At 43.0% G+C, this 72,089-nt stretch overlaps 1 protein-coding gene across 1 annotated transcript; it reads right to left on the bottom strand.

The window, feature by feature from the left end:
• Positions 1–32,620: 32,620 nt before the first annotated feature.
• LOC124718877 (LDLR chaperone boca) lies at positions 32,621–71,844 on the bottom strand. The gene is made up of 5 exons (XM_047244515.1): positions 71,622–71,844; positions 71,440–71,514; positions 56,213–56,373; positions 42,611–42,755; positions 32,621–33,565 (listed from the first exon to the last, which is right to left on the bottom strand). Exons 1-5 carry the CDS (start codon positions 71,775–71,777, stop codon positions 33,515–33,517), a joined length of 588 nt encoding a protein of 195 aa, XP_047100471.1. The 5' UTR covers positions 71,778–71,844; the 3' UTR covers positions 32,621–33,514.
• Positions 71,845–72,089: the final 245 nt, after the last annotated feature.

Genomic DNA, 72,089 nt, shown 5'->3' with positions numbered 1-72,089 from the left:
GTCTTGGTGTTAGTTGTCTGTGTACATGCTTTGAAACTGTTTTTACAGTAATGTTTTAAGTTTCTGTGCTGTACTTCGGCTTGTTATTTATTCTATCAACTTCTTGCTACATTAAGAAGACATTATGTAGCTTGTCAACTTGCATGTTTTTAGATATAGGAATAAATCGTGGAGTTTCCAAAGAAAGTGAGGTTATGGTGAAGACAAAACATGTTTCACATTGGAAAGTTTCAACTGTGGTAGCACTTCTTGCTGAAAATCGTTATACAGAGTAAAAAATTGCTGACAGAATGAGAATATTGCAGAGAACTCTGCAGGCTCTCCAGCATCCTGCCCGAGAGGCTCCCTCTTGGCAGACCTTTTCAGCCACCTCAATCTAGTCTGCATAAATACCGGTGCACCTACCTTCCTTTCGGACAACGCATACCTATTCCGACTTGTACCTCTCAATATCCACTATCCAACTTGCACGTCGGATCGAGTGGTATGCTCTGTCTGACACATACTCGAGCGACCATTTCCTCTTCGTAATCCATCTCCTGCGTCACACCCCTTCTCCACGTTCCACTAGCTGGAACATCTCCAAAGCCGACTGGGGCTTTTCACCTCCCTGGCGACCTTACACGATCAAAACTTCTCCAGTTGCGATAGTCAGGTCGCATACCTCCCGGACGTTATTCTCACTGCTGCTGAATATTCCATCCCTCGTACTTCCTCTTCTCCGCGTCTAGTCCCAGTCCCCTGGTGGACTACAGCATGCAGCGACGCTATTCGTGCTCGGCGACCTGCTTTACGCACCTTCCAACGCCAACCTACGATGGTGAACTGTGTCAGTTACAAACGACTCCGTGCACAATGTCGTCGTGTCATCAAAGAAAGCAAAAAGGCTTGCTGGGTGGCTTTCAACAGCTCATTCAACAGTTTTACTCCTCCTTCGGTTGTCTGGGGTGGCCTGCGTCGGCTATCTGGCACCGAGGTCCACTCCCCGATTTCTGGCCTGACTGTAGCGAATGAAGTCCTTGTGGATCCTGTGGATGTCCCAAATGCCTTCGGCCACTTTTTCGGGGAGGTTTCGGGCTCTGCCCATTACCACTCTGCCTTCCTCCCCCGAAAACAAGCAGAGGAGGCACGGCCACATTCCTTCCAGTCTTTGAATCGTGAAAGTTAGAATGCCACCTTCACCGTGCGGGAGCTCGACAGTGCACTCGCCCGGCCCCGATCCTCTGCTTTGGGGCCCGATGGTATCCATATTCAGATGCTGAAGAACCTTTCTCCTGCAGGTAAAGACTTTCTTCTTTGCGCCTATGATCGCATCTGGACTGAGGGTCATGTTCCCATACCCAAACCAGGAAAGGACAAACACCTTCCTTCGAGTTATCGCCCCATCTCCGTTACCAGCTGCGTCTGCAAGGTGATGGAACGCTTGGTAAATTCTCAATTGGTTTGGCTCTTTGAATCTCGACGTCTCCTTACCGATGTCCAATGTGGGTTTCGTAGGCGCCGCTCTGCTGTTGACCACCTAGTTACCTTGTCGACCTTCATTATGAACAGTTTTTTGCGTAAGCACTAGACGGTGGCTGTGTTCTCCGATCTGGAGAAGGCTTACGACACCTGTTGGAGGGCGGGCATTCTCCGCACCATGCACACTTGGGGCCTTCGCGGTTGCCTCACTTTTTATTAATGCATTTTTAATGGATCGAATGTTCAGGGTACGTGTGGGTTCTGTTTTGTCAGATGCCTCTCGCCAGGAGAATGGGGGCTCCAGGGCTCCGTTTTGTTCGTGGCCCTTTTTGTCACAGCTATCAATCCAATAATGGATTGCCTTCCAGCTGACGTTTCAGGCTCCCTTTTTGGTGGACGTCTTTACGATCTACTGCAGCTCTCAGAGAACGTGTCTGCTGGAGCGCTGTCTTCAGCATTGTCTAGACCGTCTATATTCCTGGAGTGTCGCTAACGGTTTCCGTTTTTCTGGTGAGAAAACGGTCTGTATGCACTTCTGGCGTTACAAACTGTTTCTTCCACCATCCTTACATCTCGGTTCCGTTGCTCTCCCGTTCGTGGAGACAACAAAATTTTCAGGTCTTACATTTGACAGGAAACTTTGCTAGTCTCCACATATGTCTTACTTGGCTGCTCGTTGTACCCATTCCCTAAATGTCCTCCGTGTTCTCAGCGATACGTCATGGGAAGCAGATCGAATCGTGCTGCTTCTCTTATATCGGTCCATTGTCCGATAAAAGATGGACTATGGAAGCTTTGTCTACTCTTCTGCCTGGCCGTCCATCTTCCGCCGTCTAAACTCTATCCACCACCGGGGGTTACGTCTGGCGACTGGAGCATTCTACACCAGCCCTGTTGAGAGTCTGTATGCCGAAGCTGCAGAATTACCGCTAAACTACCGGCGCGATATGTTCCTTTGTCGGTACGCCTGGCGACTTATGTCAATGCCCGGCCACCCGTCATATTTCTCCTTCTTTGATGACTCTCTCGACCGCAAATACGGGCTGTATGTCTCTGCCCTGTTACCTCCTGGAGTTCGCTTTCGTCAGCTGCTTCAGCAACTTGATTTTACCCTCCCCGTGACTTTTCGAGTGGGTGAGAGCCCGACACCACCTTGGCTCCAGGCTCGGGTTCGCGTTCACCTTGAACTCAGCTCGCTCCCAAAGGAGAGGACTGCGGATTCGATATACCGCTCGAGTTTCGTCGAACTTCGTTCGAGGCTCGCTAATAACGTCTTTATTTACTCATATGGCTCCAAGACTACTGCTGGCGTCGGATGTGCCTTTGTCGTTGGGGATGACACCTTTCAATACCGGCTCCTTGACCAGTGTTCAAGCTTTACAGCTGAGCTTTTTGCTCTCCATCAGGCTGTTCAGTATATCCGCCGCCATCGTCATTCTCCCTCTGCCATCTGCTCTGATCCTTTGAGCGCCATTCAGAGTCTCCGTGACCCATATTCGGACCACCCTCTCGTGCAACGAATTCACCAGTCCCTTCAGTCCTCACGCACCGACAGAGGTACGTTACACACCGCCACGCTAAACGCTACAATTCTGAGCCCTCTAGCGGCAAAGGGCTGCAAATGTGTAGAGATGAGGAATAGAGACGTAGAATATTAATAACCTTGTCCTTTTTTTGTGGATTCCTGGCCACGCTGGTGTGCCTGGGAACGAAGCTGCAGATGCTGCGGCCAAGGCTGCTGTCCTCCTGCCTCGCACAGCTTCTTTTTGTGTCCCATCAACTGATGTTAGTGGGTTTCTTTGTCGGCGCATTTCCTCATTGTGGCATGGGGCTTGGTCCTCTCTCCATGACAATAAGCTTAGGGCCATCAAACCGATCCCGACGGCTCGGACGACCTCCTCACGCCCTTCCCGGCGAGAGGAGGTCATTTTGGCCAGGTTGCAGATTGAGCAGTGCCGATTTAGACACCGCTACCTGTTGTCCGGTGACCCTGTCCCGCAGTGCCCCTGTGGTCATCCACTGACGGTGCGCCATGCTTTATTGTCCTGTCCCCGTTTTCTTCACTCTCGTGTTGTCCTGTGTCTGCCGTCTACCTTACAGGAACTTTTAGCTGATGACGCTCGAGCAGCTGCTCGTGTCCTTAGTTTTATTACATTGACGGACTTGTCCAAAAACATCTCCTTTATTTTGTTTCTCTGCATCTTTGTAAGTACTTTCTGGTGTTATCCCCCTTGTGTTTTTTTCTACGCACTTAGTGCACTAACGTTTGTGACGGGGCGCTAATGACCTTAGTAGTTGAGCGCCCGAAACAAAAGCAAAAAGAAAGCTATGTGTGAAGCATTCAACTTCCTTTATGGTCTGGAGTGTGATGTCCGTGAATGGTCCTGACGGATTACACATTGCTGAAGGGAGAATGAAGCAAGAACAATATAAAGAAATCCTTGAAAAGGAACTCCTCCCCCCCCCCCCCCCTTCCAAATAAATGAATGGTTTTCTAGACGCGCTGGATTAGCCGAGTGGTCTAGGGCGCTGCAGTCACGGACTGTACGGCTGGTCCCGGCGGAGGTTCGAGTCCTCCCTCGGGCATGGGTGTGTGTGTTTGTCCTTAGGATAATTTAGGTTAAGTAGTGTGTAAGCTTAGGGACTGATGACCTTAGTAGTTAAGTCCCATAAGATTTCACACACATTTGAACATTTTTTGTTTTCTAATAAAGATGCTATTTTTATGCATGATGGGACACCTTGCCACAAAGACAAAAGTGTTTGCAAGTTCTTAGAAGAAAAGCAACTGAAAGTGTTGCTGTGATATGAACCCAATTGAAAATTTATGGGCTATTGTGAAGCAGAGGTTAAGAAAATTTACACTAACCACCAAACAAGATCTCATGAAGAAACTAGAGGAAATCTGGTACCATGACAATGATATTAGAATGCCATGTGAAAAGTTAATAAAAACAATGCCCAACAGGATAAAAATATTAAGAACAAAGGCATGCGTACAAAGTATTCAATGTACAAATATAATCTGTATGTGGATGTCAATATGTAATAAATGTAACGTTTTGGAAAAAATGTCTTTAATAATTTGAACACGTGCGTAGAGTGAGAAAACCGTTAGATTTCACTTGTGTTTCGAATTGGGTAAATACGGGTCCTGTGTGGTTTTTCAAGGGAACATTATACCATTGTTCCGGCAAAATAGTGGCAAGTTGAGATTACGTTGATGGATAGTGGTCAGACACCCTCCCCTCCACAACAGACCACAAAGACTCAGTAATGTGGAGATCTGGTGACTGAGCTGCCCATGGGAGATGCAACAATTCGTACCCGTGCTGACAAGACTAGTCCTGGAAGATGCTAGCTGTGTGAACAGGGGCCGTGATATCTTTGAGTGCAGCATCGCCATGAGGGAGCAAACTCTGTGCTACGGTACTGATCTGATCAGCAAAATGGCCACATAATCCTTGGAAGTAATGCAGTCTACCAAAGTAAGTATGGAACCCGTGCAATACCGCGATGTGATTCCCCAAATCGTCATCACCCAATCCCTGCCATATTTCACTTTTGGCACGTAAATTGGGCCAGAAGTTGGAAACGGTGTGAAACGAGGCTCGACCGACCAAACGACATTCTCCTAGTGCTCCCTAGCCCAGGTGATATGGCTTAGGCACCACAGTTTCCTCTTACGGGCGTTTGTATCACTGCTGAGTGGGTTTGTAATTCCATCTCTCTGCAGTTCGCTGCTTATGGAACTCCCTTACTGTTGTTTTGGTGTTGACACGTTGTGTCAGTGTGACGAAGTTCTGCACTGATGTTCGCAGCTGTCGTCATATTATTTTTCATCACAATTATCCTCAGTGACCTCTGTCAAGATCACTCAACATACATTTTCGCACCCGTGTTCCCACTTTTCTCATATGCGGTATAAACCTTCAATGCGGTGCCCCTTAAAACATCAAACACTTTGGCTCGTTTGGTTACGGAAGCACCCACAATACGAGAATCAACAATTTTCCCATGTCCGAACTCACTCAGCTGCAACACAATGCATTCACAACTGCACAGAACACTATCCTGGTCACAACTCGCTCTTGCAACGCTCCGAGGCCACTGCGCAGCTGCCGTTCGTGGTAAAATATCACAACGCAATTTGTAGGCTTGGCTAACATCTGCATTTATGATGAAGCATCCGTTTCTCGCAGTGATTCCGAATGTTTGTGCAACGTCTGTATGTGTTACGTTTTCGACTTTCGTCAAACTATATCTAATTAAAAAAGCAATCGGTCGGAAAACGGAAATCTTCCTCCTCCGCTTTCTCTTCTACGTCTCTAGCCAGTCCGGCTGAGCTCCACTAACTTGTTCCCTGTTTCTGAACTTTTGCTAAACTGGCGGAACGCAATTACAGCAGCAACTGATTTCAACGACCTTTCTTTATCGGAACTAATTTCTACGAATTTTTCGTCGCTATTCTTTGGACTGAAGGAGGGAAAGAAATACCTGGTCTCCATCAGAGTATTTACAAGATAGCGCCTAGTAGTCTAAATACATTCAGGAATGCGATTAAACTTCCTTGTGAAAAAGTACCAGTTAAGATTAACTAGTGACATTGGTTACCTCAGGGAAACTGAAGATGATTTACAGAAACAGTCGCATGTTATGAACAGTACAATGAGTACAGAATATGGATCGACAGTAAAAGACGAAAGTAATGAACAGCAAAAATGAAATTAGTGAGGAACTTAAAACAGAAATTGCCGGTACGAAACAGGCGATTGTGAGGAAATTTCTTCCTTAGAAGTAATATAACACAACCGTTCAAATGCCTGTGAAGTTCTAAGGGACCAAATTGCTGAGGTCATCGGTCCCTAGACTTACACAGTACTTAAACTAACTTATGCTAAGAATAACACTTACACCCATGCCCGAGGGAGGACTCGAAAATCTGGCGGAGCGGCCTAATATAACACATGTCGTACGGAGCGATGAGGTCGTAAATAGCACAGGCAAAGAGGCCATCACTGGCAAAGAGAAGTCTGCTAGTATCAAATATCGGCCTTAATTTTATGAAGGAAAAAATGGTTCAAATGGCTCTGAGCGCTATGGGACTTAGCATCTGAGGTCATCAGTCCCCTAGAACTTAGAACTACTTAAACCTAACTAACCTAAGGACATCACACACATCCTTGCCCGAGGCAGGATTCGAACCTGCGACCGTAGCAGCCACGCAGTTCCGGACTGAAGCGCTTAGAACCGCTTGGCCACCGCGGCCGGCTTAGATGAAGGAATTTCTGAGAATGTACGTCTGGAGCAGAGCGTTGTGTGGTACTGCAACATGAACTGTGGGAAAACCGAAAATGAGATAACCGAAGCTTTTGAGATGTGCAGAACGATGTTAAAAATTGGGTGAACTTACGTGACGAACAATTTTTTCGGCTCTGCTGCAAGTCTGTTGAAAATGAAACCAGCTGAATATTGCAAAGAATTCTTTACAATGCTTAGCGGCGTGTTATTCGAGTATATATGGCTTTCCCGTCTAATTTTCGCCAAATGAATGTTGTTGTTCCTTCCGAATGAGTCAATAATGTCAACAGTTAATTCCCTCGTGGAATATACATAGCTAGGGACGTTGCAATACCATCAGAGTATGGGTACCTAATCAGATGAGTACTACTCCCGAGATACTAATCATATGACGACTCCAAAGTTATCAGTATCTAGTCATATCGAAACTTTTTAAATTTTTGTGTGGAAATGAAGTAATGCAGAGAATACATTGTTTACTTGATTGTTTATTTTATGTACCTAATGAAGCACATTAAATACTTTTATTTTTTTATTAAAGGTTATCCTTAAACAAAATGCCGCCTTTTGTAAAGTTTCCCAACAAGAGCAACTGTTGAAAACATTTAGGAGGCAACTCATTTCTATTCTAGATCAACATTTACATTAATACTCTGCGGACCACTGCGAGGTGCATGGCAGAGGCAACGTCCCACTATACCGGTTATTTTTCCCGTTCCATTCACGTATGGAGCGAGGGAAAAATGATTGTTTGAATGCCTCTGTTCGTGCAGTATTTAATCTCGTAGTCTTATCCTCACGATCATGATACATTTTCTTTCTTTGGTAAGCACTTTATTTTGTTTTATACTTTGGGATTCTTGGTTTATCATGATGATTTCAAAATGACCTTTTTCATGTTTGAAATGAAATGTACTAACTCGTTTTTTCCTCACAGCAGGTCAACTTGTGTGTGGTTGCAACATTACGATCCCATTGAGTACATTTTTGGAGAAAGGGACATCTGTTGCACCACAGGGCAGGGAGGAGGTTGTGGAGCACGATACATTTTCTTTCTTTGGTAAGCATTTTTTTCTGTTTTATACTTTTGGAATTTTGGTTTTTCATGTTGATTTTAAAATGACCTTTTTCATGTTTGAAATGTACTAACTCGTTTTTTCCTCACAGCAGGTCAGCTTGTGTGTGGTAGCAACATTACGCTCCCATTGAATACATTTTTGGAGAAAGGGACATCTGTTGCACCACAGGGCAGGGAGGAGGTTGTGGAGCACGATACATTTTCTTTCTTTGGTAAGCACTTTATTTTGTTTTATACTTTTGGAATCTTGGTTTATCATGTTGATTTCAAAATGACCTTTTTCATGTTTGAAATGAAATGTACTAACTCGTTTTTTCCTCATAGCAGGTCAACTTGTGTGTTGTTGCAACATTACGCTTCCATTGAGTACATTTTTGGAGAAAGGGACATATGTTGCACCGCAGGGCAGGGAGGAGGGTGCGGTGCACGATACATTTTCTTTCTTTGGTAAGCATTTTTTACTGTTTTATACTTTTGGAATTTTGGTTTATCATGTTGATTTTAAAATGACCTTTTTCATGTTTGAAATGTACTAACTCGTTTTTTCCTCACAGCAGGTCAACTTGTGTGTAGTTGCAACATTACGATCCTGTTGAATACATTTTTGGAGAAAGGGACATCTGTTGCACCACAGGGCAGGGAAGAGGGTGCGGAGCTCGATACATTTTCTTTCTTTGGTAAGCATTTTTTTGTGTTTTATACTTTTGGGATTTTGGTTTTTCATGTTGATTTTAAAATGACCTTTTTCATGTTTGAAATGTACTTACTCGTTTTTTCCTCACAGCAGGTCAACTTGTGTGTTGTTGCAACATTACGCTCCCATTGAGTACGTTTTTGGAGAAAGGGACATCTGTTGGACCGCAGGGCAGGGAGGAGGGTGCGGTGCACGATACATTTTCTTTCTTTGGTAAACATTTTTTTCTGTTTTATACTTTTGGAATTTTGGTTTTTCATGTTGATTTTAAAATGACCTTTTTCATGTTTGAAACGTACTAACTCGTTTTTTCCTCACAGCAGGTCAACTTGTGTGCGGTTGCAACATTACGCTCCCATTGAGTACATTTTTGGAGAAAGGGACATCTGTTGCACCACAGGGCAGGGAGGAGGTTGTGGAGCACGATACATTTTCTTTCTTTGGAAAGCACTTTATTTTGTTTTATATTTTTGGAATCTTGGTTTATCATGTTGATTTCAAAATGACCTTTTTCATGTTTGAAATGAAATGTACTAACTCGTTTTTTCTTCACAGCAGGTCAACTTGTGTGTGGTTGCAACATTACGATCCCATTGAGTGCATTTTTGGAGAAACGGACATCTGTTGCACCGCAGGGCAGGGAGGAGGGTGCGGTGCACGATACATTTTCTTTCTTTGGTAACCATTTTTTTCTGTTTTATACTTTTGAAATTTTGGTTTTTCTTGTTGATTTTAAAATGACCTTTTTCATGTTTGAAATGTACTAACTCGTTTTTTCCTCACAGCAGGTCAACTTGTGTGTGGTTGCAACATTACGCTCCCATTGAGTACATTTTTGGAGAAAGGGACATCTGTTGCACCACAGGGCAGGGAAGAGGGTGCGGAGCTCGATACATTTTCTTTCTTTGGTAAGCATTTTTTTGTGTTTTATACTTTTGGGATTTTGGTTTTTCATGTTGATTTTAAAATGACCTTTTTCATGTTTGAAATGAAATGTACTAACTCGTTTTTTCCTCACAGCAGGTCAACTTGTGTGTGGTTGCAACATTACGATCCCATTGAGTACAAGACCTTCTTCTTCTTGATAATGAAACATAAGAGTGTCGTAACTGTATTTTGTTTTATCAGCAGAATAGCAAATGTGCCTTTATAAGCTCTACAAATCATAAGCAATGCTCCACGATACACACAGATCGCGGACGTTCACCGGGAATACCGACTTGAGACTCTCACGTAGGTAATCCAGAAACTCACCACAAGACTATACAGAAACTCCAGACATTCGCAGAACCCGTTTATTCTGAATCTGGGGAACTACGACCACAACCATAGATGGAAACATAAAAGACCAAAAGACATATTTGTAAGGACGTAACATCTATGGCCAATCACACGCAAACACAACGGTACTAGTGAGCCCCTGTTAATCAGACGCCATTACTGGATATCCAGCTGGAATACGCTGCCGAATAACTGGCACCACGCAGGGAAGCCGTACCGTACACTGCATGCAGACGAGCTCCACACATCCCCCACACAGTGAGATGATCTATGGCCGATCTCCCACTACTGTATAACGATCTCGATTGTTCCAGGAATGTAGCGGCTGCAGCAACCGGGATACATCGCCATTGCTTGCCGCGGCAATGATGCATGATACCCATACTAACAAATCCAACCTTGCACGAACTATCGCAGCTAGTAAGACACTACTGCTCTTACTACCTATCCCACTGTCACAGAGGTTTTTTTCCCACGGCACGAGCCTTGGCACTTTTTTCCCTCTGCTCTTCAAATCGCTACCCTCACTCGCGTTTCGTCCACTATCTATCACCTGACGGACCGTGTTAATGCGTAGCCTTACCCAGACGCACGGACAACATCACAGCCCAGCATCCTGTGATCCACTTACTAGACAACTAACATGTTTACGGAGGTGACAGTAGAACTTTTGGTTTGGCCACCACGTTGGTGCGGGCATGGAGGGGCCTCATCTTTTACTCTTACTTCGGAAGACTTCTCTCCACTGAGAATGACACGCTGCGTTCTGTTATCTAGGAGCTCTTCAATTGAATCACACAATTGGTCTAATAGTCCATATGCTCTTACTTTGTTCATGAAACGACTGTGGGGTACCGTATCAAATGCCTTGCGGAAGTCAAGAATCATGGCATCTACCTGGAAACCCGTGTCTATGGCCCTCTTGAGTCTCGTGGATGAATAGTGGGAGGTGGGTGTCACACGATCGTCCTTTTCGAAACGCGAGCTGATTCCTACAGAGTAGATTTCTAGTCTCCAGAAAAGTCATTATACTCGAACATAATACATGTTCCAAAATTCTACAACTGATCGACGTTAGAGATATAGGTCTATAGTTCTGCTCATCTGTTCGACGTCCCTTCTTGAAAACAGAGATGACCTGTGCCGTTTTCCAATCTTTTGGAACGCTACGCTCTTTTAGAGACGTACGGTACACTGCTGCAAGAAGGGGGGGGGGGGGGGGGGGGGGGGGTAGCAAGTTCCTTCGTGTACTCTTTGTAAAATCGAACTGGGTCAGGTCCAGCGGCCTTTCCTATTTTCAGCGATTTTAACTGTTTTTCTATCCCTCTGTCATCTATCTCGATATCTACCATTCTGTCATCTGTGCGACACTCTAGAGAAGGAGCTACAGTGCAGTCTTCCTCTGTGAAACAGCTTTGGAAAAAGACATTTACTATTTCAGCCTTTAGTCTGTCATCCTCTGTTTCAGAACCATTTTGGTCACAGAGTGTCTGGACATTTTGTTTTGACCCACGTACCGCTTTGACATAGGACCAAAATTTCTTAGGATTTTCTGCCAAGTCAGTACACAGAACTTTACTTTCGAATTCGTTGAACGCCTCTCGCATAGCTCTCCTCACACTACTTTTCGCTTCGTGTAATATTTGTGTTCGCTGTGAAGTTCCCTTTGCTTCCGTAGCAGTTTTCTAGCTTGGTTGTTGTACCACAGTGGCTCTTTTCCATCTCTTACGATCTTGCTTGGCACATACCTAATGCATATTGTACAATGGTTTTGAACTTTGTCCACTGATCCTCAAGACTACCTATACTTGAGATAAAACTTTTGTGTTGAGCCATCAAGTACTCTGAAATCTGCTTTTTGTCACTTTTGCTAAACAGAAAAAAAAACAACACGAGCAACAATTTGCAGTCGGGTGCACCCATCACTCTCTATCGCCACCAGCAGGGCCTCATCCACGTCTTGGATGAGACCCCCTGGCAAGCAGACAGAGTGAACACTGGCCTTCTTCCCCGACCTTTCTGCTATTTCCCTTAGGGGCTCCATCACCCGCCTAACGTTGGAGCTCCCAATAACTAATAAACCCCTCCCCCCGTGTGGCTGCTCAGACCTTGCTGAAGGAGTGGCCACACGGCCAGCCTCCACATTGACCCTCGGCCTTGTGTGACGCGAATGCCGCTGAACCCGCCACTGCCCTTGGGGAGAGGGTGGCCCAACCGCACCTGGTACCTGCGAAGATGTCTCGACAGCAGGGACTGTGGGTGAAGCGTGTAACACCTGGGGTGTACCATGCGACGCACCAGACTCCCCACTGCTGCTACACCGAGGCAGCGGCCTGAAGACAGCTGACAGTGGCCATCAGCATGTTCAGCTGTTCGCGAACAGTGGCCAGCTCCTCCTGTGTCCGTACACAGCAGTCACACATCCTATCCATCCTAAATCCCGTACCAAGTCATTTAACTGATGCTGATAAAATCCCTTACGGACAGAATCATCACCTTTAAAATCTTTGTCGCTGCAGTCACTTCGATCTTCGCCCGATGCATCCTCTTGTATTTCCAAAGAGGGTCAAAGACGGTAATTCTCGAAACACTGGCGCTGGAATTTCAGCTGAATGCGACACAGGGCATATAGCTGACTTTATAGTAGATTGATCTTTTTTTTTTTTTTTGTTATATCCTGACGTTTTTACTATACAAAAGTAACAATCACTGGACTGGTCTTTGGGTTCTCGGAAAATCATTGGTATACCAAACGGAAGTTTATCGCGTGATCCTTTTGTCCACATTCTCAAACCCTCCACACACTGCTTGCAGACATTGTGAGGGGCCCATGATTTATCTTTGTCACCAATTTTTACTTCAAAATAAGCAAAATAGGGTTCCCTGACAAAATTACTGCTGCTCGTCCGTTGACTGGGAATGGTAAAACTGCCACATATATAACAAAACGAATCGGGACTGTTTAAGCACTTATGACGCGAACTACCAGCGGCAGACATAAAGAAACTTTTTCGTTTTTATATAAATAAGAAGTAAATACTGCTAATCTTGTGTAAATATAAATTCTTGCACTATGCGTCGGAAACTGGCTTCACTATATCAGAGCAACAAGTACACCTGTTTACTACAGCTTCTCATGCGTAACTGACCACATTAGTCTAGACAAAATGAATCTAAACCTGTCGCGCGGCGTCACTATCCTCTCCAGTCGTCACTGGTTTTAGGTTCGCCGACAGAGTGCAGCACTGCTTTCTGTAACAAACAAGTTACCTGTCAGAAGCATAATCGCATGCGCAACAACTGTAGAAACAAAACTTGACGTGATAGGAAAAAACTAATTACAGTTTTGGAATCAGTATGTCCATTTACCTCTAAAACAGCCTAAGAATAGAAGTCAACAGAAATTAAGTTACAAATTGTTCCCAAGTGTTATAGTACCGTAATTTTTCACAAATGAACAGGGAAACACAATAACTGTTAATGACCCCCCATCTCCGGACAATCCAAGCCAAGGCACGCTCCCGACTCCGTCTCCTCAAGCTCCTTCCTGGCCGTACGTGGGGTCTGAACCACTCCACCATCCTCCACACCTATAAATCCCTCATCTGCCCTATCCTTTGTTACGCCCATCCGGCTGGATCTCCGCCCCCCCCCCCCCATCTTTTATAAATCTCCACCTCACCTATCGCATCCATCTCCCCTCCCCCATGCGGATCCTGTACGATCTCATCCCCTTCCCCCACCTCCTCCTTTTCCTTGAAAGGATACGGATCCTGTACACCTCCCGTAAACTCGATCCTCCTCACCCGCTCGTCTCGCCCATCCTCTCCCACAGCCGCCCGCTGCCGCGCCTGTATTCCCACGTCCCACCCGGTCTCCATCTCTCCACCCTCCTTACACTCTCCCAAGGTGGCTTCCGCCAGCTCCCCCTCCCTGATGATGTCCTCCACCCCTCCATCTACCCCTCCTATCAACTCTGATCCTCCCCCCCACTTCCTGTGTCCTTTCCTTTAGGCACCCTCCCTCCCTTCTCTCTGATTTTCCCCCCATCCCCCTTCCTCCACCCCTCTTCCCCTGGGCTTCCCCTCCCCCTTCCTCCCTCCCCTCTATCTCCCCTGCCCGTGGCATCTCTGCTCTCCCCTCTCCCACTCCCCTTCCTCCTCCTCCTCTCTTGGCAGGTCCCCGGACTCGCACACGCTCAGTGGACTTTCGCGCGCCGGAGATGATCGCCATCAGTATCTCGTGTGTGAGCCTTCGTTTTCTGTTTAGTGTTCTTTCGCCGACACGCCACCACTGTTCACGTCTGCCGTCGCAGTCATCCGTGTTATGTGCGCCGTGTCAACAAGTGTTAGTGTTTTTTCTCGTCCAGCGTGAACGGCTTCATGTTTATTGTTTTTCGTATCTACATTTTTTGCCCGCCGTTTTTATTGTATTATCTGTGCCACCTATATGTCATATTATTGTACCACTCGAGGCTGAAGAGCAGCGTAATATTCTGCTGACAGCCCACCTTGTATGAGGTGATTAAAATTACAATAAAGAAGAAAAAATAACTGTTAATGCCGATCACTGCGTGGAGATGTTATGAACCGTAGTTACGCCTGCATTGAACAGCTTTCCAAACGTTCAAGAAACCTGGTTTCAACAGGACGTAGCGACATCATACACCGCACGCCAAGCAATGGCGAATGGGTCGGGGATGTCAGTAAAAATGCATAAGATTGCATAATATGAACATGTAGGAAAGCAACCTAACGTCAGCCAAGGCGCTGGGAAGCAGGAGAAGTTGCGTTTTTGTGGCAAGGGACGCTGGAGCTACGTGATCAGCTACGACAGAATGTTCTGGAAGGACGATAGGACACGGGAGACACGCGTGATCGCAGGGGATTGCATCAGACGAGCCCATATGAGCAAGGCCGCTGGTGTTGCTGGGAGATTCCTTCGACAGTTGCCTCAGACGCTGGACCTCAGTTACTCTGCCCTCGGGATGGTATTTAGCACTTAGCTACACAGGGTACATGCAGGGTTGCACAACTTACATTCAATGTGTTGGTGCCTCTCAGAGTTCGACAGTGGTCTTATCCTACCTCGTGTTTCGTCTCAGATATTTCATCAGAAGTATATGTCCCTTATCCCACCGAGTTCCCTTATCTGCAAAGAATTTCCAGCTTGTTTTCCAGCACCAGGACTTCGAGTTGGACGAGCCACCTTATTACTGGAATTAGCGTCTAGCTCCCATCCTGATCCGCTCACAGGAAACTACAGACGCGACAATATGTGCGAGAATTGTTTGCCAATCGTGTGATCACATGATTCGTAACATTCCCTGGCCCCCTAGATCGCCAGATTTGTCCATGTGATATATTGTGGGGCTACCTCAAAAACAAAGTCTGCACGACTCTACCAAGAACCCTGGGTGAGTTAAGACACAGAATTCGGATGCGATTCACAGTATCCCTGCTGAGATGTTGCAGCGATCTATGAGGAATCTTAACAGCAGATTACACGAATGTATTCCTACAGGAGGACGCCATCTGAAGAGCATAACCTTCTTTAAAAAAAAAAAAAGGTAAATGCCATCAATGTTTCGTAAATGGCAAAGGTTTCAATTACTATGAATGCAGTTTCTTTCCTTCATCACTTCTAGTTTTACTGGATTGTGGAAATGTTCCCGTTATTCTGTGTCACCCTGTACCTCGAAAAGATTATGATATGATCGCATAGACTGCTTGCAGAGGGTGAATTTAAAAATCGTGTACGCTGGTACGAGCGCGTCACAGCTCACAGCACCATCTGTTAGCAGCTTTTCGAACTACTGTATAAAATTCTTACAGCTTTCACAATAAACATGCCTCCTCTTGCAGAGTGTCTATAGTTCGTAGTTTTCGAGATATTTAGTTTTAAAATCAGCGACCTCTTCGCTGGACACCCTGTAGCCAGGCTGTGAAGAGGTATACTTTTCTTCATTTATACACTAACAGCATCTGGTCGGGAAATATTACAATTTTCCCTCAATCAGTGTTTCAGTTTTTGTAAATTACCCTGAGTACTTTCAAACAATCACTTCTTTTTTACAAAACTAGTACAGTGGTCAGTTTGTCATTCCTTTTGTCCATTTTGGAATCCCATCCGGCTATTAAAATTAGGGCAATTATCCATTTTAACTTGCTAGGGCCTCTTGTAGTCTCTCCGCTCAAACAACTGGGCGCAGAAAAAGACCAAATGCGCGTGAATGCTAGACAACAAATCTAAAGGTCCCGTGTTCTGGCCCCAGACGGATTCTTTCCAGTGACCCGTCACTTATTTCACCTCTTGCAACGATTTATAGGCTACGGGAGAAAAATGCATATTATTTGGAAGTCTCCGTTAAGCTCTGTGTTCCCCTCAGCTGGCTGTGTGAGTAAGGTCAAGGGTCGGATTAAGGCACTGACGGTGTCACGTCCAGTAAACTGCTGTGCCACTATCTCAGCTTGACTTAACAGCACACAAAATGCGTCTTGCTTTACAGCGTACGCATATATCTCTGTTCCAACTATGTTGTTGTTGTTGTTGTTGTTGTTGTCTTCAGTCCTGAGACTGGTTTGATGCAGCTCCCCATGCTACTCTATCCTGTGCAAGCTTCATCATCTCCCAGTACTTAACTGCAACCTACGTCCTTCTCAATCTGCTTAGTGTATTCATCTCTTGGTCTCCCTCTACGATTTTTACCCTCCAGTACTAAATTGGTGATCCTTTGATGCCTCAGAACATGTCCTACCTGTGGTGTCACCGCCAGACACCACACTTGCTAGGTGGTAGCCTTTAAATCGGCCGCTTTCCATTAGCATACGCCGGACCCGCGTGTAGCCACTGTCAGTGATAGCAGACCGAGCGCCACCACACAGCAGGTCTAGAGAGACTTACTAGCACTCGTCCCAGTTGTACAGCCGACGTTCATAGCAATGGTTCACTGATAAATACGCTCTCATTTGCCGAGACGATAGTTAGCATAGCCTTCAGCTACATTTGCTACGACCTAGCAAGGCGTCGTATTCAATTGATATTTATTATGTGAAGCATGTATCATCAAGAGCGATGTTCTAGAATTGTGGATTAAAGTTAAGTATTACATCATCTACGTACTTTATTTGCAATTCTCAAGATATTGTCCCGTTCCAGACCTCACGCCAGTCAGCGTGTAATTAGACGCGTGCATTTCGGCCTCCTCTAGAAACAAAGTGTTGGCTCTTCCGCCAACACTACACTACCAACCGATGTCTTCTTCTAGTCAAGTTGTGCCACAAACTCTTCTCCCCAATTCTATTCAATACCTCCTCGTTAGTTATGTGATCTACCCATCTAATCTTCAGCATTCTTCTGTAGCACCACATTTCGAAAGCTTCTATTCTCTTCTTGTCTAAACTATTTATCGTTCACGTTTCACTTCCATACATGGCTACACTCCATACAAATACTTTCAGAGCCGACTTCCTAACACTTAAATCAATACTCGATGTTAACAAATTTCTCTTCTTCAGAAACGCTTTCCTTGCCAGTGCCAGTCTACATTTTATATCCTCTCTACTTCGACCATCGTTAGTTATTTTGCTCCCCAAATAGCAAAACTCCTTTACTACTTTAAGTGTCTCATTTCCTAATCTAATTCCCTCAGCATCACCTGACTTAATTCGACTACATTCCATTATGCTCGTTTTGCTTTTGTTGATGTTCATCTTATATGGTCCTTTCAAGACACTGCCCATTCCGTTCAACTGCTCTTCCAAGTCCTTTGCTGTTTCTAATAGAATTACAATGTCATCGGCGAACCTCAAAGTTTTTATTTCTTCTCCATGGATTTTAATACCGACTCCGAACGTTTTTGTTTTCTTTACTGCTTGCTCAATATACGGATTGAATAGCATCAGGGAGAGTCTACAACCCTGTCTCACTCCCTTCCCAACCACTGCTTCCTTTTCATGTCCCTCGACTCTTATAACTGCCATGTGGTTTCTGTACAAATTGTAGATAGCCTTTCGCTCCCTGTATTTTATCCCTGCCACCTTCAGAATTTGAAAGAGAGTATTCCAGCCAACACTGTCAAAAGCTTTCTCCAAGTCTACAAATGCTAGAAACGTAGGTTTGCCTTTCCTTCATCTCTCTTCTAAGTTAAGTCGTAGGGTCAGTATTGCCTCACGTGTTCCATCTATAGCAGCCGTAAACTGAACTCACATGAAGTCGTACTGCATGTGAGGCCACGTGACTATCTCCACACGTCACAACCACCCGATAGTGATACGATGCTGTCACAAATCCAGCTGATTTGCAGACTGTGCTAACAAACAAGACTTTATATCACGTGTGACTCGCTGATAACGAGACTACAGAGATTACTGCAACAAACGTATTTGAAAAGGCACTTAAAAACACCTGTACACATTCTATACGGTGAAGGATTACTCATTCCCTGAAGTTCTGTATGACGTCGACTTCTGACTACGATGCTTCGGCTCAAAACCATTCAGCCATCTTCATCTCGGTTCGGCAGAACTTAAACCGAATGTCTTCTGGCGATATGTGGATGATAGTTTCGTAGTGTGGCCCCATGGTGAAGAAGAGCAGTCACGCTTTTTTTTAGCACCTGTATCCTACCCGCGAGAATATCAGACTTCGCAATGGCAGTGGACAGGGAGTTCTGCCATTTCTGGACATCTCGGTCTGACAGAAAGTGGACGGATAAGTGGAGCATTCGGTTTACTGTAAGCGTACACATACAGACCTGTATTTCCAGGCGTCTGGCTGCCACCGCCCTTCAGAAATCATGGGCGTCCTTCAAACGTCGGTGCACGGGGCGCGTGTTGTGTCTGATGGAAACAGCCTGGCAAAGGAGCTGGAGAGACCTGCAGTCTGTGTTCAAAGAAAACGGATAGTCTCCACGTCATACCTGCACAGCTGACCTCTCACAAGACCGAAAGGAGGAGTTGTCCAAGTCCCGTACGTCGGCAGTATATCGTCGAAATTACACAGAATCTTAAGGGAACATCGAGTCACTGTAATCTTCGCCCAAATACAGAAACATGTGCTCATCTCGGTTCGGCAAAGAACGATCTGGGATTGTGGAAAGCTGGAATCTACACCTACATAGGTACTCCGAAAGGTGCGTGGCGGAGGGTACCCTGTACCATTGTTTGTCAATTCCCCTCCTGTTCCGTTCACAAATAGAGCGAGGGAAAAACGCCTAATCTGTCGTATCTTATGGTCTATATGCTGGGTAGCTGCCAATCAACACGCCAAGTGTAAATTTTGTCTAACAAGGGGAAGGCCTCAGACACGGCCAACCAATTCGGCTCAAATTTGGTTCAAATGGCTCTGAGCACTATGGGACTTAACTTCTGCGGTCATCAGTCCCCTAGAACTTAGAACTACTTAAACCTAACTAACCTAAGGACATCACACACATCCATGCCCGAGGCAGGATTCGAACCTGCGAACGTAGCGGTCGCGCAGTTCCAGACTGAAGCGCCCAGAACCACTCGGCCACACCGGCCGGCGGCTCAAATTTGGCAGGTCGCTTGTATACAACCTAAAACTAAGGAATCTAAGATATTTTGGGTCAACACCCCCGCAATTTTGAGAAAATCACCCCTAAACTTTATGACGAGCAATCGACTCAAAATTGGAGGGATCGATAGATAATTGTATATAGAGCAGTTTTCATCATCAGGTATGGGGTCCACAAACGCAAACTTTACCAGAAATAGAGGAAAGAAACTTTTACAACTGCCTCTTCTGTACCCACAAGGTAAACGCTTTTCACCGACAGCACCGATAGCATGTCGGCACGGTAGCTCAGCGTGTTCGGTCAGAGAGCTAGCTAAAAAAATTGAGTTAATGGATCAACAACGAACTGAAACGGGTGTCTTTCGACGTCCGCCCAGAGCAGATACAACGAACGAAAACGAACAAAATGAGATTTAAAAAAAAAAAAATAGCGCAACAGACGAAGTAAGTGGCTGGGAATCGGAAAACCCAGGTTCGAATCTCGAAGAAACCTAGTGGATGTCATTCCTTTCGTTTGTATTTTTCCATATCTCAATTGATAAGGATAGGAAGTTTAATAAGGTAAGTAAATCAATAAGGAATGATAATAATAAGGTAGGCAAACTAATTTCCCAAACGCCGTGAGTTAGTAAGGTATGAAACTTTCAAGCCTCGTCATATGAAAATAACTCCGAGTAAGAGTGCTGCGAATTCCTCACGAAGGATCACAGACAGCCAACCGTGCGACGCTTGTTTACAGCGAGGCACGGGACAGAATGCACGCGGGGAGAATTTTGTTGTCCCGGTTGCCTCTTCGTCATATCATAGTTGAGAACCTGGAAGAGTGAAGGTGTGCAGCACGAGCCTTATAGAAGTCAATCGGAAAGAGTTGTTTTCCGTCATCAGGCTGCCGCGAACCTCGCGGATACATGTAGTGATTTTTCCGTCGTTAAAGCGCCGACTGAAATACGTTTTGTGAATGAATACAGAGCTTCGAACCCGGGTTCTCCGATTCTCAGGCAGTTACCTTGGTCGTTGGGCTATCGGTGCAGGCGGCGAAATTCGATTACCATGTGGGTACAGAAGGGACAGTTGTGAAAGTTTCTTACCTCGATTTCTGGAAATGTACACGTTTTCAGGTCCCACACCTGATGGTGAAAAATGCTCTATTTACAATTATGTATCGATCCCCCCAATTTTGAGTCGATTCCTCGTCATAACCTTTATGGGTGATTTTCTCAAAAACGCGGGGTTGTAGACCCAAAATATCTTAGATTCCCTCGTTTTAGGTTGTACACAAGCGACCTGTCATTTTTTAGCTGAATCGGTCGGCTGTGTCTGAGGCCTGCCCCTTGTAAGTCGTCTTGCGTCTTCCTACAGTCACACAAATTGGACGTTACCTTACACCACGGTGTCATCAGGAAACAACCACAGAGAGCTGCCCACCCTGTCCACCAAGGTATTTATGTACATAGCGAAAACCAGCGGTCCTGTCACACTGCCCTGGGGCACTCCTGATGTTCCCCCCGTCTCTCATCAAAACTCGCCGTCGAGGACAACGTACTGGGTTCTATTATTCCAGAAGTCTTCGAACCACTCACATACCTGTGAACTTATTCCGTATGCTCGTACCTTCGTTAACGGCCTTCAGACGGGCACTGTATCAAGGAATCTGTGGAAATACGTTTGGCGAAAGCTCTTATCAGTCGTGATGGCGGTCGTCAGTGGATAATGTGTGAGGCCCGGTGACATCATTAATTTCTCCAGAAAAAAAACATTTTAAAACGAATGAGACGTCGAGCGACATTTAATTTGATTCATTTCGTCTTGTGGTGTGCGTACTGTAAGACCTTCGGTACACACACCATCAGATTATTTGACTTGTCGCTCTAACGAAGTAGGCGAGTGTCAGCAATATGTCTCGTGGTCTTATTGTGGCGTGTTTATCTTCTGCCGTTAGGTCAGACGATAGAAATGCCACTGGCACGCTTAGAGTAGCAGATTGACGGTGACCAACTTTAAACACAACTTGATTAATTTTCACACACATTTATTAAAATAATAAAAAGCATAGACATTATGTAACTTGATTCTGGATGCTGTTCACAACTGACAATCTGAAGTTCCTTTGGTCTTGGTACGTTAATCTTATTCTCACGTATACCTGATATTTGACAAAGTTGGTTGGTTGGTTTTTTGGGGAAGGAGACCAGACAGCGTGGTCATCGGTCTCATCAGATTAGGGAAGGATGGGGAAGGAAGTCGGCCGTGCCCTTTCAGAGGAACCATCCCGGCATTTGCCCTGAGTGATTTAGGGAAATCACGGAAAACCTAAATCAGGATGGCCGGACGCGGGATTGAACCGTCGTCCTTCCGAATGCGAGTCCAGTGTGTAACCTTTGACAAAGTGCCTATACGTTTATCTTCATGGCTATGTACAGGAATATGGTAATCTTATTACACACAGACAAACTTGACTGCAGACTAATGCAGACTGACTAATCGGAGGTCTGTACACTCGTTATAATACCTCGCGCGTTCAGGTATCACTGCGCGAGTGTGATCTGCGAGGAGAAAAGGTTCTACGTTAGCAGCAATCTGATTGGCTGCATTACATATTAATACGCGGATCAGCGGAAACAGAATTTGGTCCGTCTCTAAGGCAGTGCCATCTGGTAGTGCGGAGACGGACGAGCGCTGCGCCTGCGCTGTTGTGCTTAGCGGGGCGCGCTCTAGTGGGAAAGTTGCGTACGCGCTGACTACGCGGAACTATGTACACAACACTCTCGAATTTTAACTCAGCGAGCGTGCACGTGCTGGAGAGGTCGCTCAGGTGCGTTTCCGCACCTGAAGCCATAGAGTAAACATCTCCGGAGTGAGCATTCACATGCGCAGAACAGATTTTGTGTTGTCTACATACATTGCTGGCCCGGTCACGTGTTCTCGGGACATCGCGTGTTTGTCCGTATAGCGCCCTGTATATTTCGAATGTCACTACATCCCTAGTACAGACGGATTCTTTTCGTACGTGTCGTGGATTATTTATATATGTTGCGCAGACATTTTAACAGTATCCATTTGGTACCGGGAATAAACCAGCAACGTAAATTTTAAGGGTAAGTGATATTGCATTCTGCTTCTTTGCAATAGGTGTCACAGTTCAGATGCACACGATTTTTGGTAGTTTTCGGTACGACACGGCACTTTATAGTACTACACAGCCTGACGTACATTTTTGCAGTGCTAGTCTTGCAAAACGACTCGACAGTATGCTAGTACTTTTGGAAGTGTCCGAAAAACACCGAATTTGCCTCACATTAGCGATTATACCCCTGCTAATTCGTCCTTTTTTCTGCTATTTCTGCGTATTTATTTTCTCGTTTTTGCGACCTAAAGCACAATTTTTCTTACTGGTGACACTTTGAAGTGTTTATTTAACGCATTTTACGTACTTGCTCCCAGTTTATTAAACAGGAGACTGAGTAAGAAGGGTGGCCGGGGGGGGGAAGAAGGCGATCGGAGAATAAATGTACTGTAAAGCAAATACACTTGATCATGTAACAGTCAACCCATATAACACCATTAAAGGAAGTTGAAAGTGACACAAACGAAAGAGTTTGGGGACATGTTTACTAATATTTTACGCTTCTTAATCAAATCGTGAAGAAAATAAATTGAAGGCAAAATACACCAAAGAAAATGAATGAGTACTTTGATTAGCTACACTATTTTGTTTTTTATTTGATTTGTGCAGAAAATGTATTTAAGCTGAATGCAGAAATTAGTAGTAGGTGCTGTGGAAAATTAAAAATAGTTGGTATAGCATCTACCTTCAGCCACACACATCCAAATTTTTCTCTTTCTAAACATTCCTCTTCAAAGTGTTTTGAACATACTTTGGAATATTTTGTGGGGACAAAATTACTCCTCCTCATTTTTGGAGCCTCGTCTTTACTCATTGTTCATCCTTCGGGGAACTAAAATATAAATCACACATAATCGTTCTCCATGTCCTACACACTTAACATGGTCTCCTACTGTAACTTTATAGTAAACAACAGGGTTTGGACACACATTATACGAAGACAATAATTACAGACTCCCACTCTATTGAATTTATCTGTCTCCCGTCTTTCAAATCTATATACATAATCGACAAGTCACTGATAAATGCATGGAGGATAGTATTCGCTGAAACAACTAACCACTCCCTTTCCTGTTCCACTAGCAAACTAATGAGAGGAAGCAATTGCTTGTAAGCTATTGTACGAGCCGTAATATCTATTATATAGTCATAAAATCGTACAAAAATAGGTCTACAGAATCAAGCCTCAATTATAATGCGTCTCGAAATTTTTGAACATAGTACCCACGAAAAGTTACTATCCCTCCTTTCGCATATTTTTCTTTGCATCCATAGCAACAACAGTAATTCACCATCGCTATTGCACTATCAGCAAACGGTGAAAACACAACAAAAACTCTTGATAATACAAACTTTAAACTCTAAAGAAAGCACACACGCACAGCGAAGTCCCGAAAACACGTGACAACCCTGGTTTGATGTCGACAACATGCGCAGTACGCAATGCTCACTCCAGAGATATTTACTCTGTGCCTGAAGCGGCCGTCAGCGAGCGACGTCTAGATACGCGACACTCCTGAGTCCAGCAACGAGTAGCAGCATCGGGCAAAAAGCTCGTGCGTCATGCGTGCGAGCTGCAAGATGGCTGCTTAGAGCCAAAACCAGCAGTTTCTATAAAACGCCCCCCCCCCCCTCCCCCAACTGTAGAACACTGTAGCTGGAGAGTAACGCTACAAAATTACCTTTGCTTAGGAAAATAAAGCGAAAAGGAATGCTGTGCATTAAGTTTACAAAGGGAGGAATCTTCGCGGAGAATTTCATAATTTATATAATCAACTACGAAGATCACCAGGCAATTCTTCGAATACACGTGAATGAGCGGAGGAGCATTTGACTACCTCATCAATAAATTAAACACGAATGTTTTGTTATATGATCAAGAACATTTAACGGCCGATAAATGCGGAAGAATGACTGATTAGCCTAAATAATAAGAATGAACATAGCCAACACAGAGTGAGCTGTCATGTAACGGTAGCGTTCCCGGTTTGTGCCTACGATAATGATAGGATCGTGGGTTTGATCTCTGTCACTTTCAGTATTTTAACTGACTGTGCTAGTCCGCCCCGGTAGCTGAGTGGTCAGCGTGACAGACTGTCAATCTTAAGGGCCCGGGTTCGATTCCCGGCTGGGTCAGAAATTTTCTCCGCTCAGGGACTCGGTGTTGTGTTGTCCTAATCATCATCATTTCATCCCCATCGACGCACAGGTCGCCGAAGTGGCGTCAAATCGAAAGACCTGCACCAGGCGAACGGTCTACCCGACGGGAGGCCCTAGCCACACGACATTTCCATTTACTGACTGTGCTACAATTCTGTGTACTTTTATCTATACTGTTTACAATACATAGCGGAGTATATTTTTAAGGTAGTGCCGAAGTACTTGATCTTTTAGTACATACACACCTATCCCAGAATATCACACACATTAAATTCCTAATAAATTATAATGAACAACCACGAAATTTTACAGATATTTGATGTTGCGAACGTAATTCATCAGCAGTCAGTGTTAAGGGCAAGCGTTTCAGTTAACGTTAATAGTCTGTAAAAGTAAAGAATACAAAATTTTTGAAAATAAAGTCGAATGTTTTTGTGAAATGATTTGTCTTAAAGTATGAAATAAAAAATATAACGGAAATGTTTGTGGAACCTCATTTTCTGTTCAAGATTTGGAGCATCATTCAAAGATACGTAGAACGTTTCTCTAGTCTATTTATTTCTTTTGCACAGATCATTTCACAAAATATTTGATTGATTTCTTTCATTTTTTTTACTTTCAAGTCTTATTCAAAAAGCATGATCTGACTCCTCGTTTGCCCACCTAACATTTTCTATTCTCGAAAACTTTGCTACTTGATTCGAAGGAAGCCTTTTTGACATTTAAATACCGCACCAATGTATCTTTCTATGTGCAAAATAGCTAGGCCTTGAACAGATGAACTTTTTGACACTTCATTTACACAGCTTGGCAGCTGCTTTTCGTAAAATATTTCAATTTTTCCTCAACTCATTAATTTTTCCTTAATTACCCTGATTACTTTCAAACAGTTTAATATTTTCATGCAAAAATAGATCCCACGCTGGTCACTTTGGTACCCAGTTTGCCTGTTTCTCTCCGTTTAGCTATGGAAATTCGGACAAATCCTCATGACGTAATTTACAGGGAGTCTTGTTTTCGCTCCGCTCACGCGTTTACAAAGGCGTAACGAGAGTATCATACGATGAAATAGCCCTTTCTGCATGCCGTCATTTCCAAAAGAAACGTCGTTTCGATATCTTGAACCGTTTATGAGATACGACGATTTTTACGACCACTCGATTCCCGAAGCGCAGGAAAGGATTCGGACGCGCCGATATAAGAACCAATACCTCGAGAATGAAAAGAGATATCATTCCGGTCTCAACTTTAAACGCAATTTTGATATATCGGTTACATTTCATACGCAATGATGTATGGCTTTAAACTAACTATACGGAAAGTCTACGCAATGTTATTCTACCTCTCCAAATTCTTCAAAATTTTGTGCAGCCATGTACTCAGTTTCATGCAGCACAGTAACTATGACGAATAACGAAAATAAATTCAGACCTTTATCGAACGAAGATATCAAACCATAAGATGCGGAAGAATCGATTTTTTTCACCAGATAGTTTTCTTAAAATCTGAAGATAAATATTTCGTAGCTGCTGTTGCGTCCGCTCCACTTCTTTGGCGAGAAGATGCGAAGGTCTCACTGCTGCGCATGCTGCAGCGACGAGATTCAAAAACATTTGAATTGAAACGTCGCTAGTTGCAGCAAAGAACAGGCAGCGCCACGGACGTCGCCCACGTGGGACACTTCCGTAACTACCAGGTGATCAAAAAGTCAGTATAAATTTGAAAACTGAATAAATCACGGAATAATGTAGATAGAGGGGTACAAATTGACACACATGCTTGGAATGACATGGGGTTTTATTAGAACCAAAAAAATAGAAACGTTCAAAAAATGTCAGACAGATGGCGCTTCATCTGATCAGAATAGCAATAATTAGCATAACAAAGTGAGACAAAGCAAAAATGATGTTCTTTACAGGAAATGCTCAATATGTTCACATCATTCCTCAACAATAGCTGTAGTCGAGGAATAATGTTGTGAACAGCACTGTAAAGCATGTCCGCAATTATGGTGAGGCATTGGCGTCAGATGTTGTCTTTCAGTACCCCTAGACATGTCGGTCGATCACGATACACTTGCGACTTCAGGTAACCCCAAAGCCAATAATTGCACGGACTGAGGTCTGGGGACCCGAGAGGCGGCTGAGCACACGATCACCACCAAACGACGCGCACAAGAGATCTTTCACGCGTCTAGCAATAGGCATGTGTGTCAATTTTTACCTCTCTATCTACATTATTCAGTGGTTTATTAAGTTTTCAAATTTATACTGACTTTTTGATCACCCGGTATATCTACGGTTGTGATTTCGTCTGAAGCTGTCGGTCGCTTCTGTCGCTCACGTAGGACATGGCCTAAAGGTAGCGGTGCCAACCAGCAATCTCCAGTCCAAACACGCACTTTAAGGTGGCTGAATGGTTGTCAGCAGAAATATCGTGGCAGAAAGTCGACTTTATCCAGCTGCAGTCCTGAAACTTCGTGGTGGTGGTGGTGGTGGTGGTGGTGGTGGTGGTTTGTGTGGCGCTCAACTGCGTGGTTACCTGCGCCCGTACAAATTCCCAACTTTTTCACAGTCCAATTTTGCCACAGTCACGAATGATGATGAAATGATGAGGACAATACAAACACCCAGTCCCCAGGCAGAGAAAATCCTCAACCCGGGTGTGAATCGAACCCGGGACCCCGTGATCCAGAGGCAGCAACGCTAGCTGCGGATCTGAAACTTCATGAAATACTGTTTGCGCCGGGAAAATGTCAGCAATCGAGGATTACTCAGGTGACACAGAGGGTTCTCACTTCATTCAGTCTTCCTAGTTTCCGTTTCCCGTGGGTCTCTAAATTATGTATATATAAAATAAGTAACGCAAATAAATAATAATGATGAAAATAAAACGTCTCATTTCACACAACACTTTCGCCCTACGCTTTTCAGACTTTATTTTTATCTTTTTCTATCTTTTCTAGAAAACCTTACTCACACATCTATGCATTGTGTAAGCGATGATCAAGTAGTTTCCATTCGAAGGCCATAAAGTCTAGCACTGGTATGCTAAGGTGGTCTAATGTCAAAATTATGGTATAGTAAAAGCTGGAAACCAGAATGTAAAATGCTCCTATCATAGCACAAAAGGGGAATATGACCTTTGTAGAGTTATAAATTAAGGAAACTAGCTTTTCTGCTTACCGGTCATCTTCAAAGATATTTAAACCAAACATCTTGACATATTCACACTTTTTTTTTTGAGCTTGCCCTACTTTCCCAGTGCAGTGGCTTTATTAGCTGCAAAGTGTTGGCACACCTGTATCTTGCAATTTATGGGCTACAGTTCCTGATATTGGGCCCAAAATCCAGAAGATTTACCAGCCATAGTAAACAATGTATCATATGGCTGAAAAGCATACCTGTAATAGCTAAAACAGTTTTTTTTTCGGGGGGGGGGAGGGGATATTTCGTGCTACAATAGGTGCATTTTTCATTCTAGTTTTGCTACGTATATTTATCCTCCAACAATACAATTACTAACTTCCTACTTTGTGTCTCCTCCCACTTGGTAAATATGGGCCCAAGGGGTATCTCTTCACTCAAATCCTGCCTTGCTCTCCTTTCCACCAGAAGTTTGTGTATATGCCACCCTACTAGAACGTTTGAGAAGCCAAGTTGCAACTTCTAAGCAGTACAGCTTCCATCTGTGCCCCTGCCACTGCTACTCACCCACTCACTTCTCCCTCGCACCCCCAGGACAGTAGCAAACGTGGCTGCATTGCTCGTCTTCTAATTCTGCTGCATTGCTATTGTAACACTTGCATACAGATCAAGTTCAGTTTCTATGTGGACTGCATCAGTGAACTGGAAATTTTCCACTGCATATTTTCAAATCTAATAATCAATACATTCCGCAATGAGAAGCATGGGGCAACAACACTATTTTAGTTGTGCCTGTCTACATCCCAGCAGCTCCTCTGGTTGGTGAGAAACATATTCTACAGGATGTTACAAAAAGGTACGGCCAAACTTTCAGGAAACATTCTTCACACACAAATAAAGAAAAGATGTTATGTGGACATGTGTCTGGAAACGCTTAATTTTCATGTTAGAGCTCATTTTAGTTTCGTCAGTATGTACTGTACTTCCTCGATTCACCGCCAGTTGGCCCAATTGAGGGAAGGTAATGTTGACTTCGGTGCTTGTGTTGACATGCGACTCATTGCTCTACAGTACTAGCATCAAGCACATCAGTACGTAGCATCAACAGGTTAGTGTTCATCACAAACGTGGTTTTGCAATCAGTGCAATGTTTACAAATGCGGAGTTGGCAGATGCCCATTTGATGTACGGATTAGCACGGGGCAATAGCCATGGCGCGGTATGTTTGTACCGAGACAGATTTTCAGAACGAAGGTCTCCCGACAGGAAGGCGTTCGAAGCAATTGATCGGCGTCTTAGGGAGCACAGAACATTCCAGCCTATGACTCGAGACTGGGAAAGACCTAGAACGACGAGGACACCTGCAATGGACGAGGCAATTCTTGGTGCAGTTGACGATAACCCTAATGTCAGCGTCAGAGAAGTTGCTGCTGTACAAGGTAACGTTGACCATGTCACTGTATGGTGAGTGCTACGGGAGAACCAGTTGTTTCCGTACCGTGTACAGCGTGTGCAGGCACTATCAGCAGCCGATTGGCGTCCACGGGTACACTTCTGCGAATGGTTCATCCGACAATGTGTCAATCCTCATTTCAGTGCAAATGTTCTCTTTACGGATGAGGCTTCATTCCAACGTGATCAAATTGTAAATTTTCACAATGAACATGTGTGGGCTGACGAGAATCCGCAAGGAAATGTGCAATCACGCCATCAACACAGATTTTGCGTGAACGTTTGGGCAGGCATTGTTGGTGATGTCTCGATTGGGCCCCATGTTCTTCCACCTACGCTCAATGGAGCATGTTATCATGATTTCATATGGGATTCTCTACCTGTGCTGCTAGAACATGTGCCTCTACAAGTACGACACATCATGTGGTTCATGCACGATGGAGCTCCGGCACATTTCAGTCGAAGTGTTCGTACGCTTCTCAACAACAGATTGGGTGACTGATGGATTGGTGGAGGCGGACCAATTCCGTGGCCTCCACGCTCTCCTGACCTCAACCCTCTTGACTTTCATTTATGGGGGCATTTGAAAGCTCTTGTCTACGCAACCCCGGTACCAAATGTAGAGACTCTTCGTGCTGGTATTGTGGACGGCTGTGATACAATACGCCATTCTCCAGGGCTGCATCAGGGATTCCATGCGACGGAGGGTGGATGCATGTATCCTCGCTAACGGAGGACCATTTTGAACATTTCCTATAACAAAGTGTTTGAAGTCACGTGGTACGTTCTGTTGCTGTGTGTTTCCATTCCATGATTAATGTGAGCTGAAGAGAAGTAATAAAATGAGCTCTAACATGGAAAGTAAGCGTTTCCGGACACATGTCCAGATAACATATTTTCTTTCTTTGTGTGTGAGGAATGTTTCCTGAAAGTTTGGCCATACCTTTTTGTAACACCCTGTATAACTGAGCTGCTTATTATGTAATATTGCAGTCAGTAATAAGTGTGGGCAGGGAAATGAAATATCACTGCCACACCTCGAGTTCTTTGAACTGGAATTTCCTTTCTACTACATTTTACAATCGATCTCCAAAAAGTGTTGAACACGTGGCAGAGTGTACATAAGGTTAGGCGAGAATTTAAACGGGGATAAGGAAAACAGCAGAGGACCAACGAGTAGCTTCGAGAAATGAAACGCAAAGGGAGTAGAAGATGATGCAGGTGAGAAGAGGAAGCCCAGTAGAAGTACATCAGTAACACAAGATACATTGAACCTAATTCACGAAAGGAGAAAATATATACCAACGGAGAAAATGAAGTGATTAAAAAGGAATACAACTGTCTAAAAAATGAGACTATATTATGAAAAGGATAGTCGCTACTCACGATAAAGTGGAGAGGCTGAGTCGGAGACGGGCTCAACAAAAAGACAGGCCACGCCTCAGCAGCCAGAGGCTGTGGTCATGGTTTTTTTTGTGTGTGTGTGTGTGTGTGTGTGTGTGTGTGTGTGTGTGTGTGTGTGTGTGTATAACATCTCACAAAGGCCTTCTTGACCAAAAGCTAATTTTCTGACAGTTGTTTTGTTGTGCCTGTCTGCAATTCAGCACTACATGGTGAGTGCAAACTATCCTTTTCATAATATCGTTACATTCCACCTTGGGTTTTTCTTTGCACTTTCTGTCAGTCTCACTTTTTAGCAAAGTGGCAAAACAGGAATGGCTAGCGGACAAATGCGAGGCTGTAGAAGTATGCATAATCAGGTGAAAGATAGATACTGTTCACACGAAAATGAAAGAGACCTTTAGAGAAAAGAGAAGCAGCTGTATACCAAAAGCCCAGACTGCAAGCCACTACTAAGCAAATACAGGTCAAAGGAATATACAGAAGGGCTAGAAAAGGGATATGTGTTTAAAGACAATATTATACAAAGAGGTGGAGTAGGTGGATGGGTGATTGATACTGGGAGAATTTGACTGAGCACTGAAAGACGTAAGTGGAAACACATCCCAGGAGTAGACATTCCCTCGGAATTATTGAAATCCTTACGAGAGCCATCCATAATAAAATTATGGATGCAAGATACGTGGCAGACTAAATTTAAAACTTGCACTGCAAATATTGCAGAAATCAAAAGTGTTATCAATGTGCAGTTTCCACAGAATGGATTGGCTGTCAGGAGCTTATGCTGCTAGCCAACACACAGACTGTAAAAATCCTTAGAAAGTGTATTTTTTGGCAAACATACTCTTTTTTCCAAATGACCAGTGCCTGTTGACACAAACAAAAGTAGGTTAAATTAAAATGTCAGTGGTGTTAACTGCAGCATTCTAGTGCGAGTCATTTACAAGATTTCATATTTTGGAAGGTTTCCACACTGGCTCTTGTTTTTGTGCCGTTCAACCTGCATAGAAGGAAGTCGTTTCTGAAAGTATTTGTATGGAGTGTAGCCATGTATGGAACTGAAACAAGGGCAACAAGTAGTTTAGACAAGAAGAGAATAGAAGCTTTTGAAATGTCGTGCTACAGAAGAATGCTGAAGATTAGATCGGTAGACCACATAACTAATGAGGAGGTATTGAATAGAATTGGGGAGAAGAGGAGTTTGTGGCACAACTTGACTAGAAGAAGGGACCGGTAGGTAGGACATGTTCTGAGGCATCAAGGGATCATCAATTTAGTATTGGAGGGCAGCGTGGATGGTAAAAGTTGTAGAGGGAGACAAAGAGATGAATACACTAAGCAGATACAGAAGGATGTAGGTTGCAGTAGGTACTGGGAGATGAAAAAGCTTGCACAGGATAGAGTAGCATGGAGAGCTGCATCAAACCAGTCTCAGGACTGAAGACCACAACAACAACAGTGTGTTTATTGACATTTTGATGCTCATTTTACACACTAAGCTGTTCTTTATGTTAACCTACCAATTTTTGCTATTTTGTAAATTCCATGGAAGTACGTAGCCAAATATAATCTGGTTTTTAATGCCACAATTTTAATTTTAGTTCAAAATGGCTCTGAGCACTATGGGACTTAACTGCTGTAGTCATCAGTCCCCTAGAACTTAGAACTACTTAAACCTAACTAACCTAAGGACATCACAAACACCCATGCCCGAGGCAGGATTCAAACCTGAGACCGCAGCGGTCGCACGGTTCCAGACTGTAGCGCCTAGAAGAGCTCGGCCACTCCGGCCAGCTTAATTTTAGTGTTTTGAGCTAGATTAGCATGAGAATGTTCATTCAGTATTGCACACTCTTCTGCATATTACCAGTGCTCTCTTTCACCAGCAAATTTCTGTAGCCCAAGTGTCACGTACGGAAGGCAAATGCGTTATCTGTACAACAGTGAAGTACTGCTCAATGACCATGTTGTGTATGTTAATATTATGGAGGTGACATTTTATATTTTATTGACACTGTTCGGTTACATTTCAATGTATCTCCTTTACAACACACAATCCAGCAAGCCCGAATAATTTTTGTATCCTTAACAAGATATAACTGTTCCTCTGTTTAGGTCATAATCATTTTCCTTCTGAAGAAGGCAATCATAGCACTGAAATCATAAGAGGTTTAAAAAGACCTTCCATTTTGCAAATGATCCGCTGTTTATTATTTCTTTCATAAAAGCAACAGTAGAAGACAAAATTTTTGGTTATCTGCATTTGTGATTGCCAATATTGTTTTAGGCAGTGGTGTAATAAAAGAATTTTCAAAAATAGCATTTGCCATTTTGAAAAAGTAAAAATCTATTCTTTTTTAAATCTTTGTCACCTGCCAACATGCCAATTTACATGCAGATTCCAGATAGACTATCAGCTTTTTGCATCTCTTAACAAAATGATTCACTATTTATTTAATATTAATGAAATTTTATCTGACACAAAATATACAATAACAAAATACATATAAACCAAACCCCTTACACTTTTGCTTACTTAACCCTAAAATATGAGATTCTCGGAGTAGCTTTTAATTGCTGTGGTCTCTGTATCCCACATCTTGAGCTACACACACTCTTGAGAACTGTGGAATGTGTGTCCATTCAGCTTTTAAACAGCTGTCACAATATTCAAATTACTCTGTAAAAAGATTCAAATGTACAAACTTAAATTGTGTCCTATCTTTGGTTAGATTCCAAGCTTAATACACAATACAGTGAGGAATCATAAAAACTAATATAAAAAAGAAAAAAATACACTTGAAGTTCTGAGTTTTTGAAGATTGATCTTCACTGCTTCAATAGCTCGACAAACTTTCATCGACTTGCTGCTAGGGCATTTATAATTCATCTGATGATTTTTTACTCTCCTTGACTGCTTCTGCTTTCCCCTGTAAATAACAAACAAATACAGGATTATTTATTATGATAAGGCACACATATTACTCAGCCTGTGATGACGCAAGCTGCGATATTTTTACTTACCCTCTTGTTTTGCCTTCTGCCTCCTTAAATTCGTTTTTTAACTTATTACTATTGACATACATGAATATAATCCGCATTTTCATGAAAGGAAAAGGTTGGCCCTCAGTTTGAAGGAATATAATACCGGATGTAATTTCGTGCTTATTTTTATGTATGTAAGAGATTTTTTAATTTATTTTGACTATTCCTAGTTAGTATCTTTTGTTATAGGGTGAAATCAGTAATTGTTTCATAATTTAAATTCTATTGTTGACATATAAATAAATATAAATTCTGTACTAATTGTAAACATTTGAAAGATGAAATGTTAGTAATCTTAAAGTATCTATTTGGCTCTATTCGAAAACATGTTAGCGAAGCCAGCCCTTTATTAGTTCCAAAGTAATACACAGTTTTGTTGAAAGTATTGTACGCATAACTATATTTGTTAATTTCATGTTTTAAAGAAATAATTTGGCCTAACCCTTGTAGTAGAAGAAACTGTTAAAAGGAACGAATTTTTCGATGTATTCACTTAATTTAATGAGTTAAGTTTCAACTGTTATTTCTGTAAATTAAACATCGAACAATGTGAAGTTTCAGTACCTATTATTGTGATGACATATAAGGGCCAAAATATTATAGCCACGCGACAGTCAGTCTACGGCTTAGTTTCAGATGAGGAACCTGTGTCGGTTAGAACGACAACAATGTATCAACTTAACAGTGAAATAAGTGTTACACCAATAGGCTGTGTGTTAAACCGATGACAGTGTCTGCTCCATATGTACGTGATTATTCTTCAAGAACTGTGAACTTTGTGGTTAGGTTTTACTGTTTGTAGATGTTCAACACGAAACTATTGTAGCAGTACGTGGATGTTCGCCTGCAACCTACTACTGAGGCTTATTGAAAGTTTAACAATAGTGCACTGGCCATATAAATGTGTATATGGAGTGTTGTGAAAAGTGAAAGTAAAAGACTGTGAAACGCTATTGTGCATCTGTTGCTACATCATTTACAGTCGACAGTAGTTGTACTTCCACAACTAGTTTTTCAGCCAGTGTGTTGAACCGAGGACAACAAACGAAGAAATTAATAAAGCAGGCAGAACCGCTACACAGACCAGCTGAACTGGTTACCCAGCTGTAACCGGAACTGAATTGTTCGTGCGACTACGTACAGTCACGTTCCAATCCAAATCAACCTGCGGAAAACCAACATTTTCCAGAACTTCCGCTTATTTTGCACTTGATTCTAAGCCGCAGGCAGTTTTTTGGATTACAAAAACCGGAAAAAAAGTGCGGCTTAGATTTGAGTAAATATGGTATACACCAAAACTCCGGACCATTGTGTAAAAAAAGTATGCAGAGACAAAGAAAACTGAACTTCTGGCATTAATTAAGGAGTATCAGTCGTCTCCTCCTCATTCTGTTGGGGGGGAAAAAAAAAAACCAAACCTTCCTACTGCATCATACTATCTAGACCAAATATCATCAACCTGGATTCTTGCAAATAATAAGATTCACAGTCGTAATACATCTAGCATTTCTAACCTGAAATATTATGGTTGATGCTTTCACTGCTAATAATTATACGGCAAGTGTCAGCTAGCCCATTGTAAGCCTTTTGATGTAACATTTCAGCGAGTTTCGTGTCACTGTCGCTGTTTTATTCTCTGGTAACTTTTCAGTCAGCCTCTTGAGGCTTACAGGACCTTCTCCCAGACCTTGACACCAAAGACAAAATTTGACGGTCACTGGGAATTGTACCTGGAACCTTGGCGCTACTAACCAACTGTTCGGCAATGCAATCAATTTGCATTCACTGTTGTCACATTAGATTTTGCTATTTTGACATTAGAAGTCTCAAAATGCCATGTATCGAGCCAAAAAAGGGTCTGCACAGATGAGGATATCCACAGTAATTGCTACCTTGTGGATAAAAGCGTGCACTGTTGTGGATATCTGCAATAATAACTCCTTTATCTTTTCATCACATTTTACTAACTCGGGTCAGTGAACGGGATCACACTTCTGCTGTAATGTTAGCTGAAAATTTGAAGTCTGTTTCCGTGCATACCTTCTGGCTACGGCCACTTTGACAGCACCCCAGTAACCTGGTGGCTACGCGCCATCACGACTATCTTTTGTACAGTGTGTGAAGTACGTGGGAGACGACAACACCGGCCACTCGCTACGAGAAGTGTGACTCGCCAAGTTTGTACTGCCTACAGGAAATGCTTTGCAGTAACTTGAGTGAACACGTAGTGAATGCATTGGAGTAAATGTTAAGTGAGAATTATTTAATAAATTGCATACTACGGACATAATTTAATACAGGGTGTTACAAAAAGGTACGGCCAAACTTTCAGGAAACATTCCTCACACACAAAGAAAGAAAATATGTTATGTGGACATGTGTCCGGAAACGCTTACTTTCCATGTTGGAGCTCATTTTATTACTTCTCTTCTAGTCACATTAATCATGGAATGGAAACACACAGCAACAGAACGTACCAGCGTGACTTCAAACACTTTGTTACAGGAAATGTTCAAAACGTCCTCTGTTAGTGAGGATACATGCATCCACCCTCCATCGCCCGGAATCGCTGATGCAGCCCTGGAGAATGGCGTATTGTATCACAGCCGTCCACAATACCAGCACGAAGAGTCTCTACATTTGGTACCGGGGTTGCGTAGACAAGAGCTTTCAAATACCCCCATAAATGAAAGTCAAGAGGGTTGAGGTCAGGAGAGCGTGGGGGCCACGGAATTGGTCCAACTCTACCAATCCATCGCTCACCGAATCTGTTGTTGAGAAGCGTACGAACACTTCGACTGAAATGTGCAGGAGCTCCATCGTGCACGAACCACATGTTGTGTCGTACTTGTAAAGGCACATGTTCTAGCAGCACAGGTAGAGTATCCCGGAAGAACAAGGGGGCAATCGAGACATCACCAACAATGCCTGCCCAAACGTTCACAGAAAATCTGTGTTTATGACGTGATTGCACACTTGCGTGAGACTCTCGTCAGCCCACACATGTTGATTGTGAAAATTTACAATTTGATCACGTTGGAATGAAGCCTCATCTGTAAAGAGAACATTTGCACTGAAATGAGGATTGACACATTGTTGGATGAACCATTCGCAGATGTGTACCCAATCAGCTGCTGATAGTGCCTGCACACGCTGTACACGGTACGAAAACAACTGGTTCTCCCGTAGCACTCTCCATACAGTGACGTGGCCAACGTTACCCTGTACAGCAGCAACTTCTCTGACGCTGACATTAGGGTTATCGTCAACTGCACCTAGAATTGCCTCGTCCATTGCAGGTGTCCTCGTCATTCTAGGTCTTCCCCAGTCGCGAGTCATAGGCTGGAATGTTCTGTGCTCCCTAAGACGCCGATCAATTGCTTCGAACGCCTTCCTGTCGGGACACCTTCGTTCTGAGAATCTGTCTCGGTACAAACGTACCGCGCCATGGCTATTGCCCCGTGCTAATCCATACATCAAATGGGCATCTGCCAACTCCGCATTTGTAAACATTGCACTGACTGCAAAACCACATTCGTGATGAACACTAAGCTGTTGATGCTACGTACTGATGTGCTCGAAGCTAGTACTATAGAGCAATGAGTCGCATGTCAACACAAGCACCGAAGTCAACATTGCCTTCCTTCAATTGGGCCAACTGGCAGTGAATCGAGGAAGTACAGTACATACTGACGAAACTAAAATGAGCTCTAACATGGAAATTAAGCGTTTCCGGACACATGTCCACATAACATCTTTTCTTTATTTGTGTGTGAGGAATGTTTCCTGAAAGTTTGGCCGTACCTTTTTGTAACACCCTGTATAAATGGAACAAGGTGATTTCATATTAATGCAAGAAGCCAAATTGAAATCATCTATTTGGAAGAAATTTGCTTACTTATCTGATGGCAATGAGAAAATCAAAGATATGACAGCTTGTTTTTAAGTAAAAAACTGTATTCTTATACTGGACACAAAACTGGGACTTCAGCTTTTTTTAACAGGCATCTCATGGAGGACAAGATTATATAATTACTTTCTTACACAGTAAGAGAGACAGGAAAGTTCCTGAAGTCACACTGAGTTTGAATGTAGCTGCAGCTGCAGAACACAACTTCATCACCTGTGTTGTCAGCAAAGACATTTCACCTTCCAAAGTAGCATGTGGAAATGGATTTCTTGACATGGTGCTGTTCCTTACTGATACGGGACCAAGTCAGTTGCTGTTTGATGATTATGATTGGTTTGTGGGGTGCTCAACTGCACGGTCATCAGCACCTGTACAAAGTTCCAATTTTTACACAGTCCAATTTTTTTCCATAGTCCAATACAACCACTGTCATGATGATGATGATGATGATGATGATGATGATGATACAATGAGGACAGCACAAACACCCAGTCCCCGGGCAGAGAAAATCCCCAACCCGGCCGGCAATCAAACACAGGACTCTGTGGCCCAGGGGCAGCAATGCTAGCCACTACACCACGAGCTGCGAACAAGTGAGTTGCTGTGAGTGCCAAGGAACTAGTACCTTATCCAACTACCACTTCAAGAAATATAAAGGAAACTTTTGATCACCTGCCTGAAGCTGTTTCTGGAGAGTTACGGAATATTGTATTTTCAGATATGTAAGAGAGGCATTAACAGTCTATCTGTGGAGCGATTCATATCATAAAATAAACTACACTGTGTGACTGTATATTTCATTAACAGCGAAGACTGAAAACTCGAGAACTAAGTGTTATGTGCCAGAGATTTTGTAGGTGGGATTACAAAAAACTGGAGAAGATCAAGCCTCAACTCAAAAAGATATTACAGTCATTCGGGGAATCTATTCGGCACTGTGTAAAATGTCATATTTGTTGCCGATGGAGCGCCAAATGTTGTAGCAGCACTTTATCAATGTTAGAGACTTTTGTGCTCAGTGCACATCGTCATTACTGTGCCGGAACACACACCTCGAGGAGATAATCGACAATAGGAAGAGTGACGTACAGCAATAAGAAATTCCTGTCAAACTTTCACAACCTTTCTCGAAAAGTCTGGCCTTCACAGCTGCCTCGGATGTCACTCAAAGAATATGTGGACACAGAATGGGACAGTAAACTAGACATGCTTGTGTCACTATCAGTACAATATTCTTATATGTTTCAATAAATTAGCTTGCAGTGGTTTGAAATTCTATCATATCTGTCATACATAAGTTTAGGTAGTCGAATTGACTCTTTGACAAAAATATGTTGAAAGATGTAATACACTTTGACACAAATAAAAAATGCCTTCCTAGGGACACGTTTAGTACTTTTGTTATTCCAAACAAGAACATTTAACTACAAATTAAATTTCTGATGTATTAAAAACTACATAACGGTGATCTGTTAAGTGCATAGCTAGACATTTGCAGTGTTTCTCACCTTGGCTGCTCACTACACTTTGATGTCAGTATCTGTAAAACTACCTTCTTGTAGAACAGGCTGTTCCATTTTGTGGACCACTGTCATCCTGTTAACAATCAAACAGACAGGCATACAGCAGACCACTGTCACTCGCTGTGAACAATCAAATGGGCCAGTACAGTGGAGCCTGACGATCCGTCGGCAACACCTTACGAGAATGCCGACCTCGCGCTCGTAGCACCCGTACTATTTCAAGAAATTCATTTCCGCACACAAATTTAAAAGTTAAAATTACTTTACTGACAAAATTGATGGTTTTACTGTGATGGCTACCTTCAAATATCAGTGGATCCAGATACGGGTAAGAGTCATGTAGATGTAGATAGCATTTTTTGTATCTGCACAAACCTCTACTGACGACTACTGGAAGAAAGTTATCGTGACGGTTGAACAAACTGAAAATATTACAAAAAGCAGGCGGCAGAGAGACTGACAGAAAGTACGGATTACAATCCGTGAATGAAATAGCAGATGACAAATCATCACACACAGCTCTTCGAGATACAGTCAACTGTCGTGAGCAGCTGAAGTGAGAAATACTGTACATTCTGTTTCTGTTCTTGTTCCAGGTGGGCACCTCTTTCAGTGCCATTTAAAGATTTGTGGCAGTGCTACCGCTGTGAAGGTAGTGAGTGTACGCCGTCACTGCCTCCGCTCCCTACTTGTCGAGCGTAAACACGACTGTGCTGCCATCTTGGCCAGGTAACCTCTTTGCTTTCCCAGGTAACACACATTCGAGTAATTAGAAGCAGTGGAACAAATGTCAATATATATGAACCAAGAAATATATGCTAATACTGAGTCGTCGTTTAAATATAGCTTACCGCCCAGAATCTCTACCTACTTCTCTAGTATGAGGCCATGAAAGTGCATGGCAGAAGGTACTTTTCATTGTACCATAAATCAATATTTCTGCCCATTCCCCAAATGTCAGACAGATAGTTTGGAAGAATCCGACAAAAGAATGATTCCCACACCAAAGTGGTTGCTACCAAAACTCTTGCTCAACTCTCGAAACTGCTTGTCAGTCCGGAACCTTACTCTAATTGGATTAACGGAATACAGAGCTGCAAAAGTCCGTCACAGGTAGCTTGCGAGTGCCACCAATGAGCTAACCTATTGGAATGACACTCTTCAGTTTTCAATACGTAACATTTACAGCCAACCAGTTGCACAAGTTTAATGTAAAAACCTTAAGTCACCTACAATGTTTATAAACATATTATAAAAGAAGCATCTACAATACTTAATACTTGAACATATGAAAAGAATAACACGTAATAAAATTGGTACTTTCATAAATTACATGATGTTAAAATTGTTGCCATACATGATGAGCTAAGAAGCTCAAGTCAAATATCAGAAAATATGCAATAAAATCCTCCATGGAAACACAAAAATTGTTACAACAGGTACAGCAAGATGAAAGAGCAGACATTACACAGAAAGGTTGGCAACTAGTTACAATGGCAGGAAAACACAGTGTAGAGTGCACCACTTACTGGGTGCTACTAGCGTGATAAATGCTCACTGTATGAAATACGTAACTGTTACAGAAATATATCAGTATGAGACAGATTTAGATGTTTTGAACAAAATAATTGTAGGTGGTATAAAAACAGGCTTAATGGAAGAGGCAAGAGGAATAAAATAATTTTTATAAAAATGATTATGATAAAAAGTAGCAAAGTGATTAATTACAAATACATGCTGAGAATAAGTAACATACTGTAGCAGGATCTTTTTATCAAGATGTTACAACAAGTAGAAAGGGGGAAATATGCTTTATATAAACTTTACAAAACAGAATGTGGTATGCAGTGCCTTGTGGCATACAAACAGTAAGAATATACAGAGTCCATAAAGGAAAGGGGGGGAAGAAAAAAAATTAATTTATCTACAGTTGGCTGTAAACTTTACATATTGAAAATTTATTTATTTACAGTTGCTGCTGTCAGCCATGTTTAAAATAGCCCCTTCAATTTTCTTCACACTTACTGGATTTGAAGATCAGTGCCTCGACATCAATATCCTAAGGCAGTAGCACCCATTTCTCAAACTATATTTAAGTTTGAAGTAGGGCAGCTTATTGATCATTTTTCAGACTTGTGGCAAGAACTCTTGGTGCCCTATGCTATTATGCTCAAGGAATACAGTGAGCATATGTTTCAAATTTGACTGCATCTGTCAAGTTTCCTTCTCACCGACAATCCAAAATCACTTCAACTGGAGAAATTGAACCTTAGTTTCAATGTCATATCAACAAACTCACATTTCAACATTTATTATGGCACGTTTCACTAGTTAAGCATTGTTGTCTACTTCATCTAGCAACTCCTGATGAACCCGGAACTTGAAATTTGACAATTTTTTTAGAAAATTATGCTGGGGTGCCCAGGTTGTTTGTCATTGTAAATGTCTTCACAGCCTTCTTAAAAAATGCTTGTAATACTCAGGAACCTTTTTTATTTGTCGCACTCTCACCAAAATCAATATTTAGTGTTTTTGCATTTAAATATAATACAAATTCTCTCATCCAAAGTTATACAAAACAAACAATTGTCAATACTACCAAAACAGGTGTAACCTTTTGATAGTTGACAACAATAGATATCCAATATAGCTAACACTGAACAGATACTGTTCACACACACGTTTACCAACACAATAAAAACAAAATCAGACAAAGAGGACTAATAAGATAAGTTAAATTACAAAATAATTATTACTTTTTGAACGCATCTTGCACATTCACTATCCGATGTAATTTCTATTTGGTATGGGCCCTACACAATAGAGCATTCATCTAGGATGGGTTGCACAAGTGATTTGTAAGCAATCTCTGTTGTAAATCAATTGCATTTTCCCAGTACCCTACTAAAGAACAAAGTGTGGCACCTGCCTTACCCATATGTTATCATTCCATTTCATATCCTTACAAATTGTTAATCCCATGTACTTTTTTTTCAGTTTGTCAGTCCACCGGTAAGATAGTTGGATAAAGAGGAAAATTCGATACGAGTCCTCAGCTCTGACCAGTGATGTGTGATGAATGTGACCCAGTTAGGCATAGAATACAGCATTTCGTTTTGTGAAGAACAAAATTTTATGTTTCTGATTAAAACCCACTTGTCAGTCTTCGCACCATCTTAAAATCTTATCAAGATTTGACATAACATTTCTGCAGCGTGTTTCAAACAGTACTTCATTACAGATAATTGCATCAACTGCTAAGAGCCCAATTTATTTCCAATATTATTTTTCAGGTCATGAACCAGAAGGGTCACAGTCCAGAGCGGGCACATCTGTCTAACAGCTCTCCTGTCGAGATAACACACGTGCCCCCCTACCAAGAAATCCTCAATACAGTCACAAATTTTGCTCGACACCCCCTTACAATCGTACTTTTGTTAGTAAATGCAGGTAATATGGAGACAGCTGTTTCCAAAACAAGCTGAAGACACACTCACCTCAGCCGAATGCTTTCCGTAGTAGGTCTTACTCTCAATTACAACTGATTTACATCGTTCTTGATCTGTTAGGAATTCCTTTGCATCCCACGCTTGAGATCCGTCTTTGAACATGAAGATTGCTCTGTCATCATCCACAATATACCTGTGCGACAAATAAAATTACTGACAAAAAATAACAATATGTGGCAGGCACTAGTGTTTCTACATAACAGCCAGTTCGAGCAGTACTGCAAATTACAATATGTGAAACTAATATACGACCGGGTACACACATACCAGGTGTTTCACAATTACTATTAACCCTTCCACTGCTACAGGCATATTCTTTGCATTCCTTGCCGAGGGCTGCTTTTGTTACGGCTGTACTGCTTACCAAATCCCGGTGCCTATGCTGAGAGATGGCATTCTGGCCGATATTAAGTACTTATTGTCCATTTTTAAGGAAACTATCGTGTGAAAAAAATTTATTTTTGCACATCTTACAGTCCAACATCATCTCTCGAGGAAGGACCAAATTTCTTCTTTCTATATGCCACAGTTACTGTGCTGCATAAAATTAAGTAAAACAGTGCAAGATATCGTAAAGATTTTGCAGACATAAAACGGATTGCATAAGATTTGTGTACGGTCGATTTACATTCATACATTGCAGTGAATGAAATGTAGATAAGATACCAAAATTTAAAACTGAGACCAGAAGGACATCTCATTTCATTCTCAAGTTATACGGTCTTATATCTGAAGGACAGTTCCACGGGATGCGCTCATTCGTATCTTAGTGCATCGCGAATTGTGTAATCGTGAAAATTGTCACATCTCACACAATTCTAGTGGTTTCCTGCAAATGATGTCACACAATGAGGCACATAAATTGTACAACAAACACTCTAAACATTTTTATTCACTGAGATACATAAGTAGCTCGTCCGGAGTTGTGAGAGGTCGGTGCCTTTGGGCACTTTCCGGACACTCACAGCACTCTAGGAAAACCCGAGCGGCGTGCGTACACACGTCCACAACCCCTGGGAAAAGGCATAACGGGGCCTGTACATTTGTGCATAGCAGCAAAAGGGTTAAAGGTTTATAGGGGTCGTAGAGGAAACTTATAACTTTCGAATCTCCCACTTCACAGTATGTTGCACAGTAGAGGTGCACATCGGTAAGTTCACAAGGAGGGTATAACGCGGTGCGCGATGGACGAGCACCAGTATTCACGGTCAGAGCGTAGGAAAGACTGTGTTGCAGGTACGCCTTGTGCAGTGAACAGCAGGGCCACCACACCGAGCAGCTCCTGCAAAGCATACGGCTCACAGCTCACCGCCTCTGCTGTGTGCGCATCGTGAAGCGGGAGTTCTGAAACTGACTCAATCTTCAAACTTATTCTACATCCAAACGATATATTATCAGATACAGAATCCTTATCAGAATTACACACGTATCTTCTAATAAAGGAATGGTCCAATAAGACGTGTCAGAACCTACTCTGAAATTTTTTACACAGGAAGAACGAATAAAAAAAATTGCAGTCTCAAAATTTTAGCTGCTATGAAGCACTGCAAATATTAAAAAAACAGCTGAAAATTGCCAAATTCGTAGCAGCCCAGGTGGAGGAACGAGCGGTTGCACACACACACACACACACACACACACACACACACACACACACACACACACACGGTCAGTGACATTTGTAAACAAGAAACATGACACAACCCAATTGTAATTTGTCAAGAGTGTTTCAGGTAACCCTTTGTTGATAGTTTCTCTGACACTACAGTACACAGTTACTATTCTCTCAAATTAAGCACTTGAGTAACATCTATTACAAATTATTTGTTGCTTTTTGCAGTATTGGTAGGTATCGACAACACAGATAAAGCTGAATTAATATTTATTGTGCTTTCGTAAAGCACGCCTGCTGATAGTTCCGTTTTTTCTTCCAGTTTCACAGTAATGTGGAATCCAATTAACGTTCTCAATCCAGCAATGATGAAATATGAAGAATGTGGTTTCCAGCCGAAATCACCTACTCCTCCTTAGGTCATAAGCATGACATTTGTTAGTCGATTTCCTTGACATTCATTTGAATGATACTGACATTTCGTTTGAAATCGTGGATACGTTAGAAGAAATAGGAAATAACTGTTACGACTCCAGGAATTGTGGTTCGGATGACGTCAGTTGAACCAGTAAAAGTTCTGAAGAAGAGTACCTTCCAAGCTAAAAACGATACGTACTATAACAGCTTTCAGCATCAAAGAAAAGGCAGAGAAATATTGGTTAAACGAATGAGGGAAAAATGCTTGAAGTGAACTGTACAAATCGTAGAATGAATTACATGAAGTAAGAAGCAAGCGCCAAACAGAAACCCGAAACCATCTAATCAGCAAAATGTTTGAAAGATTTAGAACTGCTCGTGAGAAGCTATGCACCGTTACCAATAGAGATCTACGAGACTGCGCCCTCTGAATTGCATCTGACATGAACACTGCTAACTTCCAGGCTTCATTGATGTGGCTGTACAGGTTCGAGAAATTGCACAAAATGGTAAGTCGCAAAATTACCGAGTTTATGTCACGTAAACGTGTAGAGCAGCTGCCAGTGATAGACAATGCTATAGAGAAATTCACACCCAATGTAAAGATGAAACTTGCTCTAATCCCCGCAACTGCTGTTTATAATGCTGATCAGTCAGGTTTTGTGAAAGAACTGCATGCACACTGCACTTTATCATTTCAGGGTGAAAAATAGATGGAGACAGTTGCCCAATCGATGAATGCAATGACACATCCATAGGCAATAATGCCAGTGAAAAGTATGAGTGGTTTACTGTTTTCACAGCTGTATATCTGTCTTCAAAAACCACAAGGCAAATCAGGACCAAAAATAAAAAATGGACTGTTTAGTTGCAAAAAATCTTGTAATCGACGTATAAAAATCTGGAAAAATGGGAAAGAATTATTTTCAACAAAATGTTCGAAATGTTTTCCTACCAGCTGCAGAAACTAATTCATTGCTTTTGTTGGATTCACGGTTTGGACATATCGATGCCTCTGTTGTGACTTTTCAAGCTTTCCCACCGGATATGTTGTAAATAGTCTTCACGGGTTTGCCACTGGATCACATTGTGCAAATTCAGGTACCTAGCCACCAGTGAGGTTGAAACACCTGAAGATGTCTAACAGTTGCTCCAAAGAAATTTTGTGGAATTTGTACGTGATCTGGTGGCAAACCCGTGAAGACTGTTTACAATGCCTCTGTTGTTGTGGAGGAGGACACAAAATCTGTAAATTTAGTCTGGGTTCCATCTGGAACTACTAACACAATTCAAACTCTCGATAAAGAGTGTTTTCGACAGTGGAAAGCATTTTTCAGGAAATTATCAGACAACATAATTTCCGATACCTCTCTCTCATTTCAGGTTTACCAGCAGAACAGTATCCTCAAGCTCCAGTCATTTGTGCATTACCAGTTTTCTTCATCATGCTTTACTAATTTGATCAAGTATACATGGTATGCAGTGCAATATCCAGAACAATGGTTGGGACCATCTCTGACTCCATCCCAGTTCTGTCTAAATAAAACTAGTGGTTACTGAGAAGTGGCTGACTGCATCAATTTTTCCTCTCTCTCTGGTGTGCCTGGTGCAAGTAAAATGTTTGTTTTTGTCATTCAATAGACACTTCACATTTTTGTGATGACTGCAGGGAACAAACAAATAAATGTTTAACTGATAGTCACATGTACAACATTCAAACATTATTATAAGGTAAAATTACAGTAATGATAAGCCCTCGGTCGCAAAAAAAAGTCTTTTGACAAAGGTTTCGGCACTACTATGAGTGCCTTCATCAGAAGTAAAACATTCAAACAGGCCTATAACATAAGTACAAAATTTAAAGGAAAAAAAGTTGTTTCATATAAGTGCAAGTACTGACCAACAGTGTACGAAAGGAGCAGTACTTACATGTCACATATGAAAAAGTATCAAGCGATAAAGCTTTAGCCACAAACTTTTGGGAAAAAAAAAAAAAAAAAAAGTGCATGGAAGACAAGTGACTACGGGCTGTTTACACATGTTGAGCCACAGGTGGCAACAGACAGAGGTGCCCGCATTGGCAATTGCAGGCATGCTTTTCCACGGTTTCCAGTGGAGGCTTTGCCCAGAAGGGTTGGACTGAAACCTGAAAAGGCCACGGCCCTACCAATCGCCTATTGTCAACAGTGTTTGATAAACTGTAGTCCGACCTGGAGTAAGGATATGGAAGGGTACGTGTTAGCAGCCATTTATGAAATTAGGCTATCAAGCAAATTTTTAGGTAAAGCAAACGTGGCTCGACATGTGTGAGCAGCCCATAGTGGACTTCCTTCCATGTATCCTTTTTCAAAATTTTGTGGCTAAAGCTGTATCGCTCAGTACTTATTTTATACGTGACATGTAAGTACTGCTTCTTTCTTATGCTGTTCGCCAGTCTTACACTTACATAAAAAAAAATTTCCTATAATTTTTGTACTTATGTTATAGGCCCGTTTGAGTGGTTTACTTCTGATAAACTCTCATAGCAGTGCCGAAACCTGGGTCAAAAGACCTCTTTTGTCACTGAGGGCTGTTATTGCTTCAATTTTACTTTGTAAATGGTTGCTGACAACACAGCCATGTTTCGAACTTTATTATTATAAGGAGTGGCCTACAGGAATTGTTATAAAATGTAGTACTGCAAGACATTTCATTTCAACAAATTATAAGTTCTCATTGATGGAAGTCGTCTGTGGCGTCAAACACTGCCATGATTTTATTTTCTCTGCTTGCCACTTTTATCAGAACACTAACTAGATGTGTCATGTGTTGAGATTATGCTCTATGTCAGTGATTGGTGTCCTGTTTATAAATTTCCCCTCAATGGTAATGAGAAAGCCAGGGAAAAATGGCAGCCGACATACAAGGAAAACTTTGGACCAGTGCTAAGGAGAGATGGAGATGCAATTTCGTGTAAAGCGCACGACCTCCATGCACGTCACGCTTCCATACAAATTGAGACACTTGAATTCTTCCTTCGCCGTGCCATTATGCATACTCCGTCAAGAACAGTGTGCTTGCCTCGAAAAATAATCCTCAATGAATAGCAAAGTTGTGCATTGTGGCTCTAACGAGATAAGTGTTGTACCCTGTATGCCCAATATTAGCTCCATAAACTAAAACCTAATAAAACAGCGTTCATAGGCAATGTTCACTACCTCGTGTTCTCTTCCGCTCTCTAGTATTAACGATTCTGCCCATATACAAGCAAACGGTAGTGAATTTTCTGCAAATGCTCATGCGCTGTTTTTTTTTAAGGGCGCAAAACTGCTATGGTCATTAGCACCCGGTCCGTGACTTAGGAAACAGTAAAAACCGAAAATTGAAACCAGCAGAAATGGGAACGAAACTCAAAAAATTGGAGAAACAAAGCAGAAGGAAGGCTTAAAAATCCACTACAGAAAGGGGTTGGTTGTCCCAAAAAAAAAATAATAAACTCAAGAACGCGATCGGCCGAGCGCGTGTCATCTGCTAAAATGGATGATATATCAGGCGACAGCTGTAAACGGGCGCGTAATGGAGTATAATAGGGGCACTCAATTAAAAGGTGTCTTACCGTCCACAGCTGAGAGCAGTGGGGACAGAGCGGGGCAGGATCGCCGCTTAAAAGATGTCGATGGCTAGAAAGACAGTGCCCTATCCGGAGTCTAGTTAAAATTACCTCCTCCCGACGACGCGTTCGGGAGGATGAGGTCCAAGCACAAGGAAGAGCTTTCACGTCCCGCAATTTATTATGGGGAAGTGTCGACCAATGTGCGTGCCATAAAAGAACAACTCGACGACATAAAACGCTCCGTAGATCGGTGAAGGGAATCGATTGAATAGCTGGCCAAAGAAGAGAGACTGCAGCCTTGGCCGCTATATCGGCCGCCTCATTTCCACAGATACTAACGTGTCCCGGGAGCCAGAGGAACGCCACCGAGACGCCCCCCAGGTGGAGAAAGCGCAGGCAGTTTTGAATCCGGTAGACCAGAGGGTGGACAGAGTAAAGAGCTTTGAGACTGAGGAGAGAGCTGAGAGAATCTGAGCAGATAACATACTGTATCCGCTGATGGCGGCGGATGTAGTGGACAGCCTGGAGAACAGCGTAAAGCTCCGCAGTATAAACCGAACACTGGTCGGGAAGCCGAAATTGATTTGGGGTGTCGCCAAGAATATAGGCACTCCCTACACCTAACGATGTTTTCGGCCATCAGTGTAAATAAATGCGGCTTCCTTCATTTGTGCACATAGAGCAGCAAATGCCCGACGATAAACAAGTGAAGGGATACCATCCTTGGGAAATTGACAAAGGTCACGGAGCAGGCAGATCCGGGGACAGAGCCAAGGCGGTGCTGTACCCCAAGTTGTCAAGAAGGTTTTAGGAAAGCAAAAGGAAAGAGAATGGAGCAGTTGACGGAAGCGTACTCCCGGTGGTAGTAGGGAGGAGGGGCGGCCTGCGTACCCTACATCAAAGGAGGTGTCGAAAAAAATGTCATGGGCCGGATTAGCAGGCATGGAAGACAGATGGCTAGCATAACGACTCAGAAGGACTGCTCGCCGATTGGACAGCGGAGGTTCAGCAGTCTCAGCATAAAGGCTTTCCACAGGCCTGGTGTAAAAAGCACCAGACACTAAACATAATCCACGGTGGTGGATCGAGTCGAGACGCCGAAGAATAGACGGCCGAGCAGAGGAGTAAACTATGCTTCCATAGTCCAATTTCGAGTGCACCAAGGTGCGATAGAGGCGGAGAAGGACCATTCGGTCCGCTCCCCAGGAGGTACCATTCAGGACACAGAGGGTGTTCAGGGATCATGGACAGCGAGCCGAAAGATAGGAAACGTGGGAGGACCAGCACAGTTTTCTGTCAAACATAAGACCCAATAATTTAGCGACGTCTGAAAACGGAAGGTTGACAGGACCTAGATGTAAGGAGGGCGGAAGAAACTCCTTACGTCGCCAAAAATTAACACAAACGGTCTTACTGGGAGAAAAACGGAAGCCGGTTTCGATGCTCCAAGAGTAGAGGCGATCGAGACATCCTTGAAGACGTCGTTCAAGAAGGCTGGTCCGTTGAGAGCTGTAGAAGATCGCAAAATCGTCCACAAAGAGGGAGCCTGAGACATCGGGAAGGAAACAGTCCATAATTGGATTTATGGCAATGGCAAGCAGTACAACACTTAGCACGGAGCCCGGGGGTACCCCGTTTTCTTGGGAGAAAGTACGGGAGAGGGTAGTGTTCACCCGCACACTAAATGTGCGCTCTGCCATAAATTCGCGAAGAAAAAGGGGCAGCCGACCCCGAAAGCCCCAAGAGAACAGTGTGCGGAGGATGCCTGTCCTCCAACAGGTATCGTATGCCCTCTCCAGATCAAAAAATATTGCTACTGTTTGGCGTTTCCGGAGAAAATTGATCATGATATAAGTGGAGAGAGAAACAAGATGGTCAACTGCAGAACGATGCTTTCAGAAACCGCATTGGGCAGGTGTTAGAAGACTGTGGGACTCCAGCCACCAAGCTAAACGGCAATTCACCATACGCTCCAAAACCTTACATACACTACTCGTGAGAGAAATGGGGCGATAGCTAGAGGGGAGATGTGATTCTCAAGTTTCTCCCAGCGTATTTGATAATCAAAATATCCACGGGTGTGCTGCCGGTCCATAGTGTCCAACGGGCACAATATTTCGGCGATCATACATGTCGCCATCATCAGGTGAACTGACAGACTGAGCTCCTGTGAACGTGCCGGCACAGATACCGTACGCTACGGCTGCTCAGAGGGAACTGGGTTCGGTCGCGGCGGCGGCTGATTTAAATACTCTCCGCCCACGGCGCGCTCCCACCGCCGTCCGCGCCACGGTTGCGCGGTGGAACAGATTGCGACGGCGTCTGAGATGACGTCGGTGTGATGGCTCTGTCCGCCGTGGTCGTCACAATTGATTGGGTTAATCAAGAGTAAATCGAGCAAACATATAGTTGTGACAACCACGGCGGACAGAGCCATCACACCGACGTCATCTCAGATGCCGTCACAATCTGTTCCACCGCGCGACCGTGGCGCGGACGGCGGCGGGAGCGCGCCGCGGGCGAAGGGTATTTAAAGCAGCCGCCGCCGCGACCGAACCCAGTTCCCTCTGAGCAGCCATAGCGTACGGATCTCCGTGCCGGCACGTTCACAGGAGCTCAGTCCGTCAGTTCACCTGATGATGGCGACATGTATGATCGCCGAAATATTGTGCCCGTTGGACACTATAGACCGGCAGCACACCGACGATAGCTTCCCGCCATCGTCTGGGAAAAGTACTTTCGGTCCAAATTAGATTATAAATGCAAAGGAGGTAACGCAGACTATGAGTTGATAAATGCAGCAACATTTGGATGTGGATACAATCCGGTCCTGGGGCGGAGGAGCAAGAAGAATAGAGTGCATTTTGGAGTTCCTGCATGGAGAAAACAGAATTATATCTTTCGCGATTTTGAAAGAAGAAAGCAAGAGGTTGCACTTCCGCTGCACGTTTCTTTGGGAGAAATGCTGGCGGGTAATTTGAAGTGCTCGAAATTGCAGCAAAGTGTTTACCCAAGGAGTTAGAAATTTCGACGGGGTCCACTACCGTATCACGCGCGACAGTGAGCCCAGAGACCGGGGAGAAACTAGGCGCGCCAGATAACCGTCGAATTCGACTCCAAACTTCTGAGGAGGGAGTGAAGTTGTTAAATGAGCTAGTAAAGAATTTCCAGCTTGCCTTCTTGCTATTGCGGATGACGCAAAGGCATCGCGCACGGAACTGCTTATAGCGGATACAGTTGGCCAAAGTAGGATGGTGGCGGAAAACGCGAAGAGCATGTCGCCGCCCATGTATTGCGTCACGGCATGCCTCGTTCCACCAAGGAACTGGGGGGCGCCGGGGCAATTCGGAGGAGCGTGGTATTGAACGTTCTGCAGCTGTAAGAATAACGTCGGTAATATGTGTGACCTCACCGTCGACGCTAGGAAAGTGATGGTCATCGAACGTCGCTAGAGACGAAAAAAGTGTCCAATCGGCTTGGGCAAACTTCCAGCGTCGCGGGCGCATATATGGCAGTTGAGGCTGCAGTCTAAGGACACATGGAAAGCGGTCACTCGAGTGTGTATCATCAAGGGCGAACCATTCTAAGCGCCGAGCTAGTGGAACAGTACCGACCGAAAGGTCCAAATGAGAGAAATTTGTCGTGGAGGCAGACAAAAATGTGGGGACCCCAGTGTTGAGGCAAACTAGATCCGCTTGGTGGTGGGCATTGAAGTCCCCAACCAGCAAACGGGAGGGGGGGGTGGAAGCTGACCAAGAAGATGATGAAGGAGATCAGCTCGTGCCATTGGTGTGGACGATGGAATGTATACAGTACAAAGAGAAAAGGTACATCTAGAAAGGGAAAGACGGGCAGCGACAGCTTGGAAGGAAGTGTTTAAGGGGATTGGGTGATAATGGAGAGTATCATGGAGAAGAATCATGAGTCCTCCATGGGCTGGAGTGCCTTCAACAGAGGGGAGATCAAATCGGACGGACTGAAAATGAGGGAGAACAAAGCGGTCATGGGGACGCAGCTTTGTTTCCTGAAGACAGAAGATGACCAGCGAGTAGGATCGTAAGAGGATCGACAATTCATCCCAATTGGCTCGAATGCCGCGGATATTCCAGTGGATAACGGACATAGGGTGAACATAAAATGAAGGAATGTGACCAAGGTTGCCGTCAACTCAACGACTGCTCAGAGCTTGCGACCGACAGCATGGAATGGCATTCAGCCGAAGGCAGAAGATCCTGATCCATAGGGTTTTCAGGAGCAGCTCTTGCCACCAGCGATCGGCCGGTTGATCAGCCGCCAGCAGTGCGCCTCGGCGACACAGAAGACGGCCGAGGGCGATTTCCGCCAGGTGGTGCTGTAGATGGGACACGCCTTGGCGGAGAAGGAGAGGAACTGGGTGTCTTTGTAGCCTTCTTGGAAGTACGATGTTTAGATGAAGGAGGAACCGATGGTTGTGAAGTTGGGGTTCGTAAAAAATCTTCACGAGTATGTTCTTTTTTCGAAGTCTTGGTGTCTGACTTTTGGGCTCGAGATTTAGCAGAACCCAATGAAGGGTGAGTCATAGAGTGGGCAGGCAAAAGTGGTGAGGTTGAACGGGCGATCTTTGTGCTGGTCGATCTGACGACCGTGGCACTAAAGGTGAGGTTGCAAGTCTGTGTGGCCACCTCCTTTGTTGGCCGAGGAGAAGCAAGGACAGTGCTGTATTTTCCTGTCTGAGGCACGGTGGGCTGTCGACTGGCGAATAATTTTCGAGCAGCAAAGGTCAACACCTTTTCCTTCACTCTGATTTCCTGGATGAGCTTTTCGTCTTTAAAAATGGGGCAATCTCGAGAGGAAGCAGCGTGGTCACCCATACAGTTGATGCAGCGAGGGGATGGAGGTGGACAAGCACCCTCATGGGCATCCTTGCCACACGTAACACATTTGGCCGGATTGGAACAGGACTGGCTGGTGTGATTGAACCGCTGACACCGATAGCAACGCGTAGGGTTTGGGACGTAAGGGTGAACGGAAATTATCTCACGGCCTGCTTTGATTTTCGATGGGAGTTGAACTTTGTCAAATGTCAAGAAGACAGTGCGGGTTGGAATGATGTTCGTGTCAACCCTTTTCATAACTCTACGAACAGCCGTTACGCCCTGGTCAGACAAGTAGTGCTGAATTTCTTCGTCAGACAATCCGTCAAGGGAGCGTGTATAAACGACCCCACGCGAGGAATTTAAAGTGCGGTGCACTTCAATCCGGACAGGGAAGGTGTGTAGTAGTGAGGTACGCAGCAATTTTTGTGCCTGGAAGGCACTGACTGTTTCTAACAACAAGGTGCCATTCCGTAATCTGGAACAAGACTTTACAGGACCTGCAATTGCGTCGACATCTTTCTGAATAATGAAAGGGTTGACCGTGGAGAAGTCGTGACCTTCGTCAGACCGAGAAACAACAAGGAACTGTGGCAACGATGGAAGAACTGCCTGTGGCTGAGACTCAGTGAACTTACACTTGTGAGCAGACATAGTGGAAGGTGAGGAAACCATTGCGGAAGAATCCCCCATGATTACCGGCGTCTCCGATGGCGCGCTCCTCCCTTGTGGGGGGCCTCTCTGAGGGCACTCCCGCCTTAGGTGATTGTTCACACCTCAGGTCACACCTCCCGACAAACGGACGAAGGGACCAATCGGCACTTTCGGAAGGTATCAGCTCGGGTAATCACCCCTCCCTGGGCCTGGCCGTTACCAGGGGGTATGTACGTGTCCTACCTGTCTACCCGGGGCGGGGAATTAGGCGTTACCCCGTCACCGGCTACACATGGAAATGCGTGGGTCGGCCTTCAGACATGCACAGGGAGGAAGAAAGAGAAAGGGAAAGGAAAGAAGAGGGGTCTCAAACACCGCAGCGGAGAAAAGGGCAAAGAGAAGAGGTAAGGAAAAGAGAAGGACAGACGAAGGACGAAGACTTGCAAGCGGAGAAAGCAAAGAATTTGTTACAGTTTCAAGCGTCCATCTCCGGACGTAGGCACAAACCATACTCCCAGAGGGGGAGAAAGGGAAGGAAAGAGCCAGAGGTGGGGGGGGGGGGGGGGGGGGCAAGATGGGGGATGGGGAAGGATACAGAAAGGGAAGGTATGCAGCCCAGAAAGGAAGGAGGGCCACATTAGCTCGGGGTCCCGTGCTCGCTACGCACGTATCCACAAAAGAGTTGTGGACCCCCTGGGGGGGCTCATGCACTGTGTTTGCTTCCATTCGCTCCACTGTAAACCAGGCATTAAGTGCTTAAAACTTGTGTCTGTGAAGTCTGGATAATTCCGCTGAGCGAGTGATTTGCCGAGTCGCGCGCTAGACAGGCAGGGCTGTACAAACTGCTGTTATAAGCTGTTCTTAGTGCAGCAAAAATGTGTAACTTCAACTTTTTTAATAAAATACTTGAAGTGCCTCTTAACAACTAAAATTCTGGCAGTGCATTTCTTTCGTTGTCTTCTTCCTCCATAAAAAATTTAAGGGTAGGTTTCAACATGTCTTACTGGACCGTAACCTTATAAGTCCTCTCTACAACCCACAGAAGCCTGCAACAGAAATTGTGAAGCATCTCATATTTCATATTCGTAATTCTTCTCTACAATCTTTTGGTTTTTCCTTTTAGTTTTGCACTGGTAATTCTCAATTTCACCTTAATTTAAAAATTGAACATAATAACTAGCTAAATTAATACTACCTCAATATATACAAATATATAGGGCAATCCACTGTTTAATCCTCGAGTGGGCACACCTGTGTACTAAGTGCTCTGACAGCAAATAAAATGGTTCTGGACGATTCCATTGTTGTTTCACAATTGCAAGCCCACACCTATTTCTCCATTAGTGCTTCAGCTAACACAGTGAAACTGTGTTGTGATATGTCAAACTGAGCAGCAGTAATACAAAATATAAAATGAGCTAGGCAGGAAAAAAATCTGTACACCATGTAAGAAAATGATCCAGATTTTGAACTAGCAGCACAATCCCACAATGAGACAGCTGTCTACGAAATAATTGGTAATCAAATAAGCTTCTGGCCGAGATCTGATGCAACTGCACTGTTTAATATTTTGAGAGGGCTATTACCTTGCAATAACACTAGTATGCAGGTTATTTTGTTACTGTTAAGCAAAACGGGGTTTACTTCATATTATGTAAGTTTATTTTATCACTGCTTAGTTAAACTAAGATTATACACATTTACCAGGGTAACATAAAGACTACTACTCTTTACATGTATACAAAGTGCACTGCACACCCGCCCATGTTACGAGAAACTGCGTGCCCACTCAAGGATTAAGTCAATTATATTTCAACATTAATTTAGAAGCAAACTCTGTTACATATTCCAATCAATGTTAATCGTTGGAAACACATGAACAACTCCTACATTCCAAAAATGAAAACTGATGTAATTTAAAATTTAGCAATGTGTACACTGAACCTTCCTGGCAGATTAAAACTGTGTGCTGGACCGAGACTTGAACTCGGGACCTTTGCCTTGTACACTGTTATGTCATGGAAAAACATTAATAGTAAAACATAAGCATGAAGCTAAATGTCCCATGGCAGAGTAAATACTGTAAACTAGAAAAAGTGACTCTATTTAATCTAAAATCAGAGGAGCCGCTGAGTAGGAGTAGCAATAGTAGTAGTAGTAGTAGTAGTAGTAGTGGTGGTGACTGTCAATAGTCCGAGTCTGTTCGCACTGTAACAATGGTTGTATTGATGTTTCTAACTATCTTTGTAATTAACTATTGAGACCGAAGTGTGTACAGTTATTACAAAAGAACCACAACCTAGCTCATCTTGTATTATTTATCTAATTGTGTCCACTTCATCGCTTGGATGTGGTGAAGTGTTTCAGTAATTTTGGCAAGTTAATCACCAGCTGAACTAAACTTATGAGAATACTAAAATATTGTAATATTGCGACAGCATTGCTATGATGGATCAGTTCACCTCTCGGCCTGAATGTGGCTGTTCCACAGCCCCGTCTGCCACAGTTTCGTCAGCTCCTCAGTTTCCTCCCGAGTGGGATTTCCGTCGACACTCACGAAGGACATGAGAGTCTTTCCCTTCTTTGACACCTTTAGCAAGTTCTCCGGATCACTAGTATCAATCTGAAATCATAACGAAACAATGTAACTGTCACTGGATCCCCTTACAGCCATTATTTATTTACAAAGCACTGGCAAATTGTGTGGAAATACAGGACTTTTCAGAAAAATTGGGTTCACTGGAAAACACACAAATTTGAAAAAATTGGGTTCACTGGAAAACACACAAATTTGAGAGACTATAGGGGGAGATGAACTGTGTGACAAAAGTAAATATTCAGAGTAATTTTGCTACAGATCATTCACTTTTCCAATAGCATACACACACCAAGCAGTGATGTATCCTTTCAACATGACAAACAGGTTATGTTATCAAACTGTATCAACCACACCATACAATAGCTTTAATAGCAGAGAAAAGTTCCGATGGGAGCAGACTGCTTAAGTCATCGGTCCGTATGCTTACACACTACTTAATCCAACTTAAATTTATTTACGCTAAGGACAACGCACACACCTGTGCCCGAGGGAGCACTCTAACCTCCCCACGTGAACCTTGGCAAGGCACCTCAGACCACGCGGCTAATAGTGGAGAAATCCACTCCCTGGAGAGATTACGGTTTCGCTGACAGCCTGTGTGCAAGTGCTGATTTAAAATGCATTGTGGACCGATTTTACTGTTCCGTTCCATCAAGTATGAACCAAACTTACCAGTTGCTAACCAAAAGTTAATTATAGGCTGACTGTCTTAAGGATTGCCAGAAGTTTCCCCAAGTGAAATTCCCTGATATTCCAGACAAGTTGAGCATTTTTTCCTGATGAATTTCGAGCTCTCAAGGGTAAATTAAGCTGTAAGCTAACACTGTCTTTGCAGCTAAGGTATGTGCAACAACAGTGCAAAAGAGGAAATGTCTAAAAAAGAACTTGCAAGCAGGTGGTGTTTTCTAAGGAATTAAGCACTAATATCACCATAATGAACTGTTTATAGAGGGAGAAAACAAGCCAAATGGTGTATCTGTGTCATTAAGACCACTTATGTTATTTTATTTCAATATAACAAAACACATTTGGTGACAAAAAAAATGGATTTAAAATATCTTCACCGATTTCAGAAATAACCACAAAAAAGCACGCCTCTCTAAAGAAGTTTATAAAGTGAGGAAGAATCGTGTAAACCAACACTGTAGGTGACCGCCAATAAAATGTTGGTTCCACTATGTTCATTAGTGGTGGTCATTACCAACTGTGCTATATCTATTATTTTACAGCTACTGTGAGAGATTTCTTTAGAGAAACACGAGTACATAGCATACAAACTGCTACAATTTTCTTCTTCGTATCATCCATATTTTCTAACATATAAACTACATTTGAAGTGCTAAAGTGAACTAGAACAAATAAAACACCTATAAAACGCCACAATGTACTTGCAGTGAGACAGCCAATTCCAGAAATCTATCACCTATCGTCTCTGGTCTGCTGAGGAGAACCGCAGTCCTGGGTCCACGGATAAATCGTGAAAATCCACTGCATTATGCCACACACAAACAGACCTGTACCTGCGGGCAGATCAGTCGGACTACATCCAATGGACAGGGCCTGCACATTAATGGGACCTGAATGGCTTCAGACAGGCAGGCCCGATCCATTATCGATACCCACAGAAGTGGCCTCCGCTTTTGGCCCGTCGTGGAAATCCACTCGTGCGGCCAGCAATTCATGAGCCACAGACAGCATTTTGATGAAATGAGACCACAGTGATCAATCCATGCAACAAATAACTTGTTCAAATACTCTTGAGAATCAAGAACAGGGTGTATACGTGGACAAGGAAAAAAAATTCCCGGGTTTCTCCCGGATTTCCCGGTTAAAAATACACTTTTTCTGTGTTAAGTGACAGTATACTTTTCCTCGGAACTGTAAAACTTATCAAGTTATAGAGATTGCAACGCGCTTTTGTAAGCCAGTCGTAGTTCAAGTGACGCGATCTCGCCAGCCGATACAGCAGGTATTCAAAGCAAAGGACACGTCATGTCGTCAGCCAATAGCATTATCACTGTTAAGTAGCGCATACACACAAATAGGAAAAGTTAATGGTTTAAATTAATATACATAGTGCTGCTACAAGAAAAGCAAAGCTTTCACATACGATATTGGTATCAACGATTAATAAGCTGCAAGAGAAGCTTAACTTTCACGTAATAACATTGATCTTCTTTGCGCGTATTACACTTTAAGATACATCACACAAATGTGCCAGTAAAATTTTTAGTAAAGACATAAATGTATGATCTTCTGGGCTCGAAATTTTTCTAAATGGTCATCCTCAAAAAGAGCTGATTTTTAAATGAGAGTCAAACGCTCTGTGATTAAAGAAATTCATCGCACATAGTTCATATTGGGTAAAAGGAAATTTACTTTGAAAGTAATGCTTTTCTCAATCATTCGCAATATTTTCCTGCGACCTGTTAGAAAGAGGTTCGTTTCAGCAGTTGCCAGAGAGCGCCAATTACAGGCGTCACACCGCTTAAGCAGCTACGATGACGCAAGAAGCCCCTATGTTCGTACGTGTAAAACATTAGAAGATCTTACGTTACGCCATAAAAGAAACAAGACATCAGAGAAAATTCCAAGAGCATAGGAATTTCGTGAACCATAATAACATGCACAATTCGGTTTAAAGTGCACATTCGTATGTCCAGATTCGGTTGTAAATTTTCTTGGCATACCAGTACTGTAGTATTTCAGTTTTGGTTCATTATGGCATAATGCCATACTTGCAAGAAGACATAAACATGCTCTTTTGAAATGCAGAGAACAGTTGAAACTAGCCAATAGTGTGGAATTAAGCATTTCGTTACAAATAAATTGACTGCCTCAGTGGAAAAGATTAATAAAAACCACTTTTCTTTAGCAAACAGACAAAAATAACTTCATTGTTCTGCAAGGCAATTAAGGCTTGACGGAAATTGCCGCCCGGGGCAGATACCCCGATTCGCTCCTAGTGAGTATGGCAGTTTGCGCGCGACAGTAAAATTTTTCCGAATAGCATTTTGCTGCTATTGATATATAGGTAACAGACACACTTAAGTAGCCAGAAGCGGGAGAAGGTACTACACACACGCAACGCAACTGCGCATGCGCCCGCACGCAACTGCCCACACGAATCTAATGGAAACAGTTGCAACGTCATACTCATTTGTTGTTATGAAGCATTGCATAGTCTTCCTAAAGCCTCTGACACATTTTGCTGCTGGCAGATGCTTGTATGAGCACTGTGTTTTGTTGTTGTACATGACACATGTCCTTTTCAAGTTAAGTTTTATTTCAGTTTTTTTCTCTCGTTCATGGTTTATTGCTGCAGTATTATTCTGCAGTAGCGGGATACAGTAATATCCTTTGTTTGAATATTATTTCTTACCAGTCAAAATGACAAAAATTTAACTGAAAACTAAAACAAAAAAAATCCCGGAATTCTAAAAATTCCCGGGTATTTCCCGGTTTTCTCCTGGATGAAAAAATTCCCGGGTTTTTCCCGGATCTCCCGGGTCATATACACCCTGAAGAATAATAATGAGGATAGGTAGCTACTCACCGTTAAGGTTATTGCTGAACCACAGACCGGCCCGTAGAAAAGAATCACACACTCACAACTAAATTATCAGCCATAGCTTTGGTCAGAAAACAAGAGTGAACACACACACACACACACACACACACACACACACACACACACACACACACACACACACACGACCGCCATCTCCGGCCGCTGCATCTACAGTCTGAGAATCAAATCCAAACTAAACGCTCCTCATGCCTCCCTGCTTCTTGTCGGCAGCTGCTAGGGTAGCTGTAAAACGTGGTGGCAGCAGTGACTGCAAGATGAGGGGAGTGATAGGAAGGGGAGAAGCAGTGGGAATGAGAGGTTAGGGAACTGCCACATGTACTCAGCTGCACCTGGCCAACGACAATGAAATAATTAAACCCCTTACCTATCTTATCAACTGTAGTATTCATCAAAACATATACCCAAATGCGTTAAAAATAAGCGTAATTCAGCCAATCCATAAGAAGGGAAGTAAAGAAGTAGTTTCAAATTACAGGCTGATATCACTAATCCCTACCTTCAGTAAAATATTTGAAACAGTTATGCTATCTTAGAAAATAGATTAAGGAAAGGCAAACCTACATTTCTAGCATTTGTAGACTTGGAGAAAGCTTTTGACAATGTTGACTGGAATACTCTCTTTCAAATTCGCAAGGTGGCAGGGGTAAAATACAGGGAGCAAAAGGCTATTTACAGTTTGTACAGAAACCAGATGGCAGTTATAAGAGTCGAGGGGCATGAAACGGAAACAGCGGTTGGGAAGGGAGTGAGACAGAGTTGTAGCCTCTCCCTGATGTTATTCAATCTGTATATTGATCAAGCAGTAAAGGAAACAAAAGAAAAATTCTGAGTAGGTATTAAAGTCCACGGAGAAGAAATAAAAATGTTGAGGTTCGCCGATGACATTGTAATTCTGTCAGAGACAGCAAAGCACCTGCAAGAGCAGTTGAATGGAATGGGCAGTGTCTTGAAAGGAGGATATAAGATGAACACCAACAAAAGCAAAACGAGCATAATGGAATGTAGTCGAATTAAGTCGGGTGATGCTGAGGGAATTAGATTAGGAAATGAGACACTTAAAGTAGTAAAGGAGTTTTGCTATTTGGGGAGCAAAATAACTGATGATGGTCAAAGTAGAGAGGATATAAAATGTAGACTGGCAATGGCAAGGAAAGCGTTTCTGAAGAAGAGAAATTTGTTAACATCGAGTATAGATGAAAGTGTCAGGAAGTCGTTTCTGAAAGTATTTGTATGGAGTGTAGCCATGTATGAAAGTGAAACATGGACAATAAATAGTTTAGACAAGAAAAGAATAGAAGCTTTCAAAATGTGGTGCTACAGAAGAATGCTGAAGATTAGATGGGTAGATCACATAACTAACAAGGAGGTATTGAACGGAATTGGGTAGAAGAGGAGTCTGTGGCACAACTTGACAAGAAGAAGGGACCGGTTGGTAGGACATGTTCTGAGGCATCAAGGGATCACAAATTTAGCACTGGAGGGCAGCGTGGAGGGTAAAAATCGTAGAGGGAGACCAAGAGATGAATACACTAAGCAGATTCAGAAGGATGTAGGTTGCAGTAGGTACTGGGAGATGAAGAAGCTTGCACAGGATAGAGTAGCATGGAGAGCTGCATCAAACCAGTCTCAGGACTGAAGACGACAACAACAACAACAACAACAACAACACGCTACCACAACTCACAACATTTTTCTCGAGACACAAAATGCTTACCGAATCACAGCATGGGTTTAGGAAAGACCTAAGCAGGCCACTGCTGTTACCAGTTTCTTCCATGAAGTATATAGCAATATAAAACAGGGTATGCACACAGCCGGAATATTCCTTGACCTGAGCAAAGCTTTCAACTCAGTACATCACGAGCTTCTCTTAAAAAACTGCGGGCGCACAATATCGGCGATGTATCGATCAAACTTCTATCCATGTATCTGGTGAATTGGAAACAGTGTACCAACCTTACACATCAAATTGACAATAAGATCTTAACCTTTAAAGCTCCAAGTGAAACAGTGACACAGGGAGTCCCTCAAGGCTCAATTCTTGGACCTTTCCTATTTTTAGCAAATATTAATGACGTTGTACACCCCCTTTAACTCACACATTGTAAGTTATGCTGACGACACCTCGGTTTTATTTCATGGTAAAGTTTGTGAGGAACTGAAATTTTCAGCAAGTAATGAAATACTAGAATTAAGTCCATATTTTCATGCACATGAATTAAAGGTCAATGCAAATAAACCCCACATGCTAATATTTACAACTGGCAGCTCACACCACTCGTGCGTAAATGAGGTACACAGCATAATAGTGCCAGAGGAAGCAAATGGGTGTAAATTTCTAGGGGCCATCTGGACTCAAACCTCCAGTGGATTAGCCACGTTAATGCTGTATGTAAAAAAGTCAGCAATGGGCTGTATCTTCCTAGCCAACTTTCCAAAATGGTGCCCACCCACACGCTTAAAATTGTGTATTATGGGACAATCTATCCCCATCTTAGCTACTGTATAGTAATATGGGGTTGTGCCCAGTCACCTTAACACAATACTGTTGCTACATAAAAGAGGGTTAAGGATTATCTACATCTACATGGATACTTTGCAAATCACATTTAAGTGCCTGGCAGAAGGTTCATCAAACCATCTTCATAATTCTAAATTCCAGTCTCGTATAGCACGCGGAAAGAACACACACCTGTATCTTTCCATACGAGCTCTGATTTCCCTTATTTTATTGTGGTGATCGTTTCTCCCTATGTAGGCCAGTGTCAACAAAATATTTTTGCGCTCTGAGGAGAAAGTTGGTAATTGGAATTTCATGAGAAGATTCCATTGCAACAAAAAAACGTCGTTCTTTTAATGATGTCCAGCCCAAATCCTGCATCATTTCAGTGACACTCTCTCCCTTATTTCACGATAATACAAAACGTGCTGCCCTTCTCTGAACTTTTTTGATGTACTCTGTCAGTCCTATCTGGTAAGGATCCCACACTGCGCAGCAGTATTCTAAAAGAGGACTGACAAGCTTAGAGTAGGCAGTCTCCTTAGCAGATCCGTTCCATTTTCTAAGTGTCCTACCAATGAAACGCTGTCTTTGATTAGCCTTCCCCCTTACATTTTCTGTGTGTTCCTTCCAATTTAAGTTGTTCGTAATTGTAATTCCTAGGTATTTAGTCAAATTTATGGCCTTTAGATTCGACTGATTTATCATGTAATTAAAGTTTAACTAATTCCTTTTAGCACTCATGTGGATGACCTAACACTTTTTGTTATTTAGGGTCAACTGCCAATTTTCGCACCATTCAGATATCTTTTCTAAATCGTTTTGCAATTTGTTTTGATCTTCTGATGACTTTATTAGTCGATAAACGACAGCGTCATCTGCAAACATACCTAAGAGGGCTGCTCAGACTGTCTCCCAAATCACTTTAACACCAAAGGGCCTATAACACCACCTTGGGGAACGACAGAAATCACTTCTGTTTTACTCTATCACTTTCCATCAATTACTACGAACTGTGACCTCTCCGACAGGGAACAAAAATCCAGTCACACAACTGAGATGACAGCCCATAAGCACGCAATTTCACTACAAACCGCTTGTGTGGTACAGTGTCAAAAGCCTTCCAGAAATCGAGAAATATGGAATCGATTTGAAATCCCTTGTCAATAGCACTCAACACTTCATGAGAATGAAGAGCTAGTTGTGTTTCACAAGAACGATGTTTTCTAAACGCAGGTTGACTGTGTGTCAATAGACTGTTTTCTTTCATAATGTTCAAACACAATACATGTTCCAAAATCCTGCTGCATATCGATGTTAATGATATGGGCCTGTAATTAAGTGGATTACTCCTGCTACCTTTCCCTCATCGAGTGAACGGTTGTTTATGATTGTTAAGTATTGGGCTAATGCATCAGCATACTCTGAAAGGAACCTAATTGGAATACAGTCTGGACCAGAAGACTTGCTTTTATGAAGTGATGTAAGTTGCTTCACTACTCCAAGAATATTTACTACTACGTTACTCATGTTGGCAGCTGTTATTGACTCGAGTTCTGGAATATTTACTTAGTCTTCTTTTGTGAAGGCATTTCGGAAAGTCATGTTTAGTAACTCTGCTTTGGCAGCACTGTCTTTGATAGTATCTCCATTGTTATGACGCTGGAAAGGCACTGATTGTTTCTTGCCGCTAACATACTTCATATATGATCAGAATCTCTTAGGATTTTCTGCCATGTTTCGAGAAACATCTCACATTGAATTCTGCACTAAATTTTGAGCTTATGTAAAAGATCCCCAATCTTGCAAATTTTGCGTCTTTTTAAATTTCGCATGTTTGTTTCACTGTTTCTGCAACAGTGTTCTGAACCGTTTGTGTACCGAAGAGGATCAGCTCCGTCGTTTGTTAATCAGGTATAAATATCTCAAATGCTGCTGATACAATTATTTTGAATTCAAGCCACATCTGGTCTACACTTATATTATTAATTTGGAAGGAGTGGAGATCATCTCTCAGGAAGGCATCAAGTGAATTTTTATCTGCTTTTGTGAATAAGTTTAATTTTCGTTTAGCTTTGGAGAATCTGGGGGGTTACAATATTCAATCTCATTACGACAACCCTGTTCACTAATCCTGTATCAGTTTTTATGCTCATTATTAACTCAGGATTATTTGTTGCTAAGAGGTCAAGTGTGTTTTCACATCCGTTTATTATTCGTGTGGGCTCATGAACTAACTGCTCAAAACAATTTCCAGGGTTGCATTTAGCACAATTCAGGTGATGTTTTGTGTGTACCTCCAGAATTAAACATGTATTTTCGCCAACATATCGAGGGTAAATTAAAGTAACCACCAACTATAATCGTGTAAGTCAGGTAAGTGTTTGAAATGAAACTCAAGTTTTCTTTGAACCTTTCAGCAACTGTATCATCTGAATTGGAATGTCGATAAAAGGATCCAATTATTATTTTATTCAGGTTGCCAACAATGACCTCTACCCATACTAACTCACAGGAAATATCTACTTCAATTTCGGAAAAAGATCAGCTACCTCTGACAGCAACAAACACGCCACGGCCAACCGTGTTTAGCCCATCCTTTCGGAACACCGTTAGATTCTATATACGATGGTAGTATCTGTTCCCGAAAGAACAGTTACCGTTAATGACCATGCAGCTTTGCCCCGGTCAGGGCACACATTTTCAACATGTCCCCAATGAAGTATATAAATGCCTGGTTGCAGCAAGGGTGTCCATTTAATTATCATACCATTAGATTCTTCGCAAAAATGTTAGCCGCCTTCTGCATATAGTGGACACCTGACCTATTCAGTGGAACCCGAAATCCAACCACCCTTTGGCGAAAGTCTAGGAATCTGCAGCCTACACGGTTGCAGAACTGTCTGAGCCTCTTATCCAGACCCTCCACTCTGTACCAGAAGTCTGCAATTGGTCCCGTCGACAATGCTGCAAATGGTCAGCTCTGCTTTCATCTTGCAAGTATGACTGGCAGCCTTTACCACTTCTGTTAGCCATTCGAAACCAGAGAGAATCTCTTGTGATCCAAAGTGACACACATCACTGGTACCGATGTGAGCCACCACCTGCAGTTGGCTGCACCCTGTGCTCCTTGTGGCCTCCGGCAGGATCCGTTCCACATTTGGAATGACTCCACCAGATATGCACATTGGTTTTCTTTCCCTTCTTGACAGCCATATCCCTAGCGGGCCCCATAATTTGCCTAACGTTAGAGCTCCCAACTATCAATAACCCCACCCTCTGTGATTGTTCGGATCTTGCAGGCTGAGAGATTTCCTCTGAAACAGGAGAGGTGACAGCATCTGGCTCAGCGACAGTGTCAGCCACAGACAGCACCTGGAACCTGTTTGCCAGGCAAACTGTGGAGGCCACCTGGGAAGGCTTCCACCACCTGCTATGCCCTGGGGCGACCTCCAACTCGGCCGCGGGTGACGTGTCGGCCTCGGTGCGAGCAGTAACTGGGCTGGCCATCAGTGAGGGCCGATCAGAGAACTCTGACGTGCTGGATGTCCGTCGAATCCCGACGGCTGGCCAGCGACAGTGGCACCCACCCACTGCAGCATCAAGATGTGTAACCGAAACCATCACTACCTGAAGCTGAGAGCACAGTATCACCAACTCGACCCGCATCCACACACAACAATCGCAGTCTTTGTCCGTACTAAAGACCGTGGAAAACTAAACTGTGCAGATAAACCGACTATCAGCACGTGCTGCGCAACTCTACTGCAGACCGTGACGGAAAAAAAAGGAACTGTGGCTATTAAATTAGATTAATATGCAGAAATTCAAAAACCTAACTACTAAAGCACTCAGGTGAAACTAAATAATTTGCCCCTGATAAGTAACTGGTGATATGTCACAAAATCAGTTTACTTTCTGACGCAAACGAAAACGCGAGAACTGTGGCTATTGAATATTAAATTAGCATGCAGAAGCTAAACTATTAAAGCACACAGATGATATTACAAGTTTATCAAATTCGCTCCTGGTTACTAACTTGTAAAAGTCACAATATCGGTTGGCTATAAAGACTCTTGCTGTGATGTTTTCAGACAGCACAAGTATTTAACCATATACTCATATCTTGATAAATCACTTTTCTTCTCTCACGGAAAATTGAAGTAACTGAATGTAGTGATATACATGACCACAATACCAGGTCCAAAGAGAATTACTACTGGATAAGAACAAGATTAAAAATGACGGACCAGAGCCCACATACTAATGGACTGATATGGTATAATAAACTGCCAGAGTCTATGAAAAACAGTGATAAAAAGCAATTTCAATCAAAACTAATCAGAACTCTTAACTGAAAAGCATGTCTACTCACTCAACGATTTTTAAATAGCTAAGCTTAATACCCCCCCATTAACCATGGACCTTGCCGTTGGTGGGGAGGCTTGCGTGCCTCAGCGATACAGATATACAGATAGCCATACCGTAGCTGCAACCACAACGGAGGGGTATCTGTTGAGAGGCCAGACAAGCGTGTGGTTCCTGAAGAGGGGCAGCAGCCTTTTCAGTAGTTGCAAGGGCAACAGTCTGGATGATTGAATGATCTGGCCTTGTAACAATAACTAAAACGGCCTTGCTGTGCTGGTACTGCGAACGGCTGAAAGCAAGGGGAAACTACAGCCGTAATTTTTCCCGTGGACACGCAGCTTTACTGTATGATTACATGATGATGGCGTCCTCTTGGGTAAAATATTCCGGAGGTAAAATAGTCCCCCATCCTAATCTCCGGGCGGGGACTACTCAAGAGGATGTCGTTATCAGGAGAAAGAAAACTGGCGTTCTACGGACCGGAGCGTGGAATGTCAGTTCCCTTAATCGGGCAGGTAGGTTAGAAAATTTCAAAAGGGAAATGGATAGGTTGAAGTTAGATATAGTGGGAATTAGTGAAGTTAGGTGGCAGGAGGAACAAGACTTCTGGTCAGGTGACTACAGGGTTATAAACACAAAATCAAATAGGGGTAATGCAGGAGTAAGTTTAATAATGAATAGGAAAATAGGAATGCGGGTAAGCTACTACAAACAGCATAGTGAACGCATTATTGTGGCCAAGATAGATACGAAGCCCACACCTACTACAGTAGTACAAGTTTATATGCCAACTGGCTCTGCAGATCACGAAGAAATTGAAGAAATGTATGATGAAATAAAAGAAATTATTCAGATTGTGAAGGGAGACGAAAATTTAATAGTCATGGGTGACTGGAAATCGAGTGTAGGAAAAGGGAGAGAAGGAAACATAGTAGGTGAATATGGATTGAGGCTAAGAAATGAAAGAGGAAGCCGCCTGGTAGAATTTTGCACAGAGCACAACATAATCATAACTAACACTTGGTTTAAAAATCATGAAAGAAGGTTGTATACATGGAAGAACCCTGGAGATACTAAAAGGTATCAGATAGATTATATAATGGTAAGACAGAGATTTAGGAACCAGGTTTTAAATTGTAAGACATTTCCAGGGGCAGATGTGGACTCTGACCACAATCTATTGGTTATGACCTGTAGATTAAAACTGAAGAAACTGCAAAAAGGTGGAAATTTAAGGAGATGGGACCTGGATAAACTGAAAGAACCAGAGGTTGTACAGAGTTTCAGGGAGAGCATAAGGGAACAATTGACAGGAATGGGGGAAAGAAATACAGTAGAAGAAGAATGGATAGCTTTGAGGGATGAAGTAGCGAAGGCAGCAGAGGATCAAGCAGGTAAAAAGACGAGGGCTAGTAGAAATCCTTGGGTAACAGAAGAAATATTGAATTTAATTGATGAAAGGAGAAAATATAAAAATGCAGTAAGTGAAGCAGGCAAAAAGGAATACAAACGTCTCAAAAATGAGATCGACAGGAAGTGCAAAATGGCTAAGCAGGGATGGCTAGAGGACAAATGTAAGGATGTAGAGGCCTATCTCACTAGAAGTAAGATAGATACTGCCTACTGAAAAATTAAAGAGACCTTTGGAGATAAGAGAACAACTTGTATGAAACTCAAGAGCTCAGATGGAAACCCAGTTCTAAGCAAAGAAGGAAAAGCAGAAAGGTGGAAGGAGTATATAAAGGGTCTATACAAGGGCGATGTACTTGAGGACAATATTATGGAAATGGAAGAGGATGTAGATGAAGATGAAATGGGAGATATGATACTGCGTGAAGAGTTTGACAGAGCACTGAAAGACCTGAGTCAAAACAAGGCCCCCGGAGTAGATAACATTCCATTGGAACTACTGACGGCCGTGGGAGAGCCAGTCCTGACAAAACTCTACCATCTGGTGAGCAACATGTATGAAACAGGCGAAATACCCTCAGACTTCAAGAAGAATATAATAATTCCAATCCCAAAGAAAGCAGGTGTTGACAGATGTGAAAATTACCGAACTACCAGTTTAATAAGTCACAGCTGCAAAATACTAACACGAATTCTTTACAGACGAATGGAAAAACTAGTAGAAGCCAATCTCGGGGAAGATCAGTTTGGATTCCGTAGGAACACTGGAACACATGAGGCAATACTGACCTTACGACTTATCTTAGAAGAAAGATTAAGAAAAGGCAAACCTACATTTCTAGCATTTGTAGACTTAGAGAAAGCTTTTGACAATGTTAACTGGAATACTCTCTTTCAAATTCTGAAAATGGCAGGGGTAAAATACAGGGAGCGAAAGGCTATTTACAATTTGTACAGAAACCAGATGACAGTGATAAGAGTCGAGGGATAGGAAAGGGAAGCAGTGGTTGGGAAGGGAGTAAGACAGGGTTGTAGCCTCTCCCCGATGTTGTTCAATCTGTATATTGAGCAAGCAGTAAAGGAAACAAAAGAAAAATTTGGAGTAGGTATTAAAATTCATGGAGAAGAAATAAAAACTTTAAGGTTCGCCGATGACATTGTAATTCTGTCAGAGACAGCAAAGGACTTGGAAGAGCAGTTGAATGGAATGGACAGTGTCTTGAAAGGAGGGTATAAGATGAACATCAACAAAAGCAAAACGAGCATAATGGAATGTAGTCGAATTAAGTCGGGTGATGCTGAGGGAATTAGGTTAGGAAATGAGGCACTTAAAGTAGTAAAGGAGTTTTGCTATTTGGGGAGCAAAATAACTGATGATGGTCGAAGTAGAGAGGATATAAAATGTAGGCTGGCAATGGCAAGGAAAGCGTTTCTGAAGAAGAGAAATTTGTTAACATCCAGTATTGATTTAAGTGTCAGGAAGTCATTTCTGAAAGTATTCGTATGGAGTGTAGCCATGTATGGAAGTGAAACATGGACGATAAATAGTTTGGACAAGAAGAGAATAGAAGCTTTCGAAATGTGGTGCTACAGAAGAATGCTGAAGATTAGATGGGTAGATCACATAACTAATGAGGAAGTATTGAATAGGATTGGGGAGAAGAGAAGTTTGTGGCACAACTTGACCAGAAGAAGGGATCGGTTGGTAGGACATGTTCTGAGGCATCAAGGGATCACCAATTTAGTATTGGAGGGCAGCGTTGAGGGTAAAAATCGTAGAGGGAGACCAAGAGATGAATACACTAAGCAGATTCAGAAGGATGTAGGTTGCAGTAGGTACTGGGAGATGAAAAAGCTTGCACAGGATAGAGTAGCATGCAGAGCTGCATCAAACCAGTCTCAGGACTGAAGACCACAACAACAACAAGCTTAAAAGCTGTAAGAATTAAAATGCGTAAGATGTCATGTATCTGAGAAGCATCAATTTACTGTTTAATTACTACCTGTATGACAAAAATCTTTGCAAAAGCCATAATACTGACGACTCCATGGAGAGGGGGGGGGGGGGGCGGGAAAACACACACACACACACACACACACACACACACACACACACACACACACACACACACACACACCCCCTGTATGACAAAAATCTTTGCAAAAGCCATAATACTGACGACTCCATGGAGAGGGGGGGGGGGGGGAAACACACACACACACACACACACACACACACACCACATCATTATATTGCAGGACACACACACAGATATATACAGGAGCCCGCAGGTATAATTTGTTCAATGAAGGTGACATTTTTCCACATATGCTGTAATATTTAATAAGGCCTTAAGGCCTCAGTTTCAGCTTAAAAAGACTTTCTCACTGTGAACCATCACGAACAGTATCTTACTAAGTAAACAAAACAAACAGGTATTTAATTCCAGAATGAGATTTTCACTCTGCAGCGGAGTGTGCGCTGATATGAAACTTCCTGGCAGATTAAAACTGTGTACCCGACCGAGACTCGAACTCGGGACCTTTGCTTTTCACGGGCAAGTGCTCTACCAACTGAGTTACCGAAGCACGACTCACGCCCGGTACTCACAGCTTTACTTCTGCCAGTACCTCGTCTCCTACCTTCCAAACTTTACAGAAGCTCTCCTGCGAACCTTGCAGAAAGGCAAAGGTCCCGAGTTCGAGTCTCGGTCGGGCACACAGTTTTAATCTGCCAGGAAGTTTCTGGTATTTAATTGTTTACTTCTGCTTGAGCTAGCCAGACTAGCAGTGCTACACATCTACATACACGTTCTCAATTACAGCACTACGTTGTACGTCTTACGGCTGTCTTTTTTTCCTTTAAATATCAAGCGAGGTTGTAAATTTTGCTACGTCCTTTAACTTTCACAAATAGCCATATCACATTATCGTCACTGTTAATTGTCACTACAAAGTTTGAATGGTATGAGTTTCGCATTTCTGCTGACGTGCGTAGTGCGTTCACCGAAATAATCCAAGTTTGGAGCTCCTGCCAAATACAAACGGCCATAAAATGTGCAATTCGGATAGCATAACAAAGTAAGTGGGCATAACCGGTTAATCGGCGTCAAATGTCGAGCTGAAGGTTCGGTAAATGCTTTGAAATGTGGATAGGGATATACAATGACTGTGGTACATTACAAAAGTCTTAGTTACGTAAGTGTACAAAATTCAATACCTTGCTAAAATCAATGGGCGGTGGTGGTCGAAGATATTCTGGTAGTTCGTCCTCAGGTAAAGGTTCTTCATCTTCCTGCAAATAGAACATTATGCTAAATATTGTGTGACTGATGTTAAAGTACTCTTTAATGTAACACACATTATGCTGCAACATATATTACACCACGAATGTGCACTTACTTCCCACTGCTCAAATAGCCTTTCGAGATCAGCGTCATTATAATCACGTATATCTTTCTGTGCCCATTTTGGCTTATCCTTGCTATCGAATTTTTTCGCAGACGTTTCCCAAAAACATAAAAATGCCAAGCAGACAACGATGCGTCCTGTCAACATGACTGAAACAGGTTATGTTATCAAACTGTAAGAACCACATCATATAACATGCAGCGGTATAAGTTCAGAGATATTCACTCCTTAAAGATATCACAGTTCCCTACAAGCGTCAGTCAATGTCTATAATCGATCTTTAAAAACAGCTAAGATCGATTTAAGGTGCGACTACGAACTCGGCGACGGCGACCGATCGCAACTGCAAAAGGTAAACAGCAACGCTGTCGTTTGCAGTAGCTGTCTTGTGGACCACAACGACAGACAAGCAATGCAGTCGCTTGTAAGAACTTTGCGAGGTGTGATGTTTGGTAACTC

This window comes from Schistocerca piceifrons, chromosome 10 (genome assembly GCF_021461385.2).
Source record: "Schistocerca piceifrons isolate TAMUIC-IGC-003096 chromosome 10, iqSchPice1.1, whole genome shotgun sequence".
Classification (NCBI taxonomy): Eukaryota; Metazoa; Arthropoda; class Insecta; order Orthoptera; family Acrididae; genus Schistocerca; species Schistocerca piceifrons.
Note: the sequence above shows the minus strand (reverse complement) of the source record. Positions and strands in the feature narration are given on the sequence as shown.

What these genes read in the sequence shown, in the direction of transcription:
- LOC124718877 (XM_047244515.1), bottom strand. Translation starts at nt 71,777, where the DNA reads ATGTTGACAGGACGCATCGTTGTCTGCTTGGCATTTTTATGTTTTTGG. An exon ending in GGCTATTTGAGCAGTGGGAA is followed by an intron (nt 71,515 to 71,621) that starts GTAAGTGCACAT and finishes TTCTATTTGCAG; the next exon opens with GAAGATGAAGAACCTTTACC. An exon ending in CGCCCATTGATTTTAGCAAG is followed by an intron (nt 56,374 to 71,439) that starts GTATTGAATTTT and finishes TTATGATTTCAG; the next exon opens with ATTGATACTAGTGATCCGGA.